This window comes from Ammospiza nelsoni, chromosome 1 (assembly GCF_027579445.1).
Source record: "Ammospiza nelsoni isolate bAmmNel1 chromosome 1, bAmmNel1.pri, whole genome shotgun sequence".
Lineage (NCBI taxonomy): Eukaryota > Metazoa > Chordata > Aves > Passeriformes > Passerellidae > Ammospiza > Ammospiza nelsoni.
The window spans coordinates 57,041,048-57,113,136 of NC_080633.1; positions in this window are offsets into that span (position 1 = coordinate 57,041,048).

The following is a 72,089-nucleotide window of genomic DNA, read 5'->3' on the forward strand; positions in this document are numbered from 1 at the left end:
TTTAGTGGGTTACTTGAGTACAAATGGATTTATTTTCTTTTCACATGCTTAAATGCAGTGGGTTTTATCCCTATTCAGAGAGGATGAACTGTTTATTCGAGTGCAAGATCCTGCCTTTAATTACATTAGAAATAATTTTGCCAGTCGGCTTTTTCAGACTGGAGGAATCTTTATTATAATAACAATGATCTAAAAAATAGAAAAGATAAATACCATAACTTGCCTATTTACAGGACAAAAACATGCCAGAGATATGGTAAAAACATTGTTTTAACTCACGACAGTTCAGCTTGTCAACTATAACCTAACTTCATATTAAAAAAAAGAACATATGGAGAATTTTGAATATTGCATGTCATGGTTTATGCCCAGAAGGTACTTAAGTACATTGAAATCTCTTGCTGACACTTTGTTCCCTGTGGGGAATGGACTTGAAAAAAAATTAGCCATGTTGGGATAAGAACTGCTTAATAATTGAAGTAAAAGAAAATTCAATACTGCAAATAATAAAAATAGCAACAACAGCAACAGCAGCAACAGCAACAACAACAATAATAATAATATAAATAATAATAATGGGAGACAGAGAAGGGAATAAAATCCAAGAGAAACAAGTGGTGCTCAATACCACAGCTCACCACCCACTGTCTGGTGCTCAGCTGGTCCCTGAACAGCAATTGGTGGCTCCCAGACAACTCCCCCTATTTTATATACTGGACCATGTCCTATGGTATCCCTTTGGCCAGTTCGGGTCAGCTGTCTTGGCCATGCTCCATCTCAGCTTCTTGTGCACCTCCTCACTGGCAGAGCATGGGAAACTGGAAAATCTTTGGCTCAAGTTAAGCCCTACTTAGCAACAACTAAAACATCAGCGTGTTATCAGCATTATTCACATGCTAAATCCAAACCAAGGCTACTAAGAAGAAAATTAACTCTATCCAAGCCAAAACAAGGACATTGTATTAATTCATTTTTCAATTATGACAAACACAACCTATTCCTATGCTTATCCTTACCAAATTTATGTCACATCAATGAAGAAACATATTTTAGTTTTTTATACTATTTTAAAATTAGGAAGATTTAAAAAATATATATTTGCCACAGAATGTACAGAAAAACATCTACAACTTGATGGGTACTGGACTTTATTCCATGGCCTAAAAACTGTAAGGCATCTGGTAATGTCTGAGATGCCAAAAGATCCTACCCAATCTCTAGCCACCACTTTGAGACTTCATATGTCCCAAGGCTTTTGTGCCAGCTCCTTTGGAGACAGCTTGGATATCTGAGGAATTCTCTAATGACCCTAGAACATGAAGTTTCAGCAAACAAATTGAGCTCTTCAAGCTTCTGTCCCTTCAGTTGTATTTTCAAAGCATATTTCAGCTGTAGAAAATACTGAGAGCCATTTAAGTTTGCCTCTGAAGATTGCCAATCAGGTTCCCGCCTTGGTAATTCTACTCTGAAAAAAAAGATTCACTCATTGTGCAAAACACAAGTCACAGTCACTTCAAGTTGATGGAAAGACATCCCCCTCCACCAGGTGATTAGAACCAGGTTATTATAAGCACAGTTGCAAACATGCTGCATTATTTCAGAGTTTTGGCAGGTATACAATCTTCTTTTGTTTTTCATGTACTGTTTAAAATGCTCAGCAGAGAGATGAGTAAATAATGAACAAACAAAAGATATAGATTTTAGTTTTATTTGAAATTGAAATGGCACCATATACTTAGCTTTTGACATGGATAATGGGGCCATGGCTTTAAAAGATTTTATTAAATCAACAGAAGTTCTAAGTGCAAGCTTAGCCTCCCTGCCTCCCTTCCCCCTCACACCAGGAGTTTTAAAAAGCTATTAAGTTTACATTTGAACTAATACTTAAGTACTGGCTTTCTTGGGAAGCCCAAAATATACTGCATGCCAAGTTGTGCTGTGGCAAACTCTTGCACTTTTCAGGTGACAGCCGTACCTCCTATTCTGCTCTCAATCAGCTTTCCATATTGACAGTCTGCTGCTAAATTCCATGGAATTAGGCAGCAATAGATAGCTAAGATTATCTTGTGAGCTCAGCATTGCAGCAACATGTTAGTGATTAAACAAATTATTACTGTGTTTATCTGTGCATTTTTCTCTTATTTTAAGATTTCATTTAGTCCGTAATGTATTTGCAAGTAACTTAACCTCCCAGTGCCTGAGCTTTTGAGTTGTAACATTGGGATGAGGGATAAAGGGCTTACCTACCAGCATATACAAATTAAATTTCTCAGGTTCTTAAATATCAAAAGAAAGGAAGTCATATGTGTGCCAAAGAGACAGAGATCAGTTTTCAATGCACACAGATGTTGCTGGAGTTTCATCAGTAAGCCCTATTCTTTCTCTTTCCAATTACATGTACGTGTATTCATGCTCACGTTCAATTGACAGTTGCAAATCAAAAGTTTATTTCTTAAGAGGCAAAGTTTTAAGAATTTCCAGGGGAACAGAAGATGGTAGTGGTACTACTTTTAAATTCTACATTCTAAGAGCACTACCTACAATTGTCTGTATGCCAAGTCAGTTAACATTACTCTACTTTTTGAAGCATAGTGGTTCCAGCTTTATAATAAAGAACAATAGTAAAGAGCTGTTCTGTGTAACATCGAGGCATTAAAATGGCACTTTGTAACGTGAAAGGGGGTTGTGGTTCAGAGACAGAGACTCACACTCTAGAGTTCTTGTGACAAACAGCCTTGAGTTTATTCTCCAGCTTGTTTTATAGGCGCTCCAGTTACACATGTGATTTGTTGAGGTCTTAGCCCCATCCAGCTCTCTGGCCAATGATACATCTGCATTTAGAGCTGAATGACATTGGCTGAGGGTGCCTGTGCAGATTGAATCCAACCTATCCTTGCCCACCCAGGGACTCCAACGCCATAGCACTTTCCCCTGCCTCAATTAGTAAACTTGAGAAGCCTTTAGCTGTGAATTTTAAAAAATCTGATCATGGCAGTTGATAAAAATACTTTTGAGGCATCTGAATTGTTGGGATATTTATTCCAAGATAAAGTTGGGATGGTACAATTTCAAAGAATCTGTGGTGATTCTGCACTAAAGTATGCTTTTTGTCATATAGCATTTAGTAAAAGTACAATCTGACTAAGGCCTAATTTCAGCCAACTAAAATTTGCTTTGACATCTGACATCAAATAATACTAATTTTAGGTAGGACAACAAAGGATTTAAAACACTGATAATTTTTACTTGATTAGCCTTCCCTAATGCTACCAAGTTCATATTACTTATATATTTCTCTATTTTTTGCTGAAAATTTGATAAAATGAATAAGCCATCTTAACAGGGCAACAAAATCTGGCAAAGGTATCTCTAAAGTCTGTTCAAATTGATTTTTGATAGTACTATTCAGTGCTGCAGAGTCAGAATAGCAAGGGCAACAAAACTAGCTGTTACGTTGTGTCCAGAGATATAGAGCATTTGTTTTAATAACTGTATTTCTAAGAGAAGCTGGGGGAGGAAATCAGGACTGGAACTTCAGTTCTCTCAAGGAGCTTCTGTGTTTCTTAATTTGTACACTATGGGCAATACCTATAGCACATATGCCCATACTATTCTGACTGTAATTTTGTTACTACACCTAGCACAGTAAAGTTTAATTTCAGAGAAGATTTCAACATACATAAAAATAATTCTGGACAGTGCTGCATTACAGGAAAGGTATTGCAGTCTTACTACCCAAGGCAAATGTCTGACAATTTTGAGCAACACTGCAGTTATTTGATATGGACTAGAGAGGTGGACCTGCTTATGTCTAGGTTTCCACAGCATCCAACTGTTTAGTAAGAGCTGATCCCAGACAGATATATAAATCTCTCAAACTTCACACAAAAATGTCTACTGAACTAAACTTGTAAGCTCTAATAAGTATGTTAATTTAAAGCTTGTTGTCCAAGTAGATGCGCTATTTTCTTGCCTTTCCCTTTCTCTGAACTATATTTTAGTTAAAAACAGAGGTTGGAATAAAATATGTAAGAAATTTCAAACATCCTTATTTTCACTGCTCGAATTTTGGTATCAACTTGTTTTATCTTAATATTGCTATGAGAACCTGATCCATATCAATTGATTTTTCAACCAGTTGAACTTAAATTGTCTTAACAGGCACAATAGGTTTGAAAATTGTTGAAAAAATAAAATTATGCATCTGAGCAAACTAATAAGTCAGCAACACAGTTTGAAGTAGGATTCTGCAAGCCTGATCTGTATGAGTATATTTGCATTATTGTGTCCAATGTTACAAAGTATGGCGGCCTGCTGAATGTACTTCAAATATTTTTCAGCCAATTTTTGAAAGCTATCTATATATTACAGAACTGGAAAATGAAATTTGCCTAATCAGAAGAAAAAGATAAAATTTATTTTTAAAACATCCAATAAACAAACAACTAGAAATTGATATTGTTGGTAAAATAAATATTTTTTAAACCAATTACACTTTTACCTTCTGATCAATTTTTCATAAAAATAAAACTTTCTAAAAAGGCTTTTTAACCTGTCATTTTCAGTCAGGTCAGTACTTATTTTCTATTCCACCAAAAATTCTATATGGTACTTCAGACCAGAGGAAATAAAACTTATAGAATGATGCTTTTCATTGAATGAAATGCTGTAGTTCTGTATACAGGGGTGGAGATTTGTGCTAGAAAAGATCACTGACATGGAAAAGACTGACTGGGATAAGGCAGAATATGATGTACAAATTGTCTCCAAGCCAGAAGATAGCAATCAGGTTTGGGCTTGATATTGGTCAGACAACTGGAGATATTCACCAGAGATTTTCAGAGCAGACATTTCTATCATTGTGGAAATTCAAGTTATTTCAAAAACACAGGTAGTTGAAAACTTGAAAAGAAGTTTGTAGCGTTTAGATTTTCATTTGAAACCCAACAATACAATTCTAAACTTTCATGACTAATGGGAATAAAAGAACCGTATTTTTTTGAAAGAATCATGTTTGTAAGATACACCTTAAAAGTTTCATTTCAATCACACTGAAAAGACACTAGTGTATTGTCTCCAACTAGTTCACTCATGCAGTTCAGTGTCCATTTTACAAAACCTGGAAAAGTTACCTTGGAAACAAATTTCTAATAAACTTTTTTTCCTAATGGGGAATTGCTTTACCAGTTTTTGGTTGAATTCGAAGCTGGTACAGGCAGGCGCACTTCTGCATCAAATCCTTCCTACTTAGTAGGCCTCTAATATTTTTAGTCCAGAACAGTATGGACACCTCTTGGAGAGAACAAGTAATTGAGCAAAATTAACCTCCAAAATTAAATATTCATGCCCTGATTTAAGTGCTCTTCTGAACCATTAAAACCAACAATCATGGACAAAGACTGTCTAACTAATCAAAGTAGAAAGTGGTATGTTTATTACACCAGTGGGCAGCATGGGGCGGGGTGGGGGGAGTCCTCCCCAAAATGCATGACCAAACCACACAAAGATTTTTAGCTTTTATTTATTTCCCCAAATAACACATATGCATAATCCCAGCACCTCCCATCCCTCCTTTGTATTAAAATAAGATTATTTGTCCTTCACACACACAAACTTCTTCTGTTGAATTGGGTCAGTGATCTCAAATTCTCACATTGGGTCAGTAGTCCCAAGGATGAAGTCAGGAAGGTCTTCGTCAGGTCTCTATGACCCTCAGGCATGATCCAAGGCCCCTTGCTTCATGATGGATTAATAGAGAGTCCAGGTCCTGGGCATTGTTCTACTGGTTGCAATATGTTCCTATACTGGTTCATTTGCTCCACTTCTTTCTACAAATGAGCTCATATAATATAACAATTAGCTTTAGCTTAAGCATCTAATAATCATTAACCTATTGTTGGTGTATCTAACTTCAATATGAATTGGTTCTAACCCTCAGCTAAAATCTTAACCCTTTAAAATCATGATTCACTTCTATAATATCATATAAAGCACTTTCATTGTAATATTAACGTGAAGCTGAATCACGGCATATGTCATGCTATTATGAGGAAGCTAAGGGAGTCGACCACATCCTAATTGACCAGCATTGAACTCCGATTTCTTGATCCCACTTACACACTTTTATAGTGGTGTTAATTAAGCTTATACATATTACAAAACCCGAGCTCATCATTGGCCACAGATTACACACCAACCCCTCCTTTGTTGCCGAAACCTTTGTTGAGACTAATACTTGTTTGTCTCATCCTGTTATGGACTTGTTATTTACCATTCAAGCCTCCATGTTTTCCATCATGCCTTTCTCACCACTTCCTCAAGGACGTGGTGTTTACTGTTGTTAAGGGAAAAGCCTGAGAACTTGCTGCTTGCAGCTGCCTTTTATTTTTTAACCAGCTGTATATGTTCATGGCCTTTTTTCCTTCAAGCCATGTCTGAGCAAAATTCTCCAACACTATTATACAGAAATTTCAAGAGAGAAAAGAAATCTTTTGTGAAACCTCCTTATTTCTGTACAGAAGATATGAGGAGCTAAGCAAGATTGTGCACTCAATTTCCTTCCTTGCTGCACCACAAGCACAGGTGGGAGAGAGGAACAGGTATTGACTAACCCTCTGTTTCACAGCATACATTCTTCCCAATGCAACAATGTATTCAAAACAATCAACCAACAGAACACAAGAGAACATCTATGTGCTACACATAATCTTTTTCAGAACAAGGCTACAGCCAAACAATGGAGTAGTAGTAGGAGGAATTTACTAGCACTTGTCTATCCTAGTGACCAGTCTCCCTGTCACATTTCTTTCAGGCATTAGGTTTCATGCAGAAGCTCCATCATTCTACAAACTAAATAAATTGGAAAGAGGAGCACAGCCTTAAAAATAGAAAGAGACAATTTTGAGAAACAATTACTATTCTTCTCTGTTGGCTATAAAGAGAACTGAATCTTTCCTCATGATATGAATCCACTTACCAGCAAGTTCCTTTAAAGAAAAGTACAACCAGAATATGGCAGTTCTGTCCTATAAATTATTACATTGTAGTCCCTGATCATCAATCAATGGCATGGACTGATGCATATAATTTACTAAAGAACAAGATAATATTCAACTTAATTCAATATTCAACTTTTGACTCTCTAAGTCAGTTGCCTGAAGAACAGAATTCTGCAGTGCATTTGAAAAACCAAGGAAACAAAAACACAACACAAAATCTATATCTAACATTGAAATGCAAAAAATCATTGGAGGTTGAATTGAATCTTTTCCTGTTTGCAGAATAACATGAATTATCCTGTGAGGACATTTAATGTGAGGACATTTAATACTGTTATATTCCATTTCATCGAAACTGTGACCTCAGATGCTATGACATCAGAAGCCATCAGTCAGGCAGCCAGAATACCTACAAGCCTGTACATGAGCTTTTCCAACATGCTGGATATTAAAGATATCTAGATATCTAGATATTCATGCAAAGGAAAATATACTAGTATTTCAGGATCATCTTTGTTTAGACGTTATAAAGGATTATGTAAAACACATTTTCTTATAGTTCAGATTTTTTATATGTGAAGTGTTATATTGTCAATCTGGAATATTGTTATAAAAATCATCAGGAAGGCATATTTCAGCATAAGATATATTTCACTGCACCCATGAAAGTAAAAAAAGTTACTTCAGCTTGAAGACCAAAGATGTATCAGACATTAGGAAGTTCTAGAAATAAGGATATCTGCTCTGTCAGGAGGTATGTAGGCGCTTTGGTTTGACACAATTTAAAGAGTGTTCTGTGGAAGGACTTGTCTCCTCTAAGAGTTCCAACCATCCCCTTCCATCAATAAGAAATAATTACTAACAGATGAAAATGCAAAAACAACAGTTTATTAACAAAAAGAATGCCAACAGGCAGGAGAGGGGAAAGTAAATAACTACTAGATATCAAACTCTTGGACCTCACCCCTTCACTGGAACAGAGAGACCTAATCTGTTACGTGTGCATACTATCATTTCTCAAATACATCAACATGCCATTTCAAAAGCAAGTATTAGAAATTAAAGGACATCAGCATTGGGTGACTAAAATTATTAATTCAATTACAACACATTTTCGCACTCTTCTTACTCCAGATGTCTGTTTTAACTTAAATATTGGGCATCTTCCAATGCAAATTTTAGCAGTATCTTTGGAGGAAAATTGAATGATGCAAGTGTTATGATTATTTCCAGATGTTTCACTGATAGCTAGGTAGGTAGGTACTGTAAGAAAATATCAGAGACCACAAAAATGAATTTAACAGGAAAAGGCCATGCAAGTACATATATTCTAGAAAATCTTTATTTTTAGCTCATTTTGTGTAATGAATTAAATGCAATTTTCTGGAGGAACAGTAGACATATGCCAGAAATGATAAAACTTGTTGTCAATTCATATACAAAGAACCATTAATAAAGCAGTTTTTTCTATTATGAAAATATCTAAGATATATCAGCTAGTTGTTTAGAGGTAGCTGTTAGAAACAACTTTCCCCCTTCATACCAGCCTGCTTTGTAGATACATGTGGAGACCATCAGCTTCAGCCTCCTCTCCAGTATGTTCCTGCAGTTTGAAGGCTGTCTATCCACACAGATTATTTCCAGGGTCTGGGATTAGAAGAACTAGAAGATGAGGAGAAGCTCTTTTGCTGTTTCCTTCTACACCAACTTGGTGGCAATTTTAGTTTAACTGTTAATGTGGCAGATTTTCAGGTTTTCACGCTTTCATTTAATTTTTAAAGCATTTGAAAAGGCTTAGGGTCTTGATTCAGCTGAATTCTGAAAAACCTCACATCTATGACTGTCATTTGTCCATATCTTGAAAATTCCTTTTTATATACCTTTTTGTACAGATTCAAGTTATGAATCTGTTTCTTCTTCCACTTTCAAAATTTTTCCAGTCTCCAGAATCCTCCTCTTCATTCTTTTACCAAGGCTACGCCTTTATCTCCGATGCAGTAATCAAAATTAGGACAAAAGCTTATTTATGGCATATAAACATAGAATCTTTAGTTGCCCTATTCAAGTTATCCTTCATTGCATTTTTTTTCTGACTTTCTATCCCTTCAGCATGTGAGGTATTTAAAGGTAATAATAAAGTCTCATCTTGTGTTCAGAAAAGTTTAGATCTCTTATCAATGCAGGAGGTAACAAAGCATATGAGTATAGCACTTCTGTGATACAGTAGACTTCACTTACAAATTCTGGCTTTCTTTCGCCTAGAGACAGGCATCTATATACCTGTTAATACCTAATTTCCTCATCCATCCTCAGACACTGGAATGTTGTCTTGTGTGCATACCACTATCTCTCATTTTTAAAAACAATTGTTTCAATAAAAGGAGGAGTTGAATCCTAATGATAGTGCTATAAGAAGCAATTTAATAAAGTATTGGGACACACAAAACATGATGGACTTTGGACCTGGTTACCACAAGAGATTTGATAATTAGGATGCCTTGGCAAGAACAAACATCTTTGAAGATTGCAAGAAGATTAAATCAGACTGACTTATCAGAAAAGAAAATTACAACAAGACTTCTACAAGCAAGCAATATTGTGAAATGCATATATTTGTTTATGTGATGATTAACTCAATCATTGAAGTAAAACATTACTAGCCTTCCTAAAACAGTATATAAGCACAGGCAGTCCACAATAAATTTAGGTTCTTTTGACCATCTCACAGTCTCCCTGTCTCTCTCATCATCACTGATAAAAAAGCAGTGCTTCTTAACTAATTTCTAACTAATGATTGCTTGGCCTCAAGTTTTTCACAACTCACAGCATAACGTCATATACATTTTGTACAATTCCTTATGGAATGTCCTCTGTTATAGAACTGCCATATATATGGATGTATTGGGTTTCCATGAACTGGTTTTTGGTACCAGGGGGACTACCAGTGTGGCTTTTGTGAGAAGTTGCTATAAACTTCCTTCATGTACAGCAGGGCCAGTTCCTGGTGGCTGCAAAGACAGATGTGCTGCTGGTCAAGGCTGGGCCAATTAGAAATGGTGCCAATGCCTCTTTGATAACAGATTTAAGAAGAAAGAAGAAAAGAGTTATTTGCACAGTTTTCATTGTGGCCAGAGAAGAGCAGAGTGAGAGCATGTGAGAGGAACAACGCTGCAGACACCAAGGTCAGTGATGAAGGAGAGGAAGGAGGTGCTCCAGGCACAGGAGCTGAGATTTCTCCACTGCCTGTGGTGAAGACCATGGTGAAGCAGCTGTGCCTCTGCAGCCCATGGAGGACCGCAGGGATGCAGAGGTACACCTGCAACCCATGAAGGAGCCCACACCACAGTGGGTAGATGCCTTGAGGAGGCCCCATGCATCCTGTGGGAGGCCAATGGCAAGAGGAATTCTCACTGGACCAGCTTTGAAGGACTGCACCCTGTGGAAGAGTGACCCATGCTGCAGCAGTTTTGGGAGGACTGTTGCCCAGGGAATGGACTCACATTGCAGCAGTTCACAGAGAGCTGTTACTTGTGAGATGGAAGTTGAAGGACCTGTGGGAGGGACCTCATGGTGCAGCAGTAAAAGGACTTGTCTCTCTGAGCAGCACGAAAACCACAAGGGATGAACTGACCATAACCCCCATTCCCTGTCTCCTTCCACTGTTGGGGTAGGAGATGGAGCTAGGTAGTAAGGGGGAGGGTTTTTCTAAGGTCTTATTTTACTTCCCATTATCCTGCTCTGATTTTGTTTATAATAAATTCACTTCATATATCTAATTGGAGCCTGTTTTGCACAGGATGGCATTTGATGAGTGATCTTCCTAGTCCTTAGCTCATGAACCCTTCACTATATTTTCTTCTTCCTGTCTGGCTGTGGAAGGGAGTGATAGAGCAGCTTTGGTGTGTGTGTGGCATTCAGCCAGCATTAACCTACAGCACTGGATCGCATAGAAATAGGAAAGTTTCAACTCTAAAGCAAAACCAGAGGTTATGCTACCTTCTGCAATAGTCTCTTGTGACTTATGAGAATGAATAGAAAAATAATTATTTCTCCAAAAGAAAATGAAATAATAATAATTCTTTCTCCAAAAGTAGGATACTTCTGGCTACTCCTTAATTAAAGTAACCTACATACAACAGGGAAGATAGTATGGTATTTAAGTTTTAAAAAATTGGTATTTAAGTAAAGAAATCACCGGAGACTGATTTATAGTGGGATTTGAGTTGTAGACAATTGTAGTTACTGTGGTAGATTTGCACAGTTTAACTCAGTTATCCTTTTAAAAAGAAAATGCAAGATTACCCATAAGAGTGTCAGTTACAATAAACAAGGATAAATAAGTCACTTTTGCAGGAAGGATCTATATCTTCCATTTCCACATTGCCCCCCCCCCCTTTTTTTTTTAAATACTTTATTTTAGGCTGGAAAACTCCATGAAGTGGAAACTCTATTTAGCCAGGGACATTTATTCTTTTAAAAGTTAATCCTTAAAAAAAGTCTGCTTTTCTTGCTGTAATGCATACTAATAATTTTAGGATTTTTTAATTATATTTTTCTTTCTAGGATTCCACAAACTTTCTTGATATTTTGTTATGAAAATTACACATAATTTTCAGTAAGAGCCGAATAAATTGTTTTATTGTCATACATGCTCATGCCTATTGTTACTACAGATGGATAACTGCTCAGATGCCTAGAGATGTTTCCTTATAGCATGCCAAATGTGTTTTGCTTAATATGTAAATTTAAACCCATACTAAACTGCAGACATTACATGGAAGTTTACATTGAGTTTTATTTCACCCTTCCTTCATAATGTTTTAAATTTTATCTATGGAGCTGTTAATGTTGCTTCTGAAATTTCCCTGCAGTTTGTTGTTAAGTCCTTACACAATATGAATGGGGGCTTTAGTTACCTAAATTTCAAAATTGTTATTTAGAATGAAACATGTTGATCATCTTGAGCGCCATCATGCAGCGTGTATAGAACAACCAGGGGATCAGGTCCAGCCACCATTAATTTATGAAAGGCAGGTCCGCTCTGAGTAACTCGATCTTCTTATGACAGCAAGACTCAGTGAATGAGGGAAAGGCTGTTTATGTTAGTGCTGACAATAACTATTTGGACTTTTGTAAATCTTTTGATGCTGATTGTCACAACATTCTCCTGAAAAAAGAGAGAGTAGCAGTGGCTACTCACTGCTTGGATGTGTCAACTGCTTTCTAGAATAAGTCTTATAAGTTGATTAATACCAGATATTTTTAACTGCTTGTCTTCTTTTCTCTTTTTTTGAAAGTAAAAATCAGACATACCCCAGGCACACTCCCAAGAAATACATACAGTTTTCTATTATGAATATTATGACATTAAGCACTCGAAGATCTGAAAACTCTGAAGCAAGAAGTATGTTGACTATTTAACTCATTGCTAGTACACAATATCAAAGAAATTAGATATGTATGGGAAATCCTTGATCCATTTTTTCTCCATCAGAAAGAATTAATTTTAAAGTGCACATTAACTTCTCAAAAGTCAAGAAAGTCTAGGAATGCCTTCTGGAATAAAACTGTTTTTTAAAACCAAACAATCCATCCTTCAGAGGATGTATGAATCACAAAGTTGTTTGTTTTGTATAGCAGGTTCACAGCCTATTATTTTACCTTTCCACTTTGTTAAATATAAAATTTCACACATTGTTTCCCATAGAGAAAAAATAATATGTAATATGACTGAGTTAATGCAGTTGAAGACAAATGGTTTCTCAGAGTTTGACTGTTTCTGTATTGCTCAGGATCTTGAAAAAATGTCATGTTCTATGTAGGTCTTGTTAAATAAGATAATTTACAAACTGGACATGTACTGTATACTACTCTATTTTCAGGCTAAAATCTGAAGCTGTAGATAATTTAGGCAAAGCTGAGGGAAGCTACTCAGTCATACACGTGTGATGATAGGCATTGCAAAAATAGAAAGCACACTGTAATTTATTACAGTTCCCATTATTGGTCCAAGCAGCCAGCAAATCATAACAAAATCATGAAACTCCTAGGCGTTTTAACTGTTTTGCTACAAAAATTAGCTAAATTAATCATATTAGGTAAATGTTTAAGGAATTGTTTATTTTTCTAACTATTCCATCCCTGAACAGTAGAAATAGAATCCTTGTAGCACTTAAGATTGATCTGTAGTATGTTGTTCTGTAGTATGTACGTAGCATGTAGTATTCCATTTGTTAGTTTTGAAAAAAAAAAGATTGTATACATGATTTTGCACTGAAACATTCTCTCCCAACTTTCTCCTTGATTGTGCAAAACTCATCAGTATTATTATAAATTGAATCAAAATAGAGAATGATTTGCAGTAGAATACTTGAACCCTACATTGTGAAAATTAGGGAATTTTTTAAAAGAAACAGTGACCAATGTATTGAAATATTCATTGGGAAAGAATATTTTACAGAACATTTCCATAGAGAAAAGCATATAGCAGATTTCTTAGAAAATTTACATTTGGCAGCTGGATTTATTATCTCCACATCTTGCCAAGCAAGAGAACTTTTCTGAACCAAGTGTACTCAGAAAGGGTATCCTCTAGAGTAGTTCATACTGTTATTAATGGCAAGAAATAAATCTGGGTTATCAACAGAGTATATATTGTTTCGATACATCTACTTCACCTCTTATACTGTCAGTCTTTTAAAACATAAGACAGATTGCTGGAAGGTCAGATTTTGTTCCCATTAAAATGTGAATAGAGAATAAAGTCAGACACAAGTAGGCATGAGGCTTATGCTGAAAGATTTCTGTTTCCTTTTGTATGACAGGAAAACTTCTAGTTTTCAAAACTAAACTTACAGTAGGAAGTCCATGCTGATGACTACGTTTACTTCTGCACTTGTTCATAGTGATGAAGATGTTTATATGTGGTTTCTAAGGAAGACAGTGAATCCATGTAAGTACTATAAAACCTCCAGAAAGCACAAGGAAAAGGTAATTGAAACCTACCTTCATAGTCTGAGCTAAACCATAGGAAACAAAAAGAGATGTGGGAGGCTTTTTGTAATGAAACAAGATTCAGCTGAAGAGAACTGTTTCAAATGTTTCCTTTTCCACATTCAATCTTTTAATGCGAGAGCCCCCTTTGATTTTACTCCACAGCATTTTCTGCACTCTTAGACCACACCATCATTATTCGAACAAATAGAGACTGTTTATTAAGCAAAGAAGGAGAGAACTGCCCACCCAAAGTAACTTTCTTCATTTTTTAAAAGAAGCCATGCAAATTAAGATAAAGCATGAATTCTGCTACTCCTAAGTTGGTTTGTGCAAAATTATTTTTAGCACGATTGTCCTACAAATAACCAAGATGCCTCTGGGTTGTATGTGAGGGTTGATTATTGCCACATGTGAACAGCCTAGAGCAATTAAGAGCCAACTCAGTATTAGCAAATCAGCCTTTTCAGGGGCCCTGTATTTGTTTGTTACCAGCCCATAAAAATCTTTCTTATCATGACCACCAGACACAAGCACAGAAGCCCAAAGGGATATAGTATTCTATTGATATAAAAACAAAATACAATGTCCAGTAATCATAACTGTTTCAATGCTTCTGTCAGCACAATTTTCCATTTTGGAAAAGATTGTGTACATTCTACAGGAATTCTGAAGGCTTCTAGGTTTTTGCAACACAGCCAAGTTCTTCTCTGTTAAAAGGCAAAGTAAATAAGAGGAATGATAGAATGAAAAAAAAAATTAAAATGGCTCCTGGCACAAACAGGACATGTTAACAGCATATTTTTTTACCATTTTCTTCTAGAATTTTGACAATTCTAGGAGAAAAACTACCACATATTCAGATGTATTTATCCAGGTGTAGCTAGTCTGTTGGCTTCAGGTCTTTGCATGTACTGCAACCACAATGAAGCATAGACTTTCCTCTTCCAGTTAAAGAGGTCCCCAGGCAAGGGAGCTCCAAGACAGCTCCAAATGGCCAGGCAATAATCTCTATGATGTTACACTCGTGGCACTGACCTCTTACTATGCTCTAATGGTACTTTATTGGAAGTTCAGGTTACCTTTTACAATACAGAGAAAAATTATTGTCTTTGCTTCTCTAACCAAAGATGCTTCTCATGTTGTTTCATGCTCAGAAATAATAACTTGTTTACTCATGCGGTGATGAAAATAACTAATATAAACTGATCTGTTTGTCCTAGTCATGGACATGATACCTGGATTTTTCTCACAAAAACATATTTTGCCTAAACTAATTTTTTTCTGACCTTGCAGTTTCCTTCCTTCCTGAAAGGAAGGACAACATGGCTGCATAAAATAAGTAGTGTGACAATGCTTGGTATATTGTTAAGCAATTCGACTTGACTCAAGTTCAACAATACTTACTTTTAAGCACTGATCTATTCCTAAATTTGTAATTTGCAGGGACTAAGAGTTACTCCAAGTTATCCATGTGTTTGGTACTTTACTGAATTACAGCTCAGTTTTGACTCCAGAATCTGATAAAAATTTAAGATACAATTGAATGGAGATATTTTTTGTGAAGATCAGAAGTGGAGTCTCTGGACAATATAAATTAACAATTGCTACAAATTGTCATGTCAATTTTTTGCTCAGAGATCATACTGTAGAGCAAGGAAGAAAAATCTCCTGGCTTCAGAAACAAGCATTTGAGATGGCTGAGAAGAAAATATTATTTTCTACAGAACCCAAAACTTATTTAAAACCTTATTGTCATAAGCTGAACCTTAAAATGCCATAAGCTGAAGCAAAAACTTGTATTAATTTTTCTTTAGTGTTCAAGTTTCCTGGTTAATAAAAATGTAATTTTTGTTTTAAAGGTGAATTGTTAATCCACAGATAAAGGACGCAGATATGTGTTGCGTTGACTTACTTTACTGATCCTTATAAGGAACTTGATTTAGTAGGGCAGGGATTGGAGTTTGAATTTGCAGTGTTTCATAATTGTGAAATGCAACATTGCTTACCTCTGTCTGTATAAAACAGTTGTGTCTTAGCTGGTTAGAGTTTATTTATCCACCCTGAGGTGTTAGTTCTGGATGAGCAATCATGGGTTTACATAGGCTAAAAATCTGCTTCTAAATCTTATACAGAGAAATCCTTTGTTTTCTGCTGGAAACCAAGAAGTTTAAAATAAAGTTTTGGAAAGCTAGAAGAACAACATTGTGACACTTGAAGCCAGCTGAGAAGGTTGCCCCAGACCAAGGAATTCCACCATGCAGAGATGGTATCTGTTATATACTGTGCAATTTAAGGAAACTTCTCTAAGCTTCTGTCTATCCAGTAAATTTTTACAGGTTAGCACCTCCAAGTATATGGACATAGGACACAAATCCCCATTGGGTACTTGAAAAAACTTTCAATGTCATGAAACACTTAGTTCTTGTAATAAGATTACACTCCAAGAAAGTTATCTCAACAGAATGGATAGCCAATAATACATTATATTAGCAGTTCAAAACTGAATGTGCTGGATTAGAATTATTTAACTCTTGTTAATAGTTTATTTTTATTATTATTATTGCCATAATTACAGGTTACCTCACTAGTCAGTTATTGTAGCACGGGTCCCCGCTGGGTAATAATTAGCATTGACTCCATGATTCCAGAAGGCTGGCTGTTTAATCACTTTGCTATGCTATGCTATGCTATGCTATGCTATGCTATGCTGTGCTATATTTCTAAGAAAACTCATTGTTCTTGCAGACAGTCCAATACAGCTTTGACCCAATTGGTCAATTGAATCCAAAACACTCTTTGGTAAACAAATCTCCATAACACATACCACATGTGCACAACAACAGGTGCAGCAAGTGAAGATAAGAATTGTTTATCATTCTTTTCCCTGTTCTTCTCATAGCCTTCCCCAGGAAAATGCCTGGGAAAGTTGTGCCTGTTGCTTTCTGTGACCAGAGAGCTGTGGCCACAGAAGGGAAATAAAACAGATTGCTTGCAATCATGCAATCAACATTACTCCAACATGACTCCAATTTATAAAAATAATTTTTAGAAAGCATCTTTTCCCAGCTTGCTTCTTTAGGAAATCTGAGACCAGATCACTTTTAAGTGGTGGTAGTGTTCACCCTGCTTTAGCATGGATTCTTTGAGGAGGGAAATTTCAGCTTGACATGATGTATGGCATTAACTTCAGAATACAGTGACATTTTGGTGACCTTTTTATCAGGGAACTGAATAATAGTGAAAAAAAAAAAAAGAAGTGAAGTTGGCAAGAATTTCACACATTGCACACAAAATATTTGGAATTACAATGACCCTTCAGTGTTCAGCCCCCTAAAACAGCCCAGCAAAGCACAGCACAGCACACACTCTGAAGGCATTACCTCATGGATGCCTAGTCGCTTACACTTTATTTGATCACCATCTCTTGCTGGAGAAAATTTTAACTAAAGCACAATTTAGGCATTCTGTATTATAGAATTAGTTGTTCTTAAAGAAATATATATAAAATTCAATTACTACATGTAACATTTTATGACACAGATTTGAATGTATTTTCCTTTGTTTCCAATAATACTCTGGGTTGTCAGAAGGACTTGTCTTTTTTTCTATCATACTGGGAGGAAAGATAAAATTTATAATAGAGGTTGCCAAAGGTGAAGGGATTAAAGGACATTATGATACAAAATTAAATGTATTTATTTGAGAAAAAGAAACCCCACTCCTTTGTCAAAAATATGTTTAGTAGAATGACCTATAAATACTGCATATACTCCATATCAGGCACTATTGACAATTTTTTTTTTCAATTTCCCAATCTGTTAAACAAGTGCTTATGGAACAGATAACACCCCCTCTGCCCCATCAGACACCAGTAAAGTATTTAAATTCTCTGGCTGCATATATGGTGTAGATATGCTCTCAGTTTTATCTGTGAAGCCTGTAATATCTGAGCAGAGGAATGAAGAATAAACAATGCAAAAGTGAACTGTGCAACCAGGTGGGAGCAAGATTAGATGGGTTTTTCATGATTTACTGTGGTATAAGAAGACAAAGGAGCAAATCCACTAGGGCTTAGACTTCAGAACTGTGAACTCTCAAGGAAAACAGTGTGCAAAAAGTTATAACTATTGAGTCTTGAAAACACAAGGCATAAATCATGGTAGCAGTGAAAAAGTTCAACTTTAAAGCAAATCATCTATCACCTGAGTGTGATAAAATCTATTGGTGCTTCAGAAACTAGAAAGTTCTCCATCTCCTTACAGCTGTTTTTTTAACCAAGGTCTCAAGCCCTTTCAAAGTGCAATGAAAATGCTGCTTCTCTTTTGTTATTTCTTCCAGATGAGACAGTAAATGTTCTTCAAAGTTACTCTGTTTCTTCAGGGATTCAGTTCAGATAAAATAGCAATCAACCTGAAATTTTTCACCCTCTCAAATTAAATCTGTATTGTTCTGTATTAAATTCATTTGTGGTTAACGTCATGTTGAATCTTGTTGGATTGAAGGGTATCTGGGTCTTGGGCACCATATTATCACAAAAATTACTGCAAACACTCTGGATTAAAACTGCATTTTTGCTTCAGGACCTGAACTGGGCTTTCATAAGCCAAAATATCTAATTCAATGAGCGCAGTTACAGTCTCTTCAATGACTTCAACAACAATATATAACCAAAGATCTAGTGTTGAAAACTGCAGTGATGAGACAGAGCCAAGTTCTTTCCAACTTCCATGTAGGGAACTCACATTTTTAGTTTCTCAACAGGTCTGTTTACACATCTCATAAATGTTCTAAATGAGAGAAAATGGTTATCAGTGGGTTATGATGATGTATTGGGTTTGCATGGTCTGGTTTTTGGTAGCAGGATGGCTTCTGTGAACTTCTAGAAGCTTCCCCAATGTCAGGCAGAGCCAGTCTCTGGAGGCTCCAAAGATGGACATGCCACTGGCTAAAGCTGGGTCAATTAGAAACGGTGGTAATTCCTCTGTAATAACAAATTTAAGAAGAAATCAAAACAAAGGTTGAGGCACAGTTTTCATTGTGGCCAGAGAAGAGCAGAGTGAAAACATATGAGAGGAACAACTCGGCAGACACTAAAGTCAGTGATGAAGGAGGTGCTCTAGGCATGGGAGATGAGATTTCCCCGCTGCCCGTGGTGAAGACCATGGTGAAGCAGCTGTGCCCCTGCAGCCCATGGAGGACCACAGGGATGCAGAGGTACACCTGCAGCCCATGGAGGAGCTCCATGCTGGAGCAGGTGGATGCCTGAGAAGAGGCTGTGATCCTGTGGGAGGCCCAGGGAGAGAGGGCCTTGCTCTCAGGCCACACCAGACTGTCCTTCAAGGAGTGCACCCTGAGGAAGAGTGACCCATGCCGCAGCAGTTATGGGAGGACTGTTGCCCAGGGAATGGACTCACATTACAGCAGTTCACAGAAAGCTGTTGCTTGTGATACGGAGTCATGTCAGAGAAGTTCATGGAGAACTGTCTCCTGTGGGAGGGATCCCATGGTGCAGCAGGCAAACAGCTCTTCCCCCTGAGCAATGGGATGAAGCCATGCGTGCTGAACTTACCATAACCCTCATTCCCTGGCTATCTGTGCCATGGAGGTTGTGCGGGAAGCAGGGAGGGCTGTACGGAAGGTGTTTTTGAGGTCTTATTTTTCTTCTCATTATCCTGCTCTGATTTTGTTAACAATAAATTAACTTTATATCTCTAATTAGAACCTGTTTAACCTATGGTAGTATTTAATGAGTGCTCTCTCTTCCGGTCTTCATCTCAACTTGTGAACCCTTGATTAAACTTTTTTTCTCCTCTGTCCGGCTGCAGAGGGGAGTGAGTAAGTGGATTTCATGGGTGCCTGGTATCTGGCCAGTGTCAACCCATGACAGATGAAAAAGCAATAAAGAATAAGGGAAGGTAAATGAAATAAAATATGCACAACCACACTGATTAATGTAATGTTGCCAAAGAGATGGTGGATTACTGAAATAAGCACATGTAGTTATTTTCCCCACCAAGACCAAGATTTGATAGGAAGCTGTTTCAGGCTTTTCCTACTGTAGACCAGATTTTAGTTGCTAGAAATGAGCCAGGGTGAGGGTCTTTGTTGAGGTACAATGAGTTTCATCTACTGAATATAGTGTTAGATGTAAAAATGACTTAGACAAACAAACCTAACAAATCTCAACTCTAGATACAAAATATCATGGGAAAAATTAGGGATCCAAAAGAGAGAAGAATGCTGACCAAGAAGATGCCTACATCAGGCATAAAAAATATTTCGAAAGAGGAGCTGAGTCAAAAAGTATCCTGGACTGTCTTCTGTAGCCTAATCTCTACATCAAACCCTTCCCCCTTAAGCTCACCAAAGCAAAAAGCTTTGTCATATTTTATCTTAAATTCCAGACAGAACAGTCTGCCAGTCATTAGGAAACTAATTTTTAGTTACTGTCCTGCTTCAGGATATATGACAATTTTTATCACCTTGGTAAATACTTAGCCCAGACAGATGTAATCATTGCATCTGTGTTGCCCTTGGACTTTTCTGTGGAGAATGATGATTTTTGTGGTGATTATTATTAAACTAGGAAGGCAGAATGAAAATTAGTGGGACATAGCAATAAAGCACAGAAGACATCCATATCACTAATGACCAAGCTGCTTTTACAGATTTTTTTTCCCTATGTTTATATGCTGGTATCACATTGTCATCAGCGTAGTTGGTATGGAACTTCAAAAACACAGACTAACATTTCCAACAGTGTAGCTCAGTCTATTTGTCTAGTGATTTTAATTTCAAGGACAAAAAATACCCATGGATTTTTTTTTTTTTTTTTTACTTGGAGCAGAAAGGAATGGAAACTCAGTTTCTTTTCTATTTGTAAGGACATGCACATCTGGTAAGACAAAAACATTGTGGAGGAGTCCCCTCTTAAACCACTGACAGCACAGCGCACAACAAAGAATGCAAAGGACTGAATAGACAGAATTAATGAAGTTTTATTTGTTCATTTGTCTGTTCAGTATGATAACAAAAAGGGCTAGATAGCTGCCTAAAATTAACATAGAGGCCCCAAAAATTCTGAATATCAACATTGCTGATTAGTCTTGCATTAGTACTTCTGCTCAGCTTCAGGAAAATATCTGACATTTTTCCATTTCAGTCTCATTTCTTACCCTCCTTTGCAAGTTTTTGCACAGGAATCTATAATTCCATCCAAGGAGATGCAGGCTGCAGGAACAAGTTAGAGTCTGGAAATTCGGACTTTTCAAGTTTTCATTCCATCTGTGACATTCTATTCACAAACTACAGCAAGATGCTTCCCCTTTCTGTCTCAGATTGCCCATTAATGCACATCTCCAAAAGGGCTGCAGGTGAATCTCTGAATCTCTGCTTACATATCAATTCTGCCCAAAAGCCATGTTGCATGGATTCCTGTTCCTATATCCAAGAAAGGCAGAAGTGGCAAAGCAGGCCCTGTATAGCATGATGGCAATCAAAATTATATTTTGATGAGATAATGGGACTGCAGACACTAAAGCTCTAGTTGAGGATCTAATGAGTTTACTCCATAGAAAGTAATGATTTACACTTTCCTCCAGGCAAAAAAAAATTGAATTCATAGCCTTGCTAGAAATTTCCTTCAAGGGAATAAGGCACTGAGCTAAATAATTCTACATACCTTTCAAAAGACCATGAAAGATTATTAGATTTATAAAGCACTTTTATATTTCTCATTGCTATCTGTATGCTCATTTTGCAATTCCATTACTGAATACTGTTGTTGTAAACAAGAGACATTAAGACTGAGTGACAATGCTAACAAAACATAAAAAGATCAAAGTATTATAATTGGAAAAGATTTTTTCCAAGATACATAAGGCACAAATGCTCAAATCCTGGTGATCTCTTTACAACAATATCAGTGGGGGTTACCCTACTACTGCTGATGATCTGCTACCCTGTCCCTTGCCTACCAATGGTCAACTGCTAGTAGAAAATCCATGCAAATTTTTGCACAGTGGCATGTCTACAAATACATCCTTCACTGAATAAACTAAAAAGTCCAAAAAGTCTTCCTCTAATTTAAAATAAATATGAAGTCAAGTATATAAAAATGAATGAGGAGTAAGTTATTAACACTGTATAAGGATAGTGTCTAGCTTCCACTTTTTAGATGAGATATTTTGCTTTGGAAAATTTGTAAAGCACCTTTTTTTAGGAAGAATATTTTCTGCTTGTTAATCCAAGATATTCATGCATTATTTCCTATTTTCATTGTATCTCACAATCTTACTTGTTTATGCCATTTTTTTCTTTTGCTGTGTATATCTCTCCAGAGCACTGTAATTAAATTTTAAATTCTTAAGATACAAGGATACCTGTGTGAGCATTGTTTTGCTCACTGAGAGAAATCCTCAAACCAAACAACATATTCATAATTTTCCAAGCCTCCCTGTAGGAAGGGTGGGAATCAATAACCAACAGAAAGACAGGAAAGACAGGAAGACAGGAAGAAAAGAAAAGCATTACCATGGATTATGGAAGCAGAATAAGCTATTAATATATTTAAAGCTAATCTGTTTTTCTCTGTAGCTGAGACTATGAAGATCTATATATTTGTAAATGGAAAATAACACCTTACAGTTTCTGGATAAAAATGATCCTGCCCCAATGTTCTTCAGTATGAAGTCATTGAAAAATCCTATTTCTTAGACATAATTGAATAGAAATCCCTGCTGATTTTCACTGACTGAGGTATCACTTAAGCAAACTTACAACTGAACTTCTGTCCACTCAGCTTCCACATGTGCACAGTTTGTGGTAATTGGGAGTGGGGCTGCAGCCGAGTGTCATCCCTAATAGGCTACAGCTGTGAAAAGCAGGTGACCAGCATTGAAAGGAAGGAGACATGGAGTGCCCAGGTGCACTGACCTATTACAAAACAGAACAGAAGGCACACAGGTGCAATGAATGAATTATAAGGGGTATAAAAGGTTGGCTAAAGAACAAGAAGGGCAGATGCCTGAAGCCTTCTGATGTGGTATGGGCAAATGTTTAAACACTTGTGAAATTGTATGGTGTTTTTCTGTGTATTATGGCCATCTGGACTGTGGCATGTGCTGTGACATCCACAAACCATGTATTTAAGTACTATGTATTTATATATCTCAGTGTGTTCTGCAAAAGCAATTTAGTCCAGTTAAGCTGATGCCTCAGGTTTTAGCTTTTATGTTTTTCAGATTCTGTACTGCTTTAGTGTGTGGTTCTGAGCTTTGTATTAAGGGATGGTAAGCCCTCTTCACAGAGTAGGTAGACAAAACATTTCCTTCTGTAGCTGGGGACCAAGGACAGCCAATCCAAATCTCAGGCCCAAGAGTATAAACAATGGCAGAATGAAGAGAGAAAAACAAGAAGGATTGTACTTCATAAGCCAAAGCTATAATTGGACAATTAACTCAAATATGCTAATAGACCAGAAAGTGTGAGACCCTGTGACCAGTTGTCCATTTTTGTGACTATTTTGGTTTCATCTTGGGTGTAGCCCTGGCTGGACTCTTGTACTGCCCGAGGTGTGTGCATTGAGGCCTGTTAATAGATACCTACTTTGTTCTTTAACTCTGCCTACCCTCTGTTCTAGGTCAGCCTTCACAAGGCATCAGTTCTATTACATGAAGTTGGGGTTTAAGGACCAAATATGTAATCAATTAATAAATAAATAAATGTTCTGCCTCCTGATAGAAGTTTGCAAACAGGATGGATGTCAGACTTACTTAAATATGGACTGAAAGAGAGAAATTTCATTTTTAGTTTTTTCATTGCAGAAACTGGAAAACCAGCAGGGCTTTACTTTCACTAAATGTTATCACTTTTAGTAAACCTAATTTCAGCATGTCTATCTAAGTAATGTTAAAATGTTAAGAAATAGGGAAATATTCCAATAATAGATATATAAATTAGGTTCTCACTGGTATGTGCACTTCACTTCTAAAAACTTAACTCTATTGGCAAGTAGAATTGAAATTACATTGATTTATGTACCAGGGACACTTCCAGCTGCTGGAGTTTTGTGATCTCTTGGTTAGTAAATTAGATTACATGTTTGATTAGAACCTAAATAGAGGCTCAGTAGAGATTTATATGCTTTTTGTTAATGAAAACAATTTATATTCTATATTCAATGATCAATCTTTTTTATAATCTATATTGCTATTTCCTTTTTAAATTAGGGATTAAGAGGATACAGAGATACTTCTAAAATAGTATAAGTGCCTCATTTTTCTTGCTTATTTTGTCCCTTGTTGCTGCTGCTTGTTTCATTCTGCAGAGCTTATGCATTAAAACTTTATCCTGCAAACAACTGGGCCTATTACTATTGTTTTGTATAACAGAGCCTAATATGAATCTAAACTCATTGTGGAGGGAGGGGAAAAGGTGGCAAAGGTACTGAAGAGACTAATGGTAATAGTGATTATCTGAATTCTAGAAACATGTCCAAAGCATTGCACAGTGAACTTCATGGAAAATCTTTCACAGACAGTTCTTTTTGCACAGACACATGTGCCCAGCCTCATGGGTTACAGACAACAAGATTTATTAAAAGAGTAAATGAATACATAATGTGCTCTGAAAATAGTTTAAGAGATATCAAGTAAAATTAAGTAAAGACAAATATCAATCATGAAGCATTTTTTGTAAGTGGAAATATTTTTCTTCAGAACAGAATGATGAAGAAAAATGGAGACAGCTGATAAAGGTCCACATACAAGAAAACGTTCACTATAAGAGTTCTAAAGAAAAAGCAACTGCTGATCTACATAGAGAAATTAATTACCCAATGTGACATTACTTGAGCAAGCCTCTGCTATACCAAATTTTTAGTTATTTTTTTCAGTGTGGTAGTTCCAACAGAAGAGTTTGAGGTATCAATTTTGTCATAAACTGATTCAGAGCATTTTCCTGGGAGGATGAAAGCATGAACTACATCTTGCTACACTTATCTAAGTTTTCTTGACACTTCCTATGGTCATGTAGGTAGCTCACTATAGCTTCCCAAGTGTCCAGTTACTTTTAATCTCCAGTTGTCTTAGTCACCAAACCAAAACACCATCTTCTCTATTTAAGACCTTCTCTAGAGAAATTTCTCAAATTCTCTGTACATATGGGTGAAGAAGCTGATTCTTCTGTCCTAATTTATATCAGTAATTAAAATGATTGATTTTTTTAATTGGACTTAGCACTTTTCCCGCTTTGTCTCCTCCTTGCTCTCATAAAATGCTCAAGGTATATTATTTGTAGCTTGTTCTCATTTAAAATTGCTCCATTTGGTGTGCAAGGATTAAAGAATAGCGTGTTATGCAAATATTTGGACAGAAGAAATTCTTACATTCATGGAACTCTGATATGTGAATAATTTATGATATTTGTACTGCCAATTGATTGTTGTATCGTGTTAATTAAGAGTAATGATACTACCACGACAACAAAGTTTTCAAGCTCTCTACTTGGGTGTATTCTGACCATACTTTTTTTTTTTGGCTATGAACCACCCAGAAGGTAAAAAAAAAAAAAAGGACTGAAAACCACTGGCAAATACTGAACATATTGATGACTGAGGAATTGCTTATCAGCTGTCTAAGCATGCTGTGCTTAAATAAAAGGTAATATTTGAACTGGTTTCATCAGAGCAGTAACTGAGCACTTTAGAGAGGTTCCATCTGCATGTGGGAAAAAACATACATAAAAGAAGAATTGTCCAGTATTCCATATTGTAAGACTGAGCTTTCAGTTGTAAAACTAAATCTTTTAAAGTGAAATTTTCCACACTGAGCTTTAGCCTTAGGATGACCTTTTTTTGAAAATTTAAGGAACAAAAGCTCAGCTGTTTCCAAGAATGAGGTCAGTGACAAACATAAGGTCTTGTACATGCATGAAAAGTCTTGTAATATTTTGGTTTTTTACAAGTCCTCATTCACTGGAGGAGGGGCATGACATGCTATAAAATGATGGCTTGTGGACCAAGAATATAACTTACTTCTTTTGAAAACTAGCAAACTTGTACACATTTCTGAAGGCTCTAAATCTTTGAATAATTGCCTTTTATATTTTCTTAGACTTATTAGATGATTAAGAATTATTCTGAAATTTTAGGTTTGCATGAGGTATGCCTCAGCTGAGTGGTTTCTCAAAAAGGTGAGTCTCACATGCCTAAGCTCCATCTCCTTGTGCTAAATCTGTCTCATAGGGCTGGATTTTATGCAGCCAGAACTCCAGACAAGCAATGGAGTAAGAAAACAACAGTTCTAATATGTAGGGAGCAGAAAGTTAAGCCAAGAAAAACAAGCAATATTATTACATTTTTCAAATTAAATTCATCCATAAAACATTGTAAACTGATGTTCTCACAATCTGTTTTTGCAGTTGTATTTCTGGAGCATTTTCATTTCTGGCTTGGTGGAGCTCAGTGTTGCTGAAACACAACCTTGTTCTTCTTGTTGTAGTTCAAGTAACCAGGAGCCAGAAGCAGTTTTTGCAGGCATTTTTTGCACAAAAGATGCATTTGTCAGGAATAGAAAAAAACAGGAGTGGAGAGGGATAGAAAACAATTATTGATAAAATTCAAGAAAAGGGGACATAGGACTCTGTGAATCACTGGAGATGAAAGGGAAAATCGAAGACTGGAAAAAAACTATGATTATGCATTTTTCCGAGGTTATATGTAAAACACAGGGACCGCTAACAGGAAGATGAAACTAGGACTTGACAAGGTAGATGACAGAGACTTCACTGGAAAAACAATGGAGATTGAGACAGTGTAGATTAAAAAACAGTGGGACAGAAATCAGAAATAGAAGTGAGGCAGAGACAAGGAAAAAATGTGAATAAACAATTCACAGTTTCACCAGGGATAGGTGAAATCTCTATTGGGAAAAAAAAAAAAAAAGCTTGAATCACTGAAGTGAATCAATCTTTGGATTTGAACTCCAGGCCTGAAACCTCACAATTCTGTTGTTACCCAGTGTCTATAAAAATGTGAAAGCAAATTTTTAAATTCATTTCTAGCATTTCACATTGGACATGGCATTTCCTTACTCAAGTGAGACTTACATTGCCTGTTCAAGTGACAGTCCTGCATGAGTGATGGACCCTAAGCATTTTAAAGTCAAGGACTTGGAGAAAAGAAGGCTCAGGAAGGACCTTATTTCTGCCTGAATGGAGGCTGTATCCAGGTAGGGATTGGTGCCTTCTCCCAGGAAGCAAGTGACAGGATGAGAGGAAATGGCTTCTAGTTACACCACGAGAGGTTTAGAATGGATATTAGGAAAAATGTCCTCTCTGAAAGGATACAAGGCACAAGGAATAATCTGCACAGAAAAATGATGAAATCACTGTTTGTGGAAGTGTTCAAATGGTGTGTGAATATGGCACTTGGATACATGGTTTAGTAAACACAAATAAATATTGGTTATGTAAAAAAGAAAACTGGAATTACTTGCAGAAGCTGAAAGCCTATTTAATAAATAAAGGAAAAGAAAGCATGGGTTCATTGTGAAAGCAATAATGATATTCTGGAGCACTACATTCTCTATTTATATTTTCACTGAATTAAAATGTAAATAAAACATTTTACAAGTAGTCATTAATTATCCAACTTCTCCTTGACGCTTGCACAATTCTATTAAGAAGTGATATGCTGTCATATTTGCAACTGAACTTATTCTTGAATATACAAGGAAGTATACCACAACAGTTGTAAGAACTAAGGTTCTTCAGATTTCATTTAGACATTCAGAATTATTAAATAATTCTGTGTAGAATAATTTTCTGACTTACCTGCTATTTCTACATGGGGGATATTACTACTCCCTTACTTTAAGGAGAAGAAAGGAATAGATATGGGGCATTAAAATACCTGTGAGGGGTGCCAAGAAAGGAATAGATATGGGGCATTAAAATACTACCTGTGAAGGGTGCCATAACAAAGTCTGTCTGGAAACAAATGACTCCTTCACAAAAATGAAGGAAAGTGCAGTAGTGAAGAAGGAAAAACAAAACCAGCTAGTGATTAAATGAGAGGTCATGTGGAAATCCCTAATCTGTGAAAGAGCAGTTCAGGATTTTCTCATAACACTGCACACAAAAACACAGGAAAAAAGCTATCCATTAAATTTTTCTAGACATTTGATGCTGAAATTAGTTCTTCAATGCTAACAGCAGTATATTGATGCATGCATGTATTTTTGATGGAACGTATCATTTTTAGCTAATACACACTTAACCAACATCTATCTGCTTAGCTGGTTACCAGCAAGGTAACCAGCTGGTATCCTTAGCTGGATGCCAGCAAGGGGACCACGCCCTCATACATGTACATGTACCTCTGTAATGAAGCATACAGTTTATTTCCCTATCTGTACAATTTTGAAGCTCAGCATATTCCTTAAAATTGTGGGAATCACATTCTCTGAACCTGAGAAAAGCAGAGAAAAGAATGATCAAAACAATTCTTATCTCATTTGCTGCACCTGTGTTGTGCCAAAGTAGAATGCTATGTGGAGATTGTTTACCCAAAGTGAGGGTGTTTTGTTTCCTTGGCCTGTCAGGTCCAAGCACATGTGCAGACTGTTGGTCAGCAGACAGTCACAAGATTCTGGGCAGTTGAGTTGAGTTGGGTGCTTGTGCAGATTCAGTTTAGATGTAATGTAATACAGAGTAATATAGTGTAATATAGTGTAATAAAGTAACTAATTAGCCTTCTGATAAGATGGAGTCCTCCTCATCATCTTCCCCCATTGTTGGGGTTGCCCTACTTTTACTATAAAAATGATCTGCAAGGTACTTTTACCTTTACTTCAAATTGTGTCTCAAGGCCAAACCAAGGGAAGGACACTTGAGAGTGTGATAGAGATGAGGTGGTCAAATGGCACTCTATAAGCAAGAATAAAAAAACTTATAAATAATTATATAAAAATAGTACATAGTTCTTTAAATTCCTCTTTCTGCACTACATACTTTTTTTCCCAAATTACATATAGCTACATATTACATACATTACATTTTCCCAAACCATTAGAGGCATGGACTCTATTTTTGCACTTAGAAAAATTCATTAATGGAACATCTATTAAATGTGGCTTCTAGGTACTGTTGTTGTCGTAATAAAAGCAAGTGCAGTTGGAGCTATTTAGGTGACTACTGTAATTTTACTAAATGTCTCCATTTTTCAGAAAATACCTTGTACATATTTTTCTTCTTGAGCTTCAAATGCTATGGAAACAGTGTCTTTTTCAGAATTTTCATGCTTCTTTTGGAGTCTGGGAAGAACAGGGAGGAGCCAAGGCAGTACAAACCATAGCTCAAATGGTTATCTGGAATGGTTGGTTACAGATGTTTACATGACTAGGGGTGAAGTTATGGATTCTTCAAGATTCTCATGAGATTTTATATTCTTCAGAAGGAATTTTGAAGATGTTTATCAACCTAGATCAATCATCATTTGAGGCTCAAAGTCTTAGAGAAGATTCTATCACGACTTAGCGCAACAAGTCTGCAATTTTGAGGAAAAGTGTGTGTGTGTGTGCACAAATGCAAACTTCAGATTAGGAACAGCTAGATCTGAATTAAAAGGAATTCCAAGTAGATTTATCTTGTTGCTACAATCTGAAGCTTCATATGCATAGCAATATTATACATATTATTCAGTGAACTGAAGTGTTAAATATAAGTATTACATATGGCCACTAGTGCTGAAGTCTTGATTAAAGGTAGAGAAGAACTTCAAATTCTAGTGAAAAAAAAAAACCAGTGAAACTTCAAAAGTATGAAATGGGTAAATTAATTGCTAATTTTTCTCTTTTTTTTCTTTATTAATAATTGTGTGAGTAAAGAGTTTTACCAGAGTGTAATTTCATCATTCCTTGTCAACAGAATAAGTTTGGACATTGTTAATTTTGTTTTGCAAGTAATATTGTACTTGTTTGCTCCTCCTGCCAGCCATATAGACTGTTGGCTCTGGAAAGGCAGATTTAAAGGGGTGAAGATATACTTGTTGAAGAAGAGAGGAAGGGAAGGATAGGAAAGGTAAATGAGATAAGGGGAAAAAAACCCTATTAAAAAGAAGTTGAAGAAAACTCTGCCAGGCATAGTTTATTGGTCTTGACTATTCATCATCCCTTAACAGTAACAAGAAATAGCAGAAATCAGGATATTATTCAGACTTATCCGCCATGAAAAAAGCTGACAAATTTGGAGTAAGTTGTATTTAGTGCTATCAGCTTAATAGATTTCCTAGAGAAAAGTACATTGAAACACAGACACTGCAACTTTGAGCATTAGATCTGGATCTACATAAAAAAAACAATTGCTTAGAAAAAGTTTCTTAGTTTTTAATATGCTTTCAGAGGAAGGAACAAACTAGCAAAAATGGAGCAAATTGAAATAATTATGTATCCAACAACTGAAACCTAAGCAAATGTAAATTATTCAAGATGAAAGAGATAAGTTTTACATTACCAAGGATGAGCACATAAAGCAAAAAGACCTTATTGTGAAATGGATAACATTTGGGAAGTTGTACCTGCCAAGTGTGCTCCAGAGAGCTTTTACTTCTGCCTCACTCAAATCGAATTTTTCCATGAGTCTCCTTTTTCAGTACACAAGCACTTCACGACAAATTCACAAAAGAGAATTCAGAAGAGTCAAATGCACATTCAACTTACTGAACTTGCTCTAAGACCATATGTATCAACTGAAGACACACCAAAGTAGATTTTGAGCCTGATTAAAATAGCAGCTTTTTTTTGTTTTCTCTTATTAAGACCTGCTAAATATTCAGTTCTTGAGTTTTTTTCAGACTCAGTTTCCTCACACTGAAGAGCATTTTGATTAGCATATCACAGTATAATAGGCACCCTGAATTACGTTGTGAAACATGTCCTGCAGATTCTACAATTGCAGGACATATAACAGCATAGATGTCCATAATTCAGCAGGCCGAGCTTTGAGTGGACTACAGTGGTAATTTCTGAACTAAATCTACATGTACACTTTTCATTTGCATTTTACTTTAATGTTTCTGTTTTAGTAATTTTCACATACTACACCTTGCCAAACATATCAGATTTACTTGATTACTCAGTCAAACCATGAATTATTAAAGTATTGTCTGAAGAACTTTGTGTATTTCTTGAAACTGTCTTGAATTTATACTATATTTAACCTATATCAAAAGAGAGTTCACTTGGTTTCTCAAAGTTTCACATAATAGAGCATCGGTAGCATCTGCATTTCAATGGACATGCATGCTAACAGGAATATCACAACTATGGAAAAGTCTGTAGTTTTCTTTTACTTTCAAAAGGAACTTTCTTTTACTTTCAAAATCATTCCCAAAAAATCTGCTTCAAAAATATTTATATGTATATAATCAGACCAGTTCAAAGATATTTTTAGATGTATTTGAAAGGCTGTATTTCAGATTTCAACTTCTAATAACAGAATGAAATATTGATTTTTTTTCCATGTTTTTTTCATAAGAATCATTTCAGCAAAGCAAAATTGATAGTTTGAGGGCTGGGGGTTTGGTTATTGAGATTTATTTGGGAAACTGACTTTGATGAAACAGCATTTCTGTCAGGGGAAAAAAAAACCCACAAAAAAACCCCAAACCAAAACATAAACCAAAATACCCACAAAACAGGAAGAAACTAACTGACAGTTACAATTTTCTAACAAACTTAAAAAAACGTTTCATTTTTAAATCCTTAATCTATTAGAAATCTACAGGATTCTACTGCTGCCACATAAATTGTTTTGGATTGATACTACAACAAACATTTTAATAGATGAGGTGGAAACTCCTGGAAACAGGAAGAAAGTTGCTAAAATGCAGCTCATTCTTCCACATAAGTACAGTGACTGAGAACTCCTGTCAGCAGCATCTACAGAACAAGAAAAAATATGCAAAGTCTCTTATATACACCGCAGGGTTTTCTGCCAGGAGAATTTTGCTCTAAATATCTAATATGTGAGTAGCCTATCTACTAATGCTTGAATTTATCCTTCTTTATTCTTGTTTGAATTTATTCATCTTTATTTTTCTTAAACTTAGCTTTAGAGCAAATATGAGATTTGATTGAACTATGAGGGCAATGCCTTCTGTTTTCTGCTTTGGATTACTTGACACAGACTACTCATAACTAAGAGACAGAATGAGAGCAACAACCTCTTGGACGTCAAAGTTGACATCCAGAATTGCATTTTATAGTAATTACAAACAAAGGGTAACTCTGTTTTTTATTGCATTATGTAATTCTTGATGCAGCTGTACCACACAGAACCTATCACTCTCACTGAGACATGCTAGAAGGACAGGCTGGAGCTACTCAGTAGCCAGTGTACCTAAGAATCTGAAATGTCACAGTGAAGGAGAGTTCAAAGAGATGAAACTCTAAAACAAACAGAAAATTGTTTTGTTGTTTTGTTTTATACTACAGAAGTACCCAGAGAGTGCTCAACACAATCAGGAAAGGAAATAATGGTAGGCCAGCTAGACTGTCTGAAAAGCAAGTACTGCCTTCTGCTCTGGATGTTAGATGGTCTTTAATGTCAGCAAATTTATTGGGTGGAATGGCATAATCTTGAAGTCTGGGACCAAGTCAGGTTAGTAGAGCAGCGTGAATATGTCAAGATGAAAGTGGCAAAATTCTTTATTCAGTGGATCTCTGAAACTCTTGAAAGCCATCCTGCGAAACAGAACACAAAAATGACCACAATTGGGAAGGAAAGAAGGGATGTGGCTGCTGTTTGCTGTTAGGTGCTTGCAGCTTAATGCCATCAGCTTGATTTCAACACCTATTGCCAACTGTATCTCATAGGGCCATGTGTGCTCATGCTGGACACAGACCTAAATGTGAAAAAAATTCTGCAAAAGGATGCATAAGTTTTTTTAGATGACACAGACTTTTCACTATCAGTTGCATCTTCCATGTTTCAGAATACAGAACCTCCCAAGAAGAATTTTTCTTTTACTCTCTCAAAAGAACCCCAGTAAACAAGATACTCAACACTTCCAAGATTCTGTATTCTCAAAACAGAAACACCTCTACAAGAAAATTTGGCAATATTTTTTTCTTTATACTAATTAAACCAGGTCTAACAATCCCAAGTCTTTAGAGAATTTGTGAATTACTGACCTATTTGAAAAGGCATCATACTTAATTTTCATTCCTGAATACATTAATGTTTTGAAAAATTCCCTTGCAGCTGTTTCATGTGACAAACAGGGTGAACAGAAAAGACCCTTGATCTTTTTTTAAAGATTATGTTGGGTGCTCTATTTTTAAGAGTCTTGATCTTGTATAAACCTGCTAGGAGAATTTCTGGAATTTAAAAATAGCAGAAGGATACCCTAAGATGTAACCTGTCAGCTAAATTCACAAGCTCAGTACTGACACTGTTTAAGAATACAGTTTTCCAACAACAGGATTGTTAATTGTTTGTAGTGCAGCAGAATTACAATGCCACTGTAGAACACAAATTTTGCAAAATACATACCAGCTTTACAGGAAAGATTACACAAAACATAATGTCAGATGTTGGAATGTTGGGGGACACAAGGCAGATGATGAACTTTGGACCTGGTTAACAAAAGAGATTTGATAACAGGATGCCATGGCAAAAGCAAACGGAACTTTGAAAATTAGACCTCGATTGCAAGATTAATTCAGACAGCTTTACCAGAAAAAGAAAATTCCATTAAACTTTGCAAACAAGAGATGTTGTTATATGCATAATTTTGTGTATGTGATTTTAACCTAATAATTGTAGTACACATTACTAGTCTCCCTGAAATAGTACATAAGCATTTGTATCCCACAAAAAAAATCAGATTATGATCACCCAGTCAGTCTCTCCATCACCGACAGTCAGATTTGGACACATCTAAGCTTTAACAGTTCTCCAGCAGACTATAATGCATCATAACCCAGAAAACAAACAAAAAAAAAAAATCTCAATTCATAAAAAAAACCTCTAAGGGGATCTGAAAGAGGAAAAAAAATAGGATATCACACAGATCTGCTTTCATGTACATGCCAGCTAGCCTTTATCCTACTATCTTTAGGATTGTCTAAAAATAGCCACTAACATCTAACAGTACTCTAGACAAACATTCTAGTTACAAGCTACCTTACTAGTATCTAAATTGTGACCAAAAACCTTAGGAATGTTTGCCTTATCTGCTAGTGTTTCCAATCCTGCCAGTTACACTGCTTTACAAAATATAGAACTGAATATGGAAGTTGAGGAAAACTAAGAGCAGAAATTATGAGCTTTAATAAACACATTTTAACCTTCCTACTGAGCACAGTAGGTAAAGGTAACCACAAGCAAACTGAAGCATGGTCACTTTTTCAGTCCCACGGGGCCAAATACTCAAATCAAGGGAAGGACACAATGTGGATCACTGAGACAGAGCAAAAATGAATGCAGAAAAACCCCTAAACAACCTATTCAGTTATAATAGACCATTTCCAAAAATACACAGAGTTGAAGGGCTAAACTTTTGACATATGAACAACAGATAAAATGAAAATGAACAGCTGGAAAATATATTCGAAATTAGCATATTTCTGTGTATTATCTTGGGCATCAGTTCAAATCCAATTAAATTCACTGCTAACACTAAAAATTACCTCAGTGGCTTTGGAGACGAATCTGATTGACTCCAGTTTGTTATACCGATATATATACAGCAACTTTACCTAATGGAATCCCTTAGGGATTTTTGAAAGGCAAAGGCTAAGTACCCTCAACTTTCCTGAGAGGGGGTGCTTATCATTCCACACAGTATTATCTCCCATCTATGAGAACAAGAACAAAACTTGGTATGTAAGTGCCGGCTTCTGCTGAACTGAATTCCACATCTGGCAAGCCTTTTTTATACTGGAGTTTGGGCTGTGAAAGCAAACTACTTAGCTATCTATTTTAGATTAAAAGTTAAAACAAAGGAAAAAAAAATAGTAGTGGGACAGTATTGATTTATTGGCTAGTAGAAGGCAAGGTGTTGATGCTTAGCCACAATTCCCTGCTGTTAAAGAGCCACTCTAAAACCGAATGGACTGACAAAATAACCTGATTCTGAACCATTGGCCAACATGTCTTATTTAGACCAGTCAGTAACTGTTACTAGGACATCAGTCCACAACAAATGTTTATGTTTGGATTGAATGAATTGCAGGATATTAGATGGCAAAACAGTACAGTATCTGTCTTTGCCTTTCCTTGGATACTGCAACAAAACAGTCTAAAAAAGCAGTTGGAATGACACTTGAACTGAATATGTTCTAGTTTTAGAAGCTGTGCTTTGGAAGGAATGCACAAAAATCTTCTCCAGAAATATTTGAGAAGGAATTTTTTATTTATTTCAAGGAGAATCCCACGTAGTGATTGACATTTTTCTTAAATATTTAAGATGTTCTCAAGACATTCAACATAGATCCTTTTATACAGATGGTACAAAAACCAACTGTATACTTCATATAGATTTTCATTTGCTGCTTTTTGATGGTAGTAACAAATTTATAGACATCTTTCAGTTCTCTCAGCATTCCAGGAAGTATTTTCTGCCATTCAAGAAAAACAGAACACATTCTGTTAAAATGTCTTGGTAAGTCTCAGCTACACACCCTTTGTATTTATTCACCATCTTGTTTTTATTCTTGGATATTGTTTCAAATGTTCTGTGAAGAAACTCACTTGGCAATGAGCAAGAAGTCTTTAATCTAGACTTCAGGTTAGTAGAGCAGCATGATTGCTGATTACAATCACTGGCATTTGGTTAGCTGATGCATAACAAAGGTGTGCCACCTTGACCAAGCATCAACAGAAGACTACTTTCCCCAAAAACAAGATCTCCCTGCACAAGGAGGTATGTAAATTGTGCAACCCAGACTGCAATATATAACACAAGTTTGTTTCTCAAAGGCTAACTTTCTTGACAAAGTTAGGAACTATTTGTAGAACAAATTTGTCAGCATGTCCTAACTTATCTTCACTAAAACCTTGTACAGTCGCTAAGTAACTAGAGTTAAGCTGTCTCTGGATATGTTAAAAAAATAGTGGATTTGGCACTCAGTGCCATGGTTTAGTTTATGTGGAGGTTTTAGGTTAAGTCATAAGTTGGAGTTGATGACCTCAAAGGTCTTTTGCAACCTCGTTCATTCTGTGATTCTGTGCCTTATGTTGTTGGACTTGGCCCTCTATCCAGCCTGTTCAGGTCCCTTTGTACAAGTCTCCTACCCTCCAACAGATTGACACATGCTCCCAACTTGGTCTCATCTGCATATTTACTGATGGTGGACTCGATCCCCTCATCCAGATCACCAGTGAAGATAGTGGCCCCAGTACCAACTCCTGGGGGCCCTCACTAGTGACTGGCCACCAACTGGATACAGCACCATTCACCACCATTCTCTGAGCCTGGCCACCAAGACAGTTCTTAACCCAGCAAAGAGTGCTCCTGTCCAAACCATGGGCTGCCAGCTTTACCAGGAATATGCTGTGGGAGACAGTGTCAAAGACCTTACTGAAGTTCAAATAGACAACATCCATGGCCTAATCTGCATCCACAGGTGGTCACCTGGTCATAAAAGGAGATCAGGTTAGTCAGCACAACCTGCCCCTCCTAAACCCATGCTGGCTGGATCTGATTCCCTGGCTATCCTGAAGGTGCTGTGATGGCACTCAGGGTGATCTGTTGCATAATCTTGCCAGGCACTGAGGTCAGACTAACAAGCTTGTAGTTTCTCAGATCCTCTTTCTGGCCCTTCTTGTAGATGAGCATCACACTGGCAAGCTTCCAGTCATCTGGGACCTCCCCATGAGCCAGAACTGCTGGTATATGATGGAGAGTGGCTCTGCAAGTTCATCTGCCAGCTCCCTCATCACCCTGGGATGGATGCCATCTAGTCCCACAGATTTGTGAGCATCTAAGTGGCTCAGCAGGCTCTGACTGCCTCCTCCTGCATAACAGAGCAACTATTCTGCTCTCTGATACCACCTCCCAGCTCAGGAGGCCAGCTGTCCTGAGAGGAACCTGTCTTTCTGTTGACAATTGAGGTAAAGAAGGTATTAAGTACCTCTGCCTTTTCCTCATCTTTAGTTACTAAATTTATCCCACATCATATAGAGAATAGAGGTGGTCCTTGCCCTTCCTTTTGCCATTAATGTATTTATAAAAAACAATTTTTGTTTTCCTTCATGGAAGAGGGCAGATTGAGTTCTAACTGGGCTTTTGCTTCTCTAATTTTTTTTCCTACATGACCTAGCAACTCTCTTAAGCATTTCCTGAGATACCTGACCCTCCTCCCAAAGGATGCACCCTCTTTTTTTTCTTAGGTCCTTCAAAAGCTCCTTGCCTATCCAGGCCACTCATTTTCCTCATCAGCTCGTCTTTTGGCACATAGAGAGTCTGTTACTGTGCCTTCAAGATTTCTGTTTTGAAGCACTCTCATCCTTCCTGGAGTAATTTTTTTCTAAGGGCTGCTTCCAAGGTACTCTCAGAATAAATCTTAAACAGGTCAAAGTGTGTCCTCCAGAAGTATGATGTGGAGGCTTTATTGATGCCCCTCCTTTTTCAACAAAGATTGAAAATTCTATAATTTCATGGTCACTGTGCCCTAGACAGCTTCCAACCATCACATCTCCCACCAGCCCACCTCTGTTTGCAAATAACAGGTCTAGTGTAGTTCCTCCCCTTGTAGACTAATTCAACAGCTGTGACAAGAAGTTGTCCTTCATACACTCTAAGAACCACCTAGATAGCCTCTTCTTTGCTGTGTTGAGTTCCCAGGAGATATCTGGCAGATTAAAGTCACTTAGAAGAACAAGGCCTGGTAATCTTGAAACATCCTCCAGTTGCTTGTAAGATAAGTCATCCACTTCTTCAGCCTGGTTGGCCGGTCTATGATAGACTCCTACCAGAATGTCAGCCTTGTTGGCCTACTCCCTGACTCTAACCCACAGGTAATCAGCCTTATCATCATTAATCTCAATTTCCATGGTGTCAAGAGCCTCCCTAATATAAAGAGACATACCTCCACCTCTTCTCCCTCTCCTGTCTCTTCTAAAGAGCATTTTGCCAGTGCTCCAGTCCTGTGAGCCATCCTACCACATTTCCATGATGGTGACTACATCACAGTTCCCTTGCAGTACCATGGCTTCCAGCTCCTCTTGTTTGTTACCCATGCTGCGAGCATTAGTGTACACACACCTTAACTGGGCTGCTGATTTCACCCTTGACTGGCTTACCACACTTGGGCTTGTTTCTCAAGAGCACAGTTGCATCCCCTTCACCTTCTAACCTAGTTTAAAGCTCTGTCAGTCAGTTCTTCCAATTCATGGGCTAGAATCCTTTTGCCCTTGATAGATAGATGCAGCCCATCTGGCTCCAGCAGGCCAGGTGCCATAAAAGTTGCTCCACAATCAACCCAAATGTTCATAACCAACATACAGATATTTCCATTTGAAATTACAAATGCGAATGACACATCCATGCATACTCTGTTTGAGATGTATGGACTATGCAGGAGCACCATAGTATGGGTCATGACAATCTACCACTGACTAACTGGGTAAATAATTCAGTGCCAGTTTTTTCTTCTGGTGACGATAAAATATCCCATTTTCATCATAATAATATACTGCTGTGAGTTTAAATTTCCCAAGGTCTTGTTTTCAAGAAAAATAATAGCTTACAGCTATTTAATCCATCTAGAGATTACCTAGCCGACCTCAGCATGGGACTGGAATTCACAGGAGCAAGGTAATTAGAGATGTGAAAGACCTATTAGACCCCTGGCTTCATTCCTTGCAATTGCCTCAGAGAACAGGTATTGATTTCCAATATACTTTGGATTACATCCACAATTACCAAGAGACAAAGAAAAAAATTAACAGTAGGTCACTTGCTGGAAAGTGGTAAAACTCAGGGCATCTGCTAGAAAGTGAGTCTGCATCTAAGGTCTTGTACTAATCTTTTACAGAAGATGTATATACTCAGCTAAAAAAAAATCAGTGCATGTGATAGAAAATAAGAACCCAATGATGAAAGAGTTGTAAGTCATACTTTTTTGCATGACAGTATTTTCACTACTTGTATTTTCCAAAGAAGGAAAAGTAAAAATTTCTGATGGCGCCAGAGCATTATCTGTCTTATTAACCAACATGTTAACTCAAATTAAGACCAAAACTGAGAGATAGAGACAAAGCTAGTTAATAGTATTTTTAAGATATTTTAAATTTGGAACAGATGTGAATGATATCTGCAGAACACATTTTAATAAAAATTAAATCTGCAAGGTGAAAATGGTGGTTGAAGAAAAAAAAAGCTCAATTTAAAAAGACTTCAAAATTATTTTTAATCACTTATTTTAATGACTGAAATTAAGAGAATGCAATATCTTTGTAATGAGGAAAAGAACAATCTAGAAGGAAGAAAGTTTGGATTGTAATTTTGAAAAAGTAGTACCTTTCATAAAATATGTCCAAAACCATTAACTTACCAAGCAGTCTCAGAAAAGTCCATGAAAATAGTTTCTTAAGATCTTGAAACAGGTATGTTTTAAGCAAAAGCAAATGATTGTTGTGTGAATATATGTTAAACCAAAAAGTGATTGAGGAGCATATAGGAATTTAATTCTATTCTAAAATCGGGAACCAGCATTACCAAAATTATAAATAATCACAGACTTTATAGAAAAAGCAATTGTAGAGCAATTATGTTTAAGGATGATTTTAAAACCAAAACCACATTTGGTTTTTGACTACAAAAACAAAGAAACAGAAGTTCTACAAAGATTTAATGACATAAAATAGAAGAAATAACATAAATAGGAAAAAGAATAGACACATAGAGAAATCAGTTATTTGCTCAGGAGTACGAAGCAAGTCCATGGATTTGCTAAGAAGAAAGCCTAAACTGCCTGCCAACATGTCCAGCGCCATATTTAGTCCAGTTTTACTCTTCATAATCACACCCAGAATTGCGATTAGACTCATGATCTATGGTGATTAGCAGTGGTGGATTAGTGAGGAAGTAGAAATTTAGTATTACATGCTCTTATTCCTATAGCTGCACAGTTTCGGATATTGACAAAAGCAGGTCCTTAACTGAAAAAGTATGTATGTTAGCTATATCTGATGCACTAATAGAGATGTATTGTAAAACATGTATTTTTCAATGCATGATTCATTCAAGAAATCTGTTTCTAGATACCAAAAATATGCACAAGAATTTATTCACACTTGAGATTAGTATGGTTCTTTTTTCTTTTACTATTGATAAACAAAGGCAAATGAAAGCTATGACCTTACACACACACACTTACATATATTCCAGTTTTAGGATAATTTTAATATTAACAGTAAATATTTTAACATCAAAAATAAGATAAATTAGGCAATAAAGAGCTAGCCACAGAAAGAATAAAAATATCAGCCTTGATTACCACTCCCTGTAATAAAAGCTCAGCTATAAAACAGTGGTCCTGTTGAGTAATTAGAATTTTGTTACTAAAAGATGATGATTTTAGCATTTGATATTTTTTCAGGGAAAAAAATCCCAAGAAAATGCATTCACAGAAAAAGATGTTGGTGTTTTCACTGTCTGCCTAACTGTTTTTGAAGAAGGCTGGTTTCCTTAAGTTGAATTAGGGTGCGCCAATACAAAACTCTTACTCTCGTTAATCAGCACTTAAATTAGTGTTGTTACTCATGACAGAAAGTGGTACTCAGCAGGGTTAAGGGTACCTGTGTTTAAGTGTAATGGAACAGATAGGAGACAGAGGAGCTAGACTGTGTAGGGAATGCAGCAAATGTCTTGTAGATGGACAATAATGTTTACCAGAAACACAGATGAAGAAAAATTAACAACAGTCATACTTTATGGACTTTGGCCACTCGTGATATGGCTTCCCCTCAAGGCTCTTCATTATCTTTACTGCCTTCCTTTGGACAGTTTCTAATACATTTATGTCTTTCTTATTTTGCAGTCACCAAAGCTTGCACACAGGACTTGAGGTGAGGCTGCCCCAGTGCAGAGCAGAGTGGGGCAATCCCCTCCCTTGCCCAGCTGGCGATGCTGCGCCTGATGCATCGCAGGATACACCTGGCCCTCCTGGCTGCCAGAGCACTGCTGACTCACATTCAACTTCCTGTCAACCAGCATCCCCAGGTCATTTTCCACAGCCCTTCTTTCCAGCATCTCATTGCCCAATCTGTCTGTACATCCCAGGCTGCCCCATCCCAGGTGCAGAATCCAGCACTTTTCTTTGTTAAAATTCATACTGCTAGTGATTGCCTGGCCCTTTATTTCATCAAGGTCTCTCTGCAGAGTCTCCCTGCCTTCAAGGGAGCCAGTCTTTCTTCTCAATTTAGTATCATCTGCAAACTTAGTATCCCTTCAAGTCCTGCATCCAAGTTATTAATGAAGATACTGAAGAACACAGGGCCAAGGATGGAGCTCTGTGGAATCCCACTAGTGACAGGACACCAGTCTGATGTCACCCCATTCACTATAATCCTTCGTATCCAACCCGTGAGCCAGTTGTTCCCCCATCCTATGATGTGTTTAACCAGCTGTAGGCTGGATATTTTGTCCTGGAGGATACTGTGAGAGACAGTATGGAAAGATTTACTGAAATGCAAAAAGATTATATCAACCGGCTTCCCTTGATCCCTTAGGTGGGTTACCTTGTCATAAAAGGAAGTCAGGCTTGACAAGCAGGACTTCCCTCTCAGGAAGCTGTGCTGGCTGTGAGCAATTAACACATTATCTTTCAGGTGTTTTTCAGCACCTCCCAGGACAATCTTCTCCATAATTTCACCAGTCAGTGAAGTGAGACTGAAAGGCCTGTAGTTTACAAGGTATGGCCTGGGACAAGGTTACCAGCTTCCAGTCAACTGAGGCCTCTCCAGATTTAGAAGTGAAAATCATTGAGAGAGGTTTTGCAATGACACCAGCTAGCTCTTTAAGAACTCTCAGATTAATCCCATCAGGCCCCATAGATTTATAGGGATCCAGCTGGAGCAGTAGATCATGCACAACTTCAGGGTCAGCTGGAAGTTTCTAATTCACATAACCATGGCCCTCCAGCTCAGGGCACTGGGGGCCCATTAGTCCATCACTGATGTTGAAGACAGAGGCAAAAAAAGCATTAAACACCTCTGCTTGTCCACGAACCTGTTTGTGAGATGACCATCCTCATCCTGTTATAGGCTAATATTTTCTACACTGCCTTTTGCCATTAATGCATTTGAAAAAACTCTTTTTATTGCGCCGCGCATTTCTGGCCAGCTTCAACTCTGGTTGAGCTTTGGCCCCATGCCTTTTCTCCCAATGGCGGTGAACAAGCATCTCTGCATGCCATTCATGTCACAACACCTTGCTTCCACTGGGCATACACCTTCCTTCATTGCATTAGCTCCAAAAAACAGTCCCTGATTAGCAAAGCCAGTCTTCTCCCTCATCTGCTTGATTTCCAACATTTTGAAATTGCCTGTTCCTGTGCCCTGAGGAGGTGGTGTGCTAAAAAATGGCCAGCATTTATGGATCCCAGAACTGTCAAAAGCATTTTCCTGCTCACCCTGAGCAGCTGGAAGTCTGCCTTCCTCGTGTCCAGAGTTGAAGTGTGGCTGGCACTTTTCCTCTGGACAACAGTTTTAAAACTTGATTGTTTCATGGTTGCTGTGGCCAAGACAGCTACCAATCTCCACTTCACTCACAAGCCCTTCTTTGGCAATTGGCAGCAAATCAAGGAAAACATCTTTCCTAGTAGACTCCCTTAGTACCTGTAATGTGAAGTTATCACCCAAGAGTTTTAGGAATCTTCTAGACCTGTTTGTGAAGCTGTGTGGTATTCTTAGTAACATATGGCAAGTTAAAGTCATCCATAAGGACAAGAGCAGTTAACTTGGAAGTGTCCCCTCGTTCCTCAAAGAAAAATTCATCAGCATCATTTTCCTGACTAAGTGGTCTATGGCAGACTAGCATGATGACACTGCATTATTTGTTTGCCCCTTGATTCTTATCCAGAGGCTCTCAACTGTGCCACTGTCAACTGTAAGCTCCATAATATTCCAAAATTTCAGTCCCTCCATTACATGCAATATACACACCTCATCTCACCTACCCTGTCTATCCCTCCTGAAGAGCTTGTATTCATCCAACATGGCACTCCAGTCACAGGACTCATCCCACCAGGTTTTGCATTGATGTCAAATCTCTGGGAAAGTAAAGCTTTGAGTTTATCTTGTTTGTTGCTTATATTGCATGCACTGGTATAGAAACATTTCAGGTGTGGTTTGTTGTATCTGACACCTCATGAACCAGATTGAGGGATTCCACTTCCACTCACTTGCTTATGTTTTGGCACACCATCCCTTCACATAATAATATATATCATTATCAATCAAAGAGTAGGTAGGAATATAGGATAACAAAAATGCTAGAGGTTGTGAGTCATGACTTAAGCTCAGGTGAAATACAATCACTTTTATTTGGGAAATGGTGATGCTTGCACTTTTCTGTTCCCAAAAGGAGTATTAAATAAGACAAAAGAATTCATAATAAGAAGCATAACTCACTATTGTCTACATCCTCCTTAAAAAGGAAGATTTAAAATCCTCTAACACATCTAGTGGCTTTAAAAAGCAGTAAATTTCAAACACTTGAACACTATTTTAAAATAATAACACCTTAAGAAGAAAGTAATAATGTGTCTGAAATAATTGCAGGAGATGGATTCACTAAGATCAAATTTTGTGATCCACTTTTACGTACTGCCAGTTTGGGTCCTAGAGTGAAACAAGGAAAAGGGAAAGATGATAGTAACTGACAGAATAGAAGAAAATGTTTGGTTTAGATGACTTAACTCTCTGTTCTAAAACCAGGAAATGTTTCTTGATAACCAGGAAACCAGTGTCTTACTGATTTCCATGTTATCAAGACATCATCAAGTGATATTCCTACCTAAATCCATGTTCGGCTTGCTCTTTGTACCCAGAAGCCTGGCATGTAGTAATTGCTCCTCACTCCATTAGTAATTTCCACATTTTGCTTCCTTTTATAGCTGCTGCTATTTTGACTTAAATGTTTTCGTTTAAACAGTTTCTTCACCAGTAATTATTATAGCAATTAACTAGAAAATTTTGTGAAATTATGCCAGTGAATAATATTAACTCATGGGAGAAATACTTGTAGAACAAAACTTTATCCTCTATTGTTTTCCTATAAAATTATTCAAAATATGCAGTCTGTCTGTGCTGCTCTTACTCATTGTTTATTAAGCTGTTAAGTCTATCCATTTCTTCAAGTGAAGTTAATCACATATTAAGGTGCTACTCACTAGGGTTCTTAATAATAAATTTTCAAGTTATTCCCTAACACTTTCAATGGAAATACTATGTTGTAGAAAATGCCATTAAAATATACAAACAATAAAAATTCAACTACCTCTAAAACTAAAAACATGAGAAAAAAAATCATATTACGGATTTTCCAGTATGCTTTCCCTGAAATAAAGATGCAAAAAATCTCACTAGTACTATTCCCAAATTTTAAGTGATCCTTCAGAATAAACTAGAAATACAGTTAAAAAGATAAACCAATTTTTCATTGACCTTTAAATGACCCATATTCATTGAAATTTTCATTTAGATCAGTTAAGCAGCCAATTTTTAATATATTTAAAATATTTCAAAAATTGAAATCTGAAGTGTTTCAACTCTTAAAGGTATCTTTCTGAAGCTCTAGCAGTTCAATAGTCGACCTAACTGAAAGGCTGTGCATACTCAGACATTCTGGTTATCTATTCCTCAGCTCAGGAAGTTATTTCATCATCCAACTCTCAAAACAGGCAAGTATTCACTGGATATCAATTTACCTATCGCAAGTTTATGAACTTTTTTGACTTCTTTTTTGACTGACCATCCATGATCAGTCACATCTGCTCCCTCAAGAGACATGCTAACTTTATCCCTTCTTTTCCTCCACCTGGGAAAAGGATCAAATGACCCTGCTTTAGTCTGTCTAGTTCCAAAGCTGTAGGGAAACGGAGCAAAGGAGTGAAAATAGCTGATTAGAGCAAAAGAAAGGAGAAGGGATAAGAAAGGCTTTCCTTTGAAAACTTTATGGAAGCTACTGAAAAGAAGGGAGGAACGACATAAGTGGGTTTTTTCCATGGCAAAGCTCTGACTGGCAGCTCTCCCCCACAAAGTGAGGATCAACTCCAGAGCTGACATTTGGGAGAATTTGAATTTTCTCTAATTACTGGGAGAATTTGTTGTTGCTAGGAGACCTCCAGGAACAGGTAATCTGGAGAATTACCTTAACTACTTTTAGGAGCACCTTTTTCTTAAACTCATGAAGAAAAAGACTTATTTATTTTCCTTGGTATTCTTATCAAAATGAAAAATAGGTTTTCAAACAGAACAGATGCTGCTCTATTTCACAGGAATTATTTGTATTGGTTGTAGATAATTACATAATCTGTACATTTTAATTATAGCAAGAAACATATCACTGTGGTCACTTGCTGAGAAAAAGCTGAAATGCAATACTATATTTGTTCCTATTTTTAGGAAAAACAGCCTACTTTTAGACAATATAAAGTTTTTCTGTCAGTTTGGTGTGGCAGTTGCAAAAAAAAAGATTAAAAAATAAAATATTGCATTATTTACAATATTGCAATTATTTACAAAGTTCACCCAAATACAGAACATAAAATAAGACATTAGGTATAATTTCTGCAGAAAAGGATTATGTGTTATTGTGCATAATCAGAAGCTAAGCAGGAATAAAACATACTACAACATTGCACAAAACATCATCATAGTTATAGACATCTTAAAAGATAGATGGAGAATTATTCGTGCAGAAGGAATTTGATATCAGCAGTAATCCAGCTTGGATTCCAAGTTTGGACAATACACTTTAAAAAAATATTGAGTTCTGAAGAAAGTAGCAAAAACTGTTGGTTTAAGAAATTTTTTTACAAAGAAAGATGCATAAAATTGTGGCTGGTAATTTGAAGGAAGTGGAAATTGGCAATGGAAGTGTTCATGCTGCAGCAAGAACAAAGAAACAATCTGTTTTTAATATCTAGTGTGTAAGCAAAAAATAATTTCTTCATTTATGGCAAAATAGATTAAGAAGATGTATAAGAACAAAGTGTCTTCACTGGCATTATCTATAAATAAATTGGATTCTATAAACATGTTCTTTCTGCCAAAGAACTTAAAGTCACCAGCCAAAGTTGCATAGGATATACATTCAAACAAAAAAAACCCTTAATGTATCATCAGTATTTATGTCAATGAGTGAACTGAATTGCTGCCTTACCAACAGCCATGTAAACCAGGGGAAATATGGTACTTTGTGGAATTAGCAAGGTAATGTAAGTCAGAATAAAATCAGGACCACTCTTATCTTGTCAAATATATATTGCAGTACTGTCTTCAAATTCTATAACAATATCATAATTCTAATATGAAAAGTCATCAAACATCAGTTATTGGTCTCCCCTCAGGTCTTATAAATACCTCCAACAACTCTCTCATACCTCTGTCCCTTTGAGAGAAATGATATAATTCTCCAGCACCAGTTTAGAGAGCTAGTCTCAGTCCTTAGTCAATAAGTCGCGATTCCAAATTTCCAATGAGTGCAGGCTCCTAAAAGACAAATCTAACCCTATTTATGATTTTTCTCAATTTTTATTGAAGCTTACTAGAAATAACCTGGACATTACCAAAGATCTGTGGACCTTTTATTGAAAATCCAGTTTTGAATCAACGTAAAATAAATTACCACTTCTAGTCTCAACTAAAACTAGCAAACAAGCAAGGATTATTATTTAAACTTCTAGAATATTACTTTACTCTTGCTTTCCATTTGTAGTTTTTTATTTATTTTTCCCTTTACTGTTAGTAAGGACAAGATAACTAAAGAACTTATTTAATCTAAATCTCATCTTACACTTTATTTTATATTAAATTTTGAAAGACATCAGAAAACAAAAAAGTAACTAATGTTACCACTTGAATACTTTTAGTAATTTATATTAAATTAAATACATTATAATAAGCTTCAGACTTCAGGTAAGCTGTGTAACTTAAAGTGCCATATTTACTCTGATTAGTTTTTAGAAAGTAATAATAGTGTTGCTGAAATAATGCCAGGATTTTCTAACACTATTTTTAATATTAGAAAGTTGGCATGTCTCTATAACAGGGCTGGGTGTGCATGGGATCCCTCTCCCAAACACAGAGCCACTTTTTCAAAACTTGTCATTATTAATATATTTTAGCAAAAAAAAATTTTCATTTGCTATAAATTACATAGTTCTCTCCATCAATTAGTATTCTACTTTCTATCAGTTATTGATTTCATCATCTCACTCTAATGAGTCCACATTTTCAGTCTTTATTTTACATTTTTTCCATCTAGAGAGGTTGTCAGGACAATTGTTTAATTGTCTTTCTCAGTTTCTTCTTTATTCCAGGCTCTGCAAAATGCCCTAGTGGTCCACGTTCAGCAATGTATCTCTCCCAGGCTTTGTTTATTGAAGCATATCAAGGCTGACTACAGCTGTTTCAGCAAAACCTAAAGTTTCAGTAATTTTCCCAAATTGTGTTCCCACAGTAGCAGCTTATGGCAAGAATTTAATTCTGGCTACTGTGGCATATGACAGGGTGGAAAATTACACTGCTTATGATTAAATAATTAATTAGAAAAGTTGATTAAAATAATTAATTAAGAAAGATATCAGGGAAGTCATATAATTTCCAACAATAGCATCTTACAGAATGCAGAATTTTGGATTTCTTTACACATATTCCTCTCCATTTTATTGCACCTTATAAGCTCACAGTGCTATTTTGGTTTATACATGGGAAAAAACAAGTTAACAAATGTCTGTCTTTATCCTTAAGTTCAAAACTGATCTGGGCCAAGGGTCCTTCTATATCAGGTATTCTCAGTCTCACTGCAATGGTTGAATTGCTCAGGTTGACTGTCTGAAACATGACCAAAGGTCATAGCCAAGGTAAAATAGCAGCAGAGAGGAATCTGTGACACACTTAACTGCACTTTTCCTATTTTTCAGGATTACACAAACTGCTAGGGAAATGAGGTGCTTCTTTGACCTGGGGAAGAGTGGGGAGCAAGTAAACATCAGCTCCTGCCAGCTCTGAAAGACAGCCGTGGAGTCTGGAAGTAGGGTCCAACAGCTGAAGTAATTCACATCTTCAATAAGCAACGGTTTGCTTCAGGGCTCAGCAGTCAGAGTCCTCAGATCATACAGACACTGTCAGCAAGGACTCTATCAAGCTGCTGTTAACAGTTGACTTTATAATGCATCCAAATACTAAGCCTGGTTTAGATAGACTTTATCGACATCAACATCAACTAAACTGTAGGCAACTTTAAACACTGTCAAGTCCTTATACAATATGCCTTAGAAGATTAATTTTAATACACCTAAAGCAGACTGCATGGGTAAAAGAAACCTGTTTGATGAGGAAGAAGCATTAACTACACAGCAGTAAAACTAAAAGAAACAAAACACCTATTTGTAAAAGTTGTTAACTAGTTCTTTTTTCCTTGAAATCTCCTTCCTGGAAGTTTTTGTATATTATTTTTGTTTTACTGATGAGTTGGAGAAATCAGAACAAAGCAAGACAAGCAGCAAGCCTGTTTTCAAAATTACTGTACTTGCACTGTATCTTGGACTCCACTGCTAAAACATATCACAAAGTATTTTGTGGAGATGAAAATCATAAAGAGTCACATTCACATTCTGAAAAAATTCCTTCACCCAGGATTTTTCTCCTGGGAATCTGAGTGGCCTCAGTGAAAAGGAAAACAATTCTTATCTCATTTGCTTCTCCTGTGTTTTGCTCATGTGGAATCTATTTGGAGATTGTTTACCCACAGGTGATCGCCTGATTGGATTCTGGTGTGAGTTGTTTTGACTCTTTGGCCAATTAGTGCCAAGCTGTGTCAGGACTCTGGAAAGAGTCATGAGTTTTCATTACTATCTTTTTAGCATTGAGTAAGTATATTTTCTGTATTCTTTAATATAATATACTATAATAAAGTAATAAATTAGCCTTCTGAGAACATGGAGTCAGATGCATCATTCCTACCTTCGTCAGGGCATCCCTGCAAACACAATAAAAGAGAAAGAAGCAACTCTCATTTAGACAAAGATGTAACAAACCTGGCTTTATTTTCTACTTTTGCCATAGATATCCTGCGATACATTTGTTGATCCATTTAATTTCTCTTCTATTGCTTCTGATCTGTGAAATCTGTTTTCCCAGAGATGTTTTGCTGAGGAAAGCTACTTTCGGCTATGTATGGCTAATGTCAATCAAAGTAACATCCAAACTAGAAGAAATTTCTTCCTTTTTTATTCCCTCCCCCTGGCTTTTTGGTGACATTTTGGAGATTGCATTGATCTTCATAAATTAGGTATTATGGGAAGATACGCTTTCCCGTGTATAAAATACATTCTTTCAATATACACTTGCCAAATGCTTGATGGTCAAGAACTACATGTTGGCTTCCTAGCAGTATATAACAATGAATGCTCCAATCATCTTCATCAAATGTAGCATGGGGTAAGGAAGCTTAGGGTCCATTAATGACTCCATTAATGACAAAGAAACCTTACAGCAGGAAGACCATTTGCTTGTGTAGAAAGGAGCCTGGGACACTGTCAAGGACAGAGCAAAGTTAAAATTTGACAGTAACTTAACATGAAAATCCAGAATCAAAATGCAACTTAGGCATTCTTTTATACTCCTTCTATAATCTAATAAATGTAACCAATATTTCTATGTTTTGTTTCAGAGCAAAGTAACTTAGACTATGTGGGGCAACAATATTTGAGTCTACAAACTTACATCAAATTAATAGAAGTATCTCTATTTTCAGTTTTCAAACACTTGCACTTCATTCCTACAACCTATTGCTGGCCGGGGGTATATGTACAAATCACAAACAAGGACTGCTCTGGAATGTGCCTTGAGGTGTTTTATTTTTCAGCATCAGTCTCATTACATGGTTATGAAAATGGGAAGATGCCACCAGCTCACATGCCAGGCACCAGACGCAGAACTTAATATTACAACTTACTTTATAAGTTTTTTGATCAATCACACAAAGCAAAAGCATATTGATAGTAGTTCTATCCAACCACTATAAGCACACGTACCTTTGGTTAAAAAAATGCTTGCTTATTTCAAATACACTTGTAAGCTTAAAACACAAAGCACAGAGCTCCATTATTAAGCTTCAAACTTCCAATATTCTACTAGATATACTTTTCTGTAGCTTAGAGAGTTATAGACAAGTGTTAATACACAGACCATTGTTCTATTTGTCCTTGCTTTTCTACTTTTTAAATAATTTTTCTGCTGACCTATCTCATGGCTGCTGCTTAGCTCTAATCACAGTTCTACTGTCTCTGAGGCCTGCCTTTTGCAGCTTTCCCAAAACCCTCTGATTTTGGGGATTCCCACACAACCATGCAAGTAAACATGCAACTCAAATGATATTTTTCTGTTCCTGAAGCCAACTCTTTCAAGAATAGCTTTGCAGAAAGTAAGGTTTTGTTTCTGAAGAAAACTTTCACATAAACATTTATATTTGATGAATAATTTTGACACTAATTACTATTAAATATTTTAACACATATTAGAAAATGTCAATTTTCATTAAATATTAAAAAGTTTTTTGGGAAAAATGATAGAATTCCATTATAAAGGCAAAAATAAATTACTAAAAACTGAAAATTTTGATGGAAGTTTTTTCAATTCAGTCATACTCATAAATGGACAAATGTCCATTACTGTTGTTGCCAAGCGCTTTATGTTTTTCTAAATGTTATCAAACATTGGTTTGTATAAATGAGTGGGAAAGAAGTGTTGATACTATTGACTCCAAAATTAAATGTGCCTTTCAACTCATAGTATTTTAACCAGTATAAGGACTAATAGCCTTTCCTTCTGTGTCTTTGTACACTTGACTCTTCTGATTATATATAGTAATATTTTTCATTTTAATTATTCTTTTCAACCAATTTTTTATTCTTTCTGATTAACAATCAATGCATTTAATATCTGTCATGTCTGTAACTGTTCTTGAAATCACCTCTCCTAGCATAACAATAGCTATAAAATTCTGAAAAATGGCCTTCATTCCATCATTCAAACTCTTTACAAAAAAAATGGAACATTGTTGAGTTCAGGACATTAAAGGATAAGAAGAGCTCTTCTAGAGAAAGAGTAAGAGCAAACTCTTGTTTTGTTGCAATTGCACATAGATTCTACTTCCCTAATTTGCTTATGGCATGCATTTTCAAACAAAATGGGTAAGTAGGTCATTGAAGAATTCAGCTTTCAAAACTGGAACACTATTACAACTTGAAGTTGCACTATCATATAACTTAATATCATCTGCCCATACACCATCATGCCCTGACAGCATCTCTCCTTCACTGCTACTTCCAAATCAAAATTATTTTCTGCCTCCTGGATTCTCAGTGTCCATAGAGCACTACCATAGCAAAACTGACTGTTGAAGGAGGACGTAGGAGCCTTCTGTATACTTGAGGACTGTCATCAACAATTTCATTAAAAAGTATGCACTACACTGGGACAGCTTTATACATGCTTACCTTCTGGACAAGTTATCTGAACTTTGCAATTAGTTCACTGTGTATCCCTGTTGCTTACTAAGTTAGGCACACTCTGCATTGCAGCAGCTGTATACATCACATAGCCTATGGTACCTCTTAGCCATTGGTAGGCAAAATTTGTGAAGTGTTTGGCCTAGGTATGTCTAGATCTGGTGTATGAGAATGGGTAAATGTCTTACTAAAGTTGCAGTATGGCACATAGATTTGAAAAATAAATTTAGTTAATCAGCAAAAAAAATGCATATGGAATAATTTGACCTGATTTGCTTTTGGAAATCTTACATATGTTTCAACATATTTTTTCGTAAATTTTCAATAGTTTAGTGTTTTGCTCCAATATCTTTTACCAGTGACTCTGCCTGAGTTATTGCTCCCTGTTTTTGTTCACTTTGAAAAATTGAATACAGTATTTACTTTTGCCATTTATCTGTCACATTAATCATCTGTTAGCCCACAAATGTATTTACAAAGGTTTACAAATTACACTGACTTGTTTAAGCATCCTTCAGACATTTACTCTGAGAAGTATTAGAGGTCTATATGTCCATATCCTTATGAATTTCTGACGTCCAAAACTGGTCTAGTTTGAGCAACAGGTGTCTGCCAAGAAAGGTGGGAACCTCCGTGGGAATGGAAAATATCATATCCTTCCCTCCCAAGCCCCTCCCTCTTTCTCACCAACAGTGTAGGGAGAGAGGAGTTTTGGTCAGTTTGTCACTCGAGATATTTTCTGTTTGCCCACGGAGAGAAGCCCGTTTTCTGCTATGCTATGGGGTCTCTCCCACAGGAAAACAGTCTTCCCAAAACTGTTTTGGTGTGGGTCACTTGTCCACAGGGTGCAGTCCTTGAAAGATAGGCTGCTCTAATCTGGAAGAAAGGGCCCTTTCTCTCTATCTCTGGAAGCAGGGGCCCTCTGTCTCTCTCCACCAGGTCTCCCACTAGACCACAGATTTCTCTAGCATACACCTGCTCCAGGGTGAGCACTTTTCCCATGGGCTGCAAGTGGATCTCTGCATGCCCCATAGACTTCATGGATTACAGGGGACAGGTTTTTTTCACCATAGTCCTAACCAGGGCTTGCAGAGAATCTCAGCTCCAACACCTGAAGCACCTTCACCCCTCCTTTCTTTCCACTGACCTTGGTTCCGCCATGTTGTTTTCCCTCACATGTGCTCACTTTTTCCTCTTCTCTGACTAGAAGAAAAACTACTGCTTGTAGGTACCATTGTAAACAAGTTCCACTAATTCAAAGATTCTTGCAGGATCCTGCAGTGCCGAGAAGTTGATCTTGTCTAGGTTCCGTATCAGGGAATCACTCGTCATACTTCCCCTGCTAACCAGGCTGCCCCATCGCCATCGCGCAGGCAGTGGCAGCTGCTGGCGCTATTTAACACCTCTCTTCATGTGGCATGCCAGGAAGGGGAAGCAACCACTGCTGCCCCTGCATTTTGCCCTCAGTACAGCTGGCTAGGAATGGCCAGGCAGTCAAGGCTTGCCACGGGCCTCCTCAAGATGTCCGTGGCCATAGTGGTGCATTGACGCATGCTGCCACCAGGGCAGCACTTCACCACCCCTGGAAAACCTGTGTCTGTGGTGTTTTGATTTTCTTCTTAAATATGTCATCACAGAGGCACTACCAACTTCTCTGACTGGGCCCAGCAGAATGTCCATCTTCAGAGCCATCAGAGATTGGCTTTGTTGGACATGGTGGAAGCTTCCAGCAGCTTCTCACAGAAGTTACCCCTGTGGCCCCCTCCACTACCAAAAAACAGGCTTTGCCAAACTAACACACAAACCCACAGGGGCAGCCAATCATGGTGAGTGTAGTAGACACTCTGAAGCCACTGAGTGTCCAGATGTCGGGTTAAAATGTAGCACGAATCCCTAAAGCAGTGATAGAAAAGAGCAGGGCAGAGCACCATTCCCCTGGGTAGCTTATTGGCAATGGTTAGTCCCTGCGTCAGGCTGCACAGAGGGGGCGGCCCCAGGGAATCAGGTGCTCCGAGTTCCTGAATGCCTGTGTGGCATGCATTGAATTTTGGGCTCCTGAAACAGCAGAGGAGCAGAGAAGCAAGCCACTAAGCTCCAGTCACAGTGCCAAAGGGAAAGATAAAAAAGGGCAAAAGCCCACGGCAAGAGTACCTCTTGTCAGAGGGATTGCGCTGCATGCCGCAGAGATGAAATCACTGCACCAGGAGGAAGCAACCATCCCGCGCCCCCAGCTCTCACCCAGGAAATCCTGGGTTGGTTCTCACCCATCACAATATGCTCAGATCCAGGGGCAGGGGCGGCAAGCCCCCCAGACTCAAAACAAAAACAAAACCAAAAATAGATATGGGATTAAAAAAAAGTCTCCAATACAAAAATGAAAGAAAAAACAAACAAAAAGAATGGACTATAGCTATCCTCTGTATGTCACCCAGTGTTTTACTTTTTTTCTTAATGATTAATGGGCATATATATATGGTTTTTTTTCTAGGGAAGAACCTTTGCCTTTTCTGGCCCTTTCTAATGCAATTCATAACCTTTTGTCTTCTTATTTTGATTGTGTTATTTCTTCACACACAGTCATTTTTTAAAAAATAATTCACATTTTGATATCCATAAGAAAGGTTTCCCAACATTGTACATATATCCTTTCTTGCCATTAGAATAACTTGCCATTATGATTTTATAGTGATTGATGGTGCTGGAGAGCAGTAAAGAGTAGGGAGAGAATCACAAAGCAAGCATTACATGTGATGGGGCCCTGCTCTCCCAGAGATAGCTGGACACCTGCCGGCCCACAGAAGGCAGTGAAATAGTTCCTTGTTTTGCTTTGCTTGTGAGCACGACTTTTACTTTCCTTGTTGAACCATCTTTACCTCAACCTATGAAGTTTTTCACTTTAACTCTTTCAATTCTGTCCCTCATCCTACTGCTGGGGGAGGGAATGGACAGCTGTGTGGTGCTTGGTGGCTGGGGCTAAACCATGACACATATATAAGCATTAAGAAGACTATTCAGTTTGTGCATGTATATTTACTAATTACAGTAATAGATACATTTTAGGAAGCTGTTTTAATTGCTGCATTTGTATTTCCATATTATTACTATCACAAGTATTTTGTGAATTTTCTTATACATGTAAAATAGTTTCATTATGAGAGGCACTATTTAGGTTGCTTTTATTACTTACTAACTACTTAATACTCATATCTTCTTGCAGACCACCAGTCAGCTATTAACAAATTTACTACTTGAATAGGATAATCAGAAAATGCCATCATGTAAGGACTCTTACCTTTCCAAATGCAGATAAAGAAAATTACAGGGAAGGAACTGTGACTACATGATTCTGAGTTGCAGTTCCTCCCACTGTTGTGCAGTTTATGTGCCTTATCTTCCATAAATTAATCTTAATACATATTATCTCATTTTATAATGAGATTAGAGGAAATTAGGAAAATTATGCTTCCTGATTTTCATGTGATCAAATTTTACCCCAAAAATATAAAAAAAATATTTAAGACTAAGCAATGTGTCTTGGACAACAAATCAGAGGAAGGATAAACATTTGAAACAGAATTTTGTAATTTAAAAATCCTTTTCAGTCTTTAATGATTGCTGATCTCTGCAATTTTAGCAGTGTGAAGAATATTAATGTTGCTGACTATCAAGAAATTTGAGGAAACATGAATATTTTATGTTTAATATTTATGTATTCTCACCCTAACCCAAGACTGAAAAATCAAATAACCTCAACTTTAAGGCAGAAAATTTGCAGTACAATAAGATGTCAACAGAAAACATGGTAAGGTCCCCAAGCTGTAATATTTTCAAGCTTCCCACACTCTAATGATCCACATGTAGCAGACCAGAAATCATATTTGCCTCCAGAAAAACAGATTTAGAGCATGGTAGTAATAATGCCAAGATTGAAGGCTTGATCCCCAGATGTGCCATTCATTTAAGAGATGGATTTACAGATCTTGTGGGTCTCTTCTAACTCAGAATATTTTGTGATTCTATGATTCTGTGAAGAGGTTCAGAATAGGAATTTTACTTGTCTAAATGAGATTATCCATAAACCTAACTAGTTTGAATTCTCTAGTTTAATCATTTCTGGGTGGAGTCAAGTACAAGTTTGCAACAGATTTAAGTTTTCAACACTCACAATCTGTCAATTCACAGATGCAATAGCTTGAAGGCATGTCTGGAGAGAAGGTTTAATCTTTTAATTTAATGCACTATCAAGTCAAGATGAGCCAACAATCTTCCCATCATATTTGACTATTATTTATATGTGCAACCTGAGTAAATAAATATATTTCACTGTCAAACTGCCATTGTATTGTAGGGTATGTCCTATATGGGATAATTTTAAATAGAAGAGCTAGTATGTGGGTGGTTTCCATTATGCCAAATGTGATGAAATCCCCAAAAGAAATGCATTAAATATAAAGTTAAAACCTCACTATTTAGGACTTTGGTGCTTTCTGTCCACTAAATAATGATTTTACCAGCTTATTAATATATCTGTCTATTGTAGCTCGTTCTCCCAACAATGATTATCAAGCTTATGACGAATAAGAAGTGTAATTTGGTACCTTATTCTAACAGTAATTTTCCGCAGATATGCACTAAATATTGTTCCTTGATTCCCCTCTGCTTGAAAACACCAACAGACCATTGAGCACATTCACTTCCACTGTAATCTCTAAATAACTATTTTACCTCAGCATGACATTTTAAGCATACAAAAAGTACAGTGCAGATGGGAAGTGAAATTAGCAAGTTAGTGTTAAAGGCAGGGCATGGTTACAGAGATAGGAAAAATGCAGCTATATGAATTGTAAAAAAAAGGATAGGCTAAGGTTCAATATCATCCCAGCCACTGGATTTTCATGAACTAGAACACCTCCAAACTCCATCAAATTTAGATCTCAAAAATATTTTAAACCTCTAGAAATAATGAGTCACATGATAGTCTGGATCATCAGCTCCTGTAATTGGTTGCTAGAGGTTAGGATTTTGCCCTTTTTTTTCTTTCTCTCAGGAAATTTTCTCCCATTTATTGCCTAAGAGATGATGATGAAACTTTAGAGAAACAAAAGATGTGGCTGAGAGGAGGAGGAAGGGGAAGGGTGCAACTGGCTGCAGTTTATTAACTTGGGGGTTTTCTCTTGGGAAGTGCAGACATACAAAATTTTGGCTGGGGGCTGAAGGGCTGGGCTCAGCTCCTTGCTCTCTTGCTCTCGGATTGGAGGGGAGACATCCGGGCTGCAGTTGCTGTGCAAAGAATTTGCTGCCACTGTGGAGCTCTATTTTTTATTGCTTCTCCTACTATAAGTGAGATTTTGCTTGTAACAGCGGCATTGAAGGGGACCTTATCAACATCTGAACTCATTGGAACAGACCCTTACCATCTACTCGGGGGCCTCAAGGGAAAACCCAGGACCCCGACCGCCTCCAAGGGAGCATTTGCAGGAGTTGCCTCCAGCTGCTGCTGCCCAGCCCAGCTATTTTTTTCTGCTGTTGCTTCAGGTTTTTCACTGCACTGAACCCGACACCCCACATCATCCTGACCTGCACGGCTCGTGCTACAGCTGCAGCGTTTCGGCTACATTTTGTTCACCATGAAATAAACAGGGCCAGGAAACTTCTTCTCTTTTTGAATGCCTTTATTAAAAGTGATCAGCTCAGGATTGGGCGGCTCCGCAGGGCTGCAGTCTCCTGTCGTCTCTCCCAGGGCGACTCAGAGGAGGAGAATATGCGCAGCTCTGTCCGCTAGGGGCAGACCTGGGGATCAGCTCCTCGTAGGGGCTTTGAGGGCCTGGTGATCCCTTCTAGTTGTTGTTTCGGTCCGCGTCTCGCCTCCTCCCAGACCTGGCCCGGGGGCTCTCGACAGGGTGAGGAACAATGAAGGCTTCCAGCATCTCTGCAGGCCCAGCACTCCGCTCCTCACATCCAGACAGATGTGAGACTCCAGTCCCTCAACTCTTATTTGGCTCGTTGTTTTTGGGGTCTTCTCAGTACAGCGGGGGACCCACACAGCATTCTGGTCTCGGAGTCACTTTGCATAACCCCCCCCACCTTCTCAGGTGTCTTCACTATTCTGAGAAAGGTGCAACTTAGCCTCGGCCAAGGCTCTGCTAATACAAAAGGAGCAATTAACCACAACGACCCGTGATTACAATAACAAAACACGCAGAACTTGGGCAGGGCCAGTGATCTGGCTGCCTTTTTGTAACTTTTTCTCAAAAAAAATATTAACCGAATTTTTGTTCATAACACACCACACTGAGTATGCCTGCTTCTGCTGTTCCAGCCTGCTACCCGAAGCTTCCTGCTACAGCCCATTTTGCCATCCAGAGGGGCACCAGGACCAGCCGCCCTCCGTTAGTTTGTAAAGGAAACCTCCTTCTATCTCTCCCACCGACTCACCTGCCATTAGCCGCATGGAGAGGCGGCTGAGCTCACACCACAGCATCCCCTGCAGCCGCGGGGGGATCATCGCAACCTCGCTGCCTGGCTGGGAGCCAACAGCGTCCTGCCAGCCCTGGACATAACTGCCCCAAAGGGGAAAGTGCCTAACAACGGAGAGAAGGCTCTTACTGCGTGTCTGGTTTTTCCTATTTGTTGTTGCTGCTGTTGCTATTGGTTTTTTGGCCATGTTTTATATATATATATTTATATATATATATATATATATTCTAGTAAAAACTGTTATTCCTTTTCCTATATTTTTGCCTGAAAACCCCGTAATTTCAAAGTTATTAAAACTGGGAGGTTCCTGCTTTCCTCGTCAGACACCCATCTTTCAAACTGACATATTGGTAAAACTTGTTGGAGCTTGTCCTTACTTTTAAGGAGAAGACATATTAAAAACTTGATAAAATCATAGATAATAGTTCTGGGAAAAAAAAAAAAATTGCATACAAAACAATTGTACATGGCTTAATAGTCTAAAACATGCTTATATGTGCCCTCCACATTATGGCATTTCAATTGAGAGTTGGAATCTATGGAAATCATTGAGACATTTTCCATATGAGCACAAATCCTGTTAAAATGCATTGAATATGTATTTGAAGTCAAGTAATTAATTAACCATACTATTAAGCATAGTGATTGTCTGAAGCATGGGTTGATTTATAAATATCATGTTCTGTGATTTGAAGAAAAATTATAAGCCAAGGAGCAGAATTTGGTTTGCAATGCAGTCAAAAAATAGTTATTAAGTATGTCTAAAAATATTTATCTCTTACAGGAGATAGACATCTAAAATGGGCAGATGTTGCACAGTACCCAAGATAGTTGTTATGATGAGGCACCGATTCAACATTCAACCAGGGGAATCCAAATAGGTTTTAGCAGGTCTGTACAAGGTTAATAAATTAGCCTGTTTCTACACTGGAAGATGAAAATGTATAGGCTACATGAACACTACCATAGAAATAACCTCTTTTGTGGAATTATTTCTCAATAATAATTCCCACAGAACATAATTCCTACAATTCTTCACTGTGGGGTAGTATCCGACTGTGTGTGTATCCGGGTTTGTGTGACTAAAGACTCCATGGCCAACCCTTTTGCACGCAATGTAGTAATTATTGTAATAGTAGTTTTTGTTCTGCCTATTGTTATATGTACAGTTTTTTAGTGTAAATTTTAGTGTCAGCTCTTGATGGCTAGTGTCTGAAAGTGCTGAAAGCCTCTTCACAATTTATTTCAGAAGAATTCATTAGTGACATTTGGAGAAGTTGGATTGACCATGTTAACAAAGTAGCAACTACCTAGTAAGATAAAGATGTCATACAAAAAAGCAAATATAAGAAAGTGACAAACTTAGTTTATTTTCAAAGAAATTAATTATGTGTTTAATTTGTAATTGTTTTTAATTGGCATGTAGAAGGAGATCTGATGACTAGACACAGCACTTATATCTCATATAGGAACTACATCTGTTTAATCTGACTCACAGCAAATGCAAACTTCAACTGAATAAACAACCACTGTGAAGTTGATGGGATCACACAATGCATGAGTAAGCATGAGCAAGGTTATTTGTCTAGCCATAGGAAACCAAAAAAAGACAATTATTTCATTTCAGTGAGTCAAATCTAGCTGTACTCAGAAAAAAAATCCACTGATACAAATGGAATTTTCCTTCATTAAAGAGGCAGTGTCTGGTTAGACTGAATATCAGTCTAAACCCCAGAGGGAACAAGCTGAAACCCTTCATCCTACTGTCAGAGATCATAAACATTTAAGGATTTTCCAGGACTTCTAAATGCTTCATCAATAACGTGGGCCACCCAAACGCTTATGAACAATGAATAGCAAAGGAGCTTGTAAATAGAATGCTAATTTGGAAATATATCAGTAACTGGTTTTTAACATTAATTGACCACCTCCTCTGGGAAAGTCAAGAGGTGCCTTTTATGATGGTGCCAACCTCACCAAAACTTAATATATACTTTGATTTACATGTGCTTCATTCAATTCCATAAGTTAGATCCTACTCCAGATATTCAAATGACATTGTGTAAAGACATAATTTTAAGAGAATTAGGTTTACTGAATTAGTCTTAGGTTGTTCTATTTCTTTCTTTATATACTTCTGGAACTGAGACCATACCACGCAACAACAAAAGCATTTGTGCTTACAAATTAGACGATAAATGCTTTGATTTTGCATAAAATGATGTGTGATTTTTTTTCTCATCCTTAGTTTTAAAGGTCTCATATGAGAGAGATAGCACACTGGTACTTATTTCAATTTTTTTGAGGGACCAACATTAAAGAGTGATACTGCCCTTAAGGGATTTAAGTACATGGTTCCAGAAACACTGTGTTGCAGTTTGCAAAATTACAGATGGCACCAAGCTCAGTTGTGCAATTGACACAATAGAAGGAAGGCATGCCATCTGTGGGGACTTGGACAAACTAAGAAGTGGGCCATGAGAGCCTCAATAGGTTCAACAAGTCCAAGTGCAACAGTTAGACCTGAGAGATGAGCTCATTGTTAGAGCAGCCCTGCCAAGATAGATGAAAAACTGGACATGAGCCAATAGCGGATGCTTGCAGCCCAAAGGTCTACCATAGGGAATCTGCAAGTCAGGCTGGCCCTGCCCAATCAAAATTTCTGCTTTGTATAGGAGGAGATAGAGTTCCTGTAGCACAATATACTCCTGGGAAAACAGTCAGTTTACTCATGCCTCAGGCAATGACAAAACTCATGGGATTGCTTTTGCGCAAAGACCTGGATGTGCTTGGTAGGTAATGAGGGAGGACCAGGAAGTCTGGTGTGGGACTCAGAAGGATTTGATTTTGGCTAAGAATAAATAAAAATGTTAATTACCAGATAACACAGTGTGTTATCAGTTTTATGTAGGCTTTATGTCCATTACCACACTGAGTACCTTGTGGCATCTATTTTTGCTATGCCAGATCTGCAGATCTGAACCCAACTCACCTCTGATTGATATATTAAAATACGTAATTTGAGGAAACCACATGGGTGAAGTAGTGATGGAATCAGAGTTGGCTTCAGCAAGCAATGATGCACACACCCATCTTCCCTGCCTGAATGACTGTTATGACATAAGGAGCTCAAGGTCATGGATTAAATAAACTCAATGGACTTCCATAGGAATGGTCCACAACCTAAGGGAATTATATGTGTCTGTATATTTATTAAAAGACAGAAAAAGCTGTGGGAAATCTGGGACCCAGCATGACACAAATGACAATAAATAATGGACAGGTTCCTTTTCTTCTTAGTCACTGGTACAGTGTTTTGGCTTTACCATGAGAATTCTGTTGGTTACATACAAATATTTTGGTTGTTACCCAAAAGTTCTTACCCTAAGCTAAGAACATCTGTTTCCCACACACTGTCAGTGAGCAGATCCACAAGAAACTGAGCGGTTGCATGACCAGGACAACTGACCCAACCTGGACAAAGGGCTATTCCATACTGTAGAACATTGTGCCTAGGATATAAACTGTGGGAAGTTGCCCGGAATGGTGGACAATAACAGCTTGAGGACAGGCCAGGCATTGATCAGTGGAGTGTGAGCAATTGTACCATGCATCACTTCTTTTACTTGAGTTTTATCTATCTCTCTCATGCCCGACTCCTTCTTATTGGTATTACTATAATTGTTATTGTTATATTTTATATATTGTTTCAATTATTGAACTCTTCATATCTCACTCCATGCGTTCTCCTCCCCATTGCACTGGAAGGAAAGTGAAAGGACTAGAGTCAGAAGGGAGGGAAAGGAGGTAGTAGCTATGCAGCATTTAGTTGCTATCTGGGGTTAAACTATGACATCTGTCCAATGTGTATTGCACTTTTCCCTGTTGAACTGCATTGTATTTTCCTAGTTCCTCCAATGCAGAGAAGTTTATTTTCAAGGTTTTCTTACCCTTGCCTATTTCTGGGGTTCCTCCCATGAACAAATACAATTTCCATAAACTCTAGCTCAATGTGTATTAACTGAAGAGCAGATCCAGGACAGACCCACGTGAATAGTAAACTATTGGTAGCTACTTGTGTTCAACAACAATCTGTATGTGCCTTAAACACGAATTTCATTAAGATTATATAGTTTTCTTATAATAACAAAAAATGGATAAGATGCAAAATATCCTTACGTTTCTTTCACCTACCAGCCTACCATCATATTCGAGATGAAAATTAGACTTGACACAACTTTGGCTATGTATCTTCCTTGTTTTCTGCCAGGTAATGACAAAGAATTCATCTGATTGCTCTTGCAATGTTTTTTGCATTAATCAAAATAAATGGACTAGCATACAGAATCTTATAGACCCTCTCTGTCTTTCTTTTCTTCTGTTATGATTTGACACTAGCCAAATGCCAGGCACCCATGAAAGCCTCTTGTTCATCCTCCCATGCCACAGCCAAGTAGAGGAGAGAAAGAGAATTAACGAAGGGTTTCTAAGTTGAGATAAAGACCAGGAGAAAACACTACAAGGGCAAAACAGGTCCAACTTAAACATACAAAGTGAATTTATTATTAACAAAATCAGAGGAGGATAATGAGAAGTAAAATAAACCCTTTAAAACAGCTTCTCTTCCCCCAAGCCCTCCCTCCTTCCCCCTGACTACGCACGGAGACAGGGAATCAGTTCATCACCTGAGATTTTCTGCTGCTCAGGGAGAGGACTCCTTCCCCTGTGAGCCCACGGGCACAGTTCTCTGTGAACTTTTCCAGTGCGGGTCCACTCTCATGAGCAGCAGTCCTCCCAAAACTGCCACAATGTGAGTCCCTCCCACAGGCAGACAGTCCTCCCAAAACTGCTGCAGTGTGGGTCACTCCTCCGTGAGATAGTCTTCCAAGGACAGGCTGCTCCAGCCTGGAAGCAGGGACCTCTTCTCTCCACTGGGTCTCTCACTCCAGGCACCCCATGCTCCAGAATGAACACCTTGCCCATGGGGTGTGGGTGGATCTCTGCATCCCCCTTGAACCTCCACAGGCTGCGGGGGCACAGCTCCTTCACCATGGTCTTCACCATGGCCTGCAGAGGTATCTTGGCTCTGGTGCCTGGAGCACCTCCTCCCCCTCCTTCTTCACTGACCTTGGTGTCTCCATGTTGTTTCCTTCACATGTTCTCACCTTCACTTCTCTGGCTAGGAAAAAACTGTGTGCACTTTGTTTTGATTTTCTTCTTAAATATGTTATCACAGAGGCATCACCAACCTCTCTAACTGGCCCAGCTTTGGTCAGCAGCATGTCCATCTTCAGACCCATCAGAGATTGGCTCTGCAGGACATGGTGAAAGCTTCTCACAGAAGCCGCCTCTGTGGCCTCCCACTACCAAAAACCAGGCCATGCAAAACCAACATATATTAAAATTAAATTTCCTTTACTTGGGAGAAAAAAATCAATTTCGTATAAAGGTTAAAATTCTGCTTTGAATTTTTAGGAAAACTATTCAATTTCTTGACTCAAAACAACTTCTGGTGTAAAGTTGTTATTTTGGTGATTTGTTGGTTGTTTTTTCCCCTGCATTATGAATGCAGTTAGTAATAAAAAGTATTTAAAATCTCACTGCTGGATTGGAAATACTTTTTCCTCAGGGCCAGAGTACATTCCATTAGAGCAAAACTACTGTTTGCAATTAAATTTTCAGTTTATTGAAAAAAGTATATTAAATTATTTTGTTCTAGAATGACAAAAAATAGTTTCCTTAGTTTGTTTTTAATTATAGGTAACTCACTATACCTAAGTTCTGTGAAGCCTAACTCTTAAGTGAAAGGTTTTGAGTGATTACCAAGGTTAAAAGTCCTCATTCCAATTTTTAATTTTAGGAAAAGGAAGTCAAATTCTTCTGAAGCTTATGCTAATGCACTGAGATTCATTTCTGGAAATTAAATATATCTGTTACTTGTTAAGGTGAACTGCAAACATTCTTTTCTAAGGAAACATTATAGTAATTATGCACTTACAGAACCATAGAATCACAGAATTAGCAGCTGCCAGTGCTCCCCTGGGTGTTCAGTCCAGAGCAGTTTCAAGAGGTCCGAAGAAAAGGAAAGAAAATCACAGTGCAGGGAACTTCTTTGCCTCAGCTAGCTAAACTAACTAAAAGCAAAGAAGAGCTCTGTCTCGCTGTCTGTCCATCCGTAAACAGCAACAGTCCAGGAGGAGGAATGTGGAGGGGTGAGAGCAGTGTCTGGAGAAAAAAAAAAAAACAAACAAACCTGCACACTTCTTCTCTCCTCCCTTCACTCTCTGCAATAAGTCTTAAAGGTGCAAAACTTATTATTCAGCATAAACAGAACAAGACGATTGGGGAGAAAAGCATCATATAGCCAACGCAGGACATTTATATTAAAGTTGGTTTAATTTTAAACATTAGCTCTTTCAGATGCTGAAATTTTGTAGACAAAGACTCTCCTTGGAATGACATTCATAGTCCTGCATATCTTTTACCAGTCTTTACTCCCTGTTAAAGTGATGAAGTTGACTACACTTTGACACACCTAGTCTCATTCTTTCATCATAAATAGTTATAGGGGAAAAAAAAGGAAAAAAACAAAAAAGAGCCAAGGAAACTTTCCAGAAGAAAAGACTTACACAGCTTATATTCCATTGTGACTCAGGAAACCTCCAAACTATCTTGAATTGTTCATACTAGATAACTTAAACATAATATTTTTTCATGTTGAAACACACTGCTTTGGATACTGGTTACCAAATCAGCCCAGAAGATAATTCAATGATTTTTGGTAAATACTTATAGTCATAAATGCATTATTTTAAAAAACCCCAACCTTTATTTACATTAATCTTGTTTTGCGGGAGGTGCACATTTCCATAGCATAACAATACCAAGAACATGAATTAATTAAGTCCAAGCTGAAATTAATTTCAAATCATAAATTTACCTCTTGAGTTGACTAGCATCTTAAATCAGATTTTTTATGGTAATCTTACATAGTTGTATACATACGTAGTACTTGTATATATGTATGTATATATTCTTAAGTGTAATCAGAACACGCTGAATAATGATATGATAGTTTTCCAAATTGTTCTCTTTCAGAATTCAGAGTACTCTACTTCCAAACTCAAGGTTAAGATTTGTTGTCCATATAATTTGTATGTCTATAAAAGACAATGATTTATCAAGAGAGGAGTGAAAACAGATCAATTTCCTTTGAAGAAGACATCATTTACCAAGAACAATTCTACTTCTTTTTTGTTCTTTCTCTAGTGAAAGAACTCCACTGTGTGAATATCTTCACTGTCTGATAAAAAAATTCCACAATTTTCACAGACCTTCAATATTAAGGCTTCAGCCTTCTACTTTGTATCCAAGTCAGAGAAGATGATCCTGATAATATTAAGGAAAAGGACAAAAAAAATTAAGTCTTTGGATTGTCTCCCAGATTATTTTGCTTACAGTATGTGTTCTCAGAAATTGCCTGTTTTGATAAAACATCCTGGATGTGACAAGACTTCATAGTTTTGTGTTAGCAGAGAGAATGAAAATAAAGAGTAGCAGATGGTGCCCACCTAATCTTGAAATGAGATTTAAAAAACCCTTATATCATTGTAGACTTGAGTAAAAGGAAAATGTTTTACTGACCTCTGCTTGACTACATACAGACTTGAACTACAAAGTGCATAAATGCAGGTCATTAACTTTTGAAATACAATAGTAGCAAGTTACTATCATTCACTACAGTTGCTGAGCTATCATGCATCAAAGAGGTGGGTTCTTTAAACTAAAGTTTGTAATATGAAAGAATACAAAATTACACCATTGGAAGCCAATCTCTTGCAAATATCAATAAAAACGAAATCATTTTTTGTCACTATACTAGTGAATATTTGTAAATAATAAAATCTGAACTCAAAACATCATAGATGATTTTCAATCAAGAATATTCTCCAGATAAAAAATGTTATATTCTGATATGACATATTTTAGGGGGAAAAATAATTTTTATTTTTTAATGTGTTCCAACACTGCATTGATAAAAACATAGAATGAAATATTGAAATTATCCTTTGAACTATTTTAATCCAAGCCAAGGCACACAGCATACAATTAAAAATTTTCTTACAGAATTCTTCTGTTTTGTTTTCCAAGAAAGACAATATAATAAAGGTTTACGTATAGCCACCATAACACCATACTTCAATTCACCCAGCTTCAAGTACAGCCAACAGAAAAAAACCCATTTTATTACGCACAGAAAAGTACCAGGGGAAGTTGTTACCCTTCCAATATTTTAGGATTTTTGTTTCTGACTTCTAAGGCTCAAAATATAATACATAAATATCAATACTCTTCGCCTATATAATATAAATAGCTCCACCTGCAACTCTGAATACATAGACTTTCTACAGAAGAATACTATAATATAGATAATATAGACAGAGACAGAATTAAACCTATCAGCCTGTGAATGGCTTTTAACTTATTTTCATGTAGTAAAAGTAATTTCCACTCTCAGATGAGCTCAATTGGTTAGATCAGAGTGCTACTGATGTCAAGTTTGTGAGTTTGATCCCTGTGTGGCCATTCAATTAAGAGTCGGACTTGGTAACTCTTGTGGGTCTCTTCCTACTCAGAATATTCTGTGTGAAATAATCAGTCTAACAAATACAAGGAGCTGTTCTATGTGGGAAGCCATATTTAATCAAGTAAGTAACTGTACAGACTTCTTGTTTTGAAAAATATAAGGACAGGTTTGGTAATCTAATTTGCAGCAGAACCTGAGAAAACTTACTCAAATATACAGTACAAACAGCTTCCTGTCCATGAGTTGGGGAACATCAAACATATTAGGATAAGATATTGAGATAAGAAACAGTAACGCAGTTTATGCATCAGGCATCTTAACCTATAACATGTATACTGCACACATGGTCACATGTAGCAAGCTTTGAGTTGAAATTGGATTGCTTGTAGATAGTTTTTGCAAATGTTTTTCTGAATTATAAGATCACATATAAGTATTTCTTTCAAATAAATTGTTTGTGCTGAATAGATTCAAATTAAAAACCCAACAAAATAGTTCATTGTGCAATGTCCAAGTATTTGCTGAGTGGGTATTTAATACATACGCATTGATGAAAATTTCTTTTCAGGGCCAGTAAATATAAATTAGAAAAAAAAATACATACTGGCAACTTGACAAAGACAAAATTCCTATTTTCATATTGTCTGCTCCTCTAATACAATGATGAGCATGAATGCAACAGCAATACATTAGCTCAGTATATCAACTTCAATGCCAATTACTTAGGATTCTAGAAGCAGTAATTTCAATAAAGAGATAAGTAAATAAATTATACTTCTAACCCATCTCTGAGGATTTATGAACCTTCAAGATAAAGTTTGATGATGCATGCTAACTCAGTCTTTTATTTCACATTAACAGAAACTTAAGGGAATAAAACCTAGATTATGTAATGTACTTGAACACAAACTTTCTCCCATCAAATAGGAAGATCAAGTCACTGACCAAACTCTCTTATGAGAGTTTTGTCTAAATTCAGCAAAACCATTGCAATAGTGTCTTGGTTTAAGAGAATTTTAAGAGGTGGACACTCTAAAATGGGTTAGCTCCCCTTGCAGTTTTACCCAATCACTTTCCACCAATAAGGAGAAACAAATATGAGTAGATAAACTATAGGACATGTTCAGTGCAGTATGTCGTCTCATATGCAATAAATCCACAACTTGTTGAACTGAAGTACAGATTGACATTGACTGCAAAGTGACTGTCTATAAAATCCATGCACAGCAGGCCATTCCTGTGATACAGAAACACCAGTACCATATACTGCAGCTGTACTGATTACCTAGTCAGAGGAGTTTTTACTTGGTTTACAGAATAGTCAGATTAGGTCTGTGATGACAAATCACTGCTGTCCTACACAACTGAGAATCTGAAAGTGCTCTTCCACATAAATTCACTGCAATAGATATGTGCTGCATATAATGCAAATCCTTGAGTAGCAATGGAATGGTTTAGAAAGTCAGAAAATAAATACCAGCCAATCTATTATCTTATATTTTTCTTCAACAGATTTTCAGGGGCGTAGGAATTCTGACTAAACTTTCTGAAGCAATTACACCTTCTGGAGAATAGTGATGTAATTAGTAAAAGACTGCAGCATGACAACACTTATAATGTAATTCCTGATTTTAAAATTAAATCTGGATCAAAGTGAGTACACAATGTTTTTGTTTTGTAGACAACTTATTATCTCAATTCTGGCAATACTCATTTAATGTCTGTGTTGTGTGTTTGTATTTTGCTCAGTATCAAAAAATGAAAGAATACTTATTACAGCAAAGTACCATAAACCAAGCTGACTGCTTGTATTTTTGATTTTAATTACCACTAACTTGACATAGTCCTTCTTGCAACAGTACCACAGGAAAGATTTGAAAAATAAATTGCAGTAATTATTACAGTTCTCTATTGTTCCATTCTAGATCGACATAAGTAAAATAAAATAAACTATAGTTCATCAAAGATAAGTATTTTAACTGGAAACTGCAGGGAGCTGTTTACTGCGTTTAGGAAACATGCCATATAAATTCCTGTGATGTTGGGGAATCCCAGCTTTGCCAAGAACACTCTTTCTTGTACCATGAAAAGAAGCACCAATGTGAATTATATACTCATACACTAGCTTACCAGTCAATTAGCAGCATATTACACATCAGAACTTCAAAACATTTCAGTTTACTAAAACTTTGATTTTCCTCCACTGAAGTGAACCTCTACTACAATACTTTAAGAAGCTTGTCACATCATCTGTGATAGATAAAACCAGCAGTTTGAAACACTTATGGCTTCTACTCACCCACCCTGCCCTTTTGGGAAGGATGCTGCCACTGAGGCATGGATATCTGATCCTTTTGTCAATCATCTCCTGCACTTTTCAGCCTGGTGTATTATGGTTCATGATGGGATGAGACATACCTAGTTCAGGAATGGCAATGTCCAGAAATGGCTAAGACAGACAGCTGAGGAAAGTAATAGTTTCAGCTGTTTTCAGCATTCAAGATTGTCAGAGACCTAACCATACACACACATCCTGTGCCCTTATACTACCACAAAAGCAGTTCCAGCCAATAACACCATCTTTAAAGTAGCAATACCAGGGTTTGATGCCATGTCCCCCACCCCATGTAATGAGGCAGTAACTTGTAAGGAGGGACCAATGCAAGGATTGAGGTGGGGAGTGTGCTGAGTGGTGACAGGCACTACTTGACTGTCAGTACTTTCCCAATTCATTAAGTTCAGCAATCAATTTCCTGAAAATGTCGATGGTTTTCTTACAATGTGCATGTAGCTGAAGATTTTTGGATTTTCCTTCCCCAGCTAAACATAGAAATAAGGGAAAAAATAGGGGAGACTTATGTGATTTTTATAATTGAAGCTCCCATTAGAAGGTTAAGAACAAGTTCAAAGTCTGGATGTTTACCTGAAGAAAATGAATTTTTGTTTTGAGACTTTGAAAGAATTAATGAGATTTATCCACTTAACTCATATGAGTGAATGAGAGTTAAATCAATTTATGGGACTCAAGGGATAAAGAGTTACATGAGGGATCTGTATGACATTACCTTTGACTTCCCATCAAGCCAAAAATACCTCAGGAGCAGAGGTAGACCTTTTAGGATATTTTGAGAATTTTCCTTGAAGGCCCTCATTCCCAGCCACAAGCTGTAAGAATCAATGGGAATTAGCACATGTCCTGCAACATTAAAAAACATTCCTTTCCATCTTCTCCTAGAGCAAAGCTGACCAAAGTTTAAATGAAACTTTAAAGCATTTCAGCCATATTTTGGTTCAAAATTGGTGAAAAGATATGAGACAGCCTAAGTTTAATTTGAATTGCTCCTCAACTTTCTGCACAAAACTTTATTACATTTCACTTACAAACTTTAATGTTGAACCTCAGTTACTTAATACAAAAGGAAATTTAAAAGCATGGAAGATGAAAAGAATTATGATAAAACATTATTGAGATGCAGAAGAAGTAAACTTTTGATTTGTACTTCATGCAATAAATAGATCAGTTAATAATAAAAATAACTCCCATTTTAGATGAAACAAGTGATTAAATCTAATAAAATCTGTCTTTTAAAACTAGACATTAAATTAAGCTACAGGCTACAAGACTTCAAGAACCCAATCATAAAATACACACTGAAGAAAGCCAACCCTTTTCGTCCTTGTATGAGTGGTAGTATTTCATACTGCAGTAAGGAAAAGGCTTGAATTAAATAATCAGCAGTGATGCCTTTTCAGCCCTAAAATCACATGCCAAACAAGATTAAAATGATAAAAAGCAGTTACCATCTATTGAAGGTCCTCCAGGTGTACTTATGGTGGAATGTACATGTGATATGATTTATACCTAGAAAAGTAGGTATAACCTACTTTTTACGTTTAGCAAATTAGCATAATTGACAAAAATTGTGTAGAAGTACAGCTAATGAAGTCATTCCCCTCTTGTTCTGGCCCCCTACTGAAGGCTTCCCTTTGCTTCTAACCTTGCACTGAGTATGTCTAAATACATGGGAAAGTGACATGGCCTTGGTTCACTGAAGAAGCATAATTAGACTAAGATTCCAGGAACATGTTTGTCTAACCTAACAGGGTAGATAGCGAAGAAACTATATAACTGTACAATAATAGTCTATGGAGTCATGAGTACATGAAAAATATATTAAAAGCAAATATTTTGGCATCAGCAGACGCAAAGCAATGGTTAGAGACAATGTTTAGGAATTCCTAAATGATTCAACTTCTATTCCAATTCTAAATATCATTTTGAATTTGAATAAAAGTCTTAGTTTCTAGTGGTTGACCCACAATATTGCAATAAACACACTCAGCTAACTAATGAGTTTTTCTGGCATCTGTTCCTCTTCTTTTTATGCTATGTCTAAGTAACTAAACTCTGGAGAGCAAAATATAAACTCCAATCTGCAAAATATTATTTCCTTAATTTAGTCCACAAAGTTAACATCTAGTCCACCTATGAAAGAAAAGTCAAGCTCTTTCAAGCCTTATGCATTGTTTAACCATCTCAGAGAAATGTGTTTCTGTTATAGATCCTTATTTGGTTCCTTTTAATGAGTCATTGTATTTTTCAGTAAGGGAGTGGGTTGCTGCAGCATATGAAAATAGTTACACTTGGAGCAGATATGAACAGCATGTACTTAGTATCAGTTTTCCCTTTGTCCTCACTTGCTCTAAGCATGAGATATTGTAAATGGAGATCCTCTGAAAATAAATGCTCCCCCTCTCAGCAGAACGATGAACAAGAGAGCATGCACAGGCAGTATTTGTGGTTGCGATGCTCTCTTGTGACAGGGAACATGTGAAGCTACATAGCCAATAAGTCATTGTATCTATTTGCTCCCATTTTTAAACTGCCATATTCTTTATCCAAACTTCACTTGAGCACTAAGGTGCATACAATATCTCAAACTATAACCACTGCATCATGTAGTGTGACCAAATCTACTGCCCAGAAAAAGCATACAAACTTTTAGAGTCTAGGGCTGTCAGAGTACTTAAAGAGAGTACAGACGTTAATTATTTCTCTTTGCTCATAAACAACCAGATTTTCTTCCCCAAAATTTATGTTAGTTGGCTGAAAAAAAACACCATGAAATTGCATCTGACAACAGAAGTCCTGCTCACACAGTGTGTAAAGCCTTATGGAATTCAAACTTTAGCAAAGACAAATTAGCATAGTTACACCGGTTTTGTCCTGTATATTAACCAAATTTTTCAGTTATGTTATGATAACTCAGCTGAGATTGT